This window comes from Pongo pygmaeus, chromosome 12 (assembly GCF_028885625.2).
Source record: "Pongo pygmaeus isolate AG05252 chromosome 12, NHGRI_mPonPyg2-v2.0_pri, whole genome shotgun sequence".
Classification (NCBI taxonomy): domain Eukaryota; kingdom Metazoa; phylum Chordata; class Mammalia; order Primates; family Hominidae; genus Pongo; species Pongo pygmaeus.
Genome location: NC_072385.2, coordinates 44304303 through 44357386, shown reverse-complemented (window position 1 = coordinate 44357386; position 53084 = coordinate 44304303). Strand labels below are relative to the sequence as shown.

At 50.8% G+C, this 53084-nt stretch overlaps 1 protein-coding gene across 9 annotated transcripts; it reads right to left on the bottom strand.

Moving 5' to 3' along the window:
- Positions 1-7241: 7241 nt before the first annotated feature.
- On the bottom strand, positions 7242-52854 carry PSD4 (pleckstrin and Sec7 domain containing 4). 9 transcript variants are annotated; one of them, XM_054475712.2, is made up of 18 exons: positions 36186-36321; positions 35585-35640; positions 26683-27849; positions 25121-25246; positions 24753-24828; positions 23938-24316; positions 17585-17761; positions 17037-17117; positions 16795-16907; positions 16515-16573; positions 16217-16306; positions 14393-14436; positions 13779-14017; positions 12533-12603; positions 12254-12420; positions 11289-11433; positions 10947-11090; positions 7242-9020 (listed from the first exon to the last, which is right to left on the bottom strand). In XM_054475712.2, the coding sequence occupies exons 3-18, from the start codon at positions 27736-27738 to the stop codon at positions 8763-8765; spliced, it is 3225 nt and encodes a 1074-aa protein (XP_054331687.1). In that variant the 5' UTR covers positions 27739-27849; positions 35585-35640; positions 36186-36321; the 3' UTR covers positions 7242-8762. The 9 variants fall into 9 exon arrangements, with proteins under 9 accessions (XP_054331687.1, XP_054331689.1, XP_063504638.1 ...); XM_054475714.2 differs by having other exon boundaries at positions 35585-35611; XM_063648568.1 differs by lacking the exons at positions 35585-35640; positions 36186-36321 and adding an exon at positions 52672-52854 and having other exon boundaries at positions 12254-12417; positions 13857-14017.
- Between the last annotated feature and the right edge of the window lie 230 nt (positions 52855-53084).

Here is a 53084-nt window from a genome sequence, read left to right as displayed (position 1 = left end):
GAAAGTAGAAGACAGGGAGTCAGAGAAGCGGGGAGCAGGTGCCTCCTCCCAGCAGCCAGCCCCTGGGAGGGGATGGGGGTGGACCCAGACCCAGGCCAAGGCTCAGGGCCCATCTGAGCATGTCGCCTGCTAAGGAGGAGTGGAGGCGGGGGAGGGGAGGGCGGGGAGGTGAATAAATAATAGGAAATAAAACTTCATGAAGCAGAAAATAAAAGGCAGATTATACAGATGTGGCAATTTGAAGGATCATTGCCTCTGTCCTCTTTTTAACTGCTGCATCTGGAGTTTCGAAGCGGCTTATCCTCTCCCTCCCTCTCCCAGGTCCCCGCCTGGCTGGAGGCCCCCACAGGGCCAAGGCACGTGTGGGCACAGCACCTCAAACGCCTCAAATGCCGGTGGCATTTCCTAGCACCACGCGCAGCTGCCCAGCCTGGGACGGGCTTGCAGGGCGGTGGGGACGGTGGGTGAAAGGGTGGGCTGGGTGATTGGGGTGAACCTCTGAGCAGGTGTGGGTGTGGCTGGGCTTGTGAGAGAGTATGAGCTTGGGTGAGGACCAGGTAGACTGTGGGGAGTGAACCTGTATGGTCAGGAATGGGGTAAGGATTCGTCAGGCATGAGGAAGGGGACCCTGGTCTGGATGACTATCAGTGGGAGAATGAGGCCTAAGTCTCTGCAGCTTCTTTCTGCTCTTCATCAAAATTCATGTGTTAAGCCTCAATTTGACACTGTGCCAGGTGCTATATAAACAGACATGGTCCCTGCCCTTAAGGAATTTCCAGCCTAAGACACACAAACACTGACATTTTGTTTATTTTATTTTAAATATTAATATATTCCTCACCTTGTTCTGGAGAGGGTTTGAGACAGCTCATATGATATGCATGCCGTAAATTAGTAAAATACAATAAAAAATAAAGCATCGGACCACAGAACGTATGCCATGGGTGGTATAGCGGGCCCTAGGCGGCTGTAAAGTTGATCCGGAATTGGCCTTCAGTCTCTCAGTGGTCAAGTGAAAGGGTGTTGTGGTCACATACATGGCTGTCGTTCACAAGAGGGCAATGTACCAGCTCTCAGAAGAAGCAACACTTTTTCTAGTACTTGACTCTAAGGAAAATTACCCACCTCGGCCCAGATGAAAGAGACTAGCGTGGATAATGTCCTCAAAACATGGCAGCAAATTCAGGCTCAGTTTCCCTGGGCTGTGTCCCGCAGGAAGAGCCAAGGTGGTCACCCGCAGCCTCTGCTCAGTGAGAGCACTGAAATCCACACTCCCTTGAGCAAAGAAACGCTCTGTATGTTTCAATTCTTTCTTCAACACTGGGATTTCTTTCAAGTGGGTTTTCATATACAGATTAGCCCATGGCCATGACTAGAGGCTCAGAGGAAATACTAGTAACTGAAGTCACAATTCCTAGCTGGGTCCAACTCAGGGTCAGAGCAGTGAATGTGTACATGTAGAGGGAGGAGGCCAGGAGTTGTGGGCAAGACTGTCAGCAACCCTGCACAGGGAAAGCATCTCTTCTGTGTCTGTGTACCTCCTCCTGAACCCGTGTCACACCACAGAGGAGGACAAAGAAATCAGAAAACCAGAGGCTTCTAACCTGATCATGAGGAAAAGATCCATCCATCTGGGTCAAATCTCCATATGTACCCTGGTGTGTGATCTTTCAAAGCAATGGATGACCTCAAGCCATCGCAGAATCACTCACAGAAACAGGTGAGTCAGGAGAGGACTAGTTTGCAGGAGACGACACCAAGTGTCTTACAGGTAATAAGTGACACCTGTAGCGTATGGTCATTTGTAATTTCCAGGAAGATATATTGAGGAGCCATGTATTGTGGACAGTTAGAATTCCAGGTCTGAAATTCAGAACAGAGATGAGAGTTGAAGGCTTAGATTTAGAGACTTCTTCCAGAAACTATCTTGAAAGCCCAGCAGTCAGCCAGGTAAGATCTTTGAGGCTACACGGTTTAGGGGTGGGAAGAGCAAGAGGGAGTAGCAGGAAAGACAGAAAAAGAATACGCACCAGCACTTTGGGAGGCAGAGGCCTGCGGATCATGAGGTCAGGAGTTCGAGACCAGCCTGACCAACATGGTGAAACCCCATCTCTACTAAAAATACAAAGATTAGCTGGGTGTGGTGGCACATGCCTGTAATCCCAGCTACTCAGGAGGCTGAGGAAGGAGAATTGCTTGAACCCGGGAGGCAGAGGTTGCAGTGAACTGAGATTGTGCCACTGCATTCCTGCCTGAAAAAGAATAGGCAAGAAAGTAGAAAAAGAACCAGGAGATAGTTTTGAGATGTGCATTCTTTTGACTCTAGATATCGGGCCCTGGGGAAGCAGTGGAAATCAACAATCCCAGTTCCTGCCCATGGGGAGTTTATGTTGCTCTGGAAGCAGACAGGCAAAAAGAAATGAAGAGGGCCGGGGCATGGTGGCTTACGCCTGTAATACCAGCACTTTGGGAGGCTGAGGCAGGCGGATCACAAGATCAGGAGATTGAGACCATCCTGGCTAACACGATGAGACCCCGTCTCTACTAAAAATATAAAAAAATTAGCCGGGCGTGGTGGCGGGCGCCTGTAGTCCCAGCTGCTCGGGAGGCTGAGGCAAGAGAATGGCGTGAACTCAGGAGGCAGAGCTTGCAGTGAGCTGAGATCGTGCCACTGCACTCCAGCCTGGGCGACAGAGCGAGACTCTGTCTCAAAAAAAAAAAAAAAAAAACACAATGAAGAGGAGAGAGGAGAGGAGAGTTACAGAGTTTCATGTAATAGAAACTGAAGGAGGAAGACTTAGGGAAGGCCTCCTGGAGGAAAGGGCATCTGCATATTGGTTTTCTCTCCATCATCCATTCCTCCTATCCTGTCCTTCCAGTACTCAGAATTTCTCCACAGCTGGTCCCTATGTTTCGGTGATGCTGACTTCACTCTCATCCTCTCCAGAAGTGGAGTCTGATCTCCTTAAACCCCTGGGCCCTAGTGACTGGCTAAGATATGGGCACATGGCCCAACGCAGGCTGCTACAGGAGACTATTCCTGGATTTGAGTTTGAAACTTCCAGGAAGCAGAGAGTCACTTTCTGCTAGATTTGCACCAAGAAAAGGGATCTTGAGAGCTCCTGGGGCCATCTTGGAAGCATGAGGGTTGTTCCTGCTCATAGGCCTGGGAGATGGAGCCCCCAAAAGAACAAGAGAGAAAAAGGGCCTTGAATCAGAGTGAAGCCCGAGATGAAGCCTCACCTGACCTGGATACAGATTATTCAGCTATTGGAGCCAATCAAAGTCCTTTTCTGCTAAAGCTCATCTGAGCTAAGATTTGTTACTTGCAGGCCAAGGCAGAGCCAAATGCAAAGCTACCCAGCATCCAAGCAGGATGGCATGTATGAGGGCAGAGCCTAAGCCAGAGCCCAGAGGAGGAGGGAAGCAGACGTGGGGTAAGTCTGGTGAGGCTGTGAATTAATAGCTAACCTCACAGGTGTTCCTTCTGTGCCAGCCATTGTTCTGAGATGTTTACGTGCATAATTTCACTTAATCTTCATGAGGACCTTATGACATAAGTAGTGTTATTATCCCCATTTTATAGAGAAGCAAACAGAACATAAGAGGCTAACTGGCCACGGTCAGATGGCTAGAAAAGCTGGACTCAATTCCCGGCAGTCCCACTCAAGGGCCTGGCCACTGGGGCAAGATCAGGCTGAGCCTTGGTGCAGGGTCTGGTAGATGATCACATAGCTATCAAGGCCAAAGGTCGCTGAGAGGTGATCGGGGAAGAAGGCTGAGAAGGCATTGGAGTTGATGACTGAAGCCATCAATTGCCCTGGGAGGTGCCATTTCAGGCAAAGGTGGGGTGGACGCCGATTTGTAAGGTGTGAATTAAAGCCAGGTATGAATGGGAACCTGGTAAGGGCTGGGAACAGCTGGCAAAGCCCACACATCCCGTGAATTCATCACAGAAAGCAGGGAAGCCAGGCTCAGCTACGGAAAGCAAGAGAGTCTAACACCAGCTTTGATTTTTGCTCATGATGGTGTTTGCAAGGCATGATAATGAAGGGGGTAGAGAATAGGCTCAAAGAGCCCCAGTGGACCCATGAAGGAGAGAGGTCTGTGGCAGGCAGGAGAAGAGGAGCCAGCGTGCCGGTTGAGGGGAACAGTTGGTCACAGGCTTGTGGAGAAGGGAAGATGAAGGGAACAGGTAAAGGTGCAAGCCACGGTTAGCTGGTGAGGGGGCATGGGCATCAGAAAAGCTGAGGGGCAGAGGTATTGGCAGAGGGGCCAGCGGGGAGGACAGTAGCCATTCAGGAAACCCTGAGGACCTGTGAGCATGCCTGCTCAGCTCAACAGGAGGAAAAAAGACCTGCTATGGCCAGGTTTTCACAAGGTTCTGGGATATTGCCTTTTTTCTTTTTGTATTTATTTTGAAATAATTTCAGATTTACATATAAGTTACACAAATAGTACAGTGCATTTGCAGGCCATATTCTGACCCTACCCATTGGCCTTACTTATTCAAGGCATTTCATCTTTTTTTTCTTTTTCGTCAGAGTCTCGCTCTGTTACCCAGGCTGGAGTGCAATGGCGCAACCTCGGCTCACTGCAACCTCCACCTCCTGGGTTCAAGCCATTCTCCTGCTTCAGCCTCCTGAGTAGCTGGGATTATAGGCGTGTGCCACCATGCCCGGCTATTTTTTGTGTTTTTAGTAAAGACTGGGTTTCACCATGTTGGCCAGGCTGGTCTTGAACTCCTGACCTCAGGTGATGCGCCAGCTTCAGCCTCCCAAAGTGCTGGGATTACAGGCGTGAGCCACCGCATCCAGCCAGATAAAAGCTCATCTTTTTAAAACAAAATCCCTAGGCTGCCCTCCAAGCCCTGAGCTTGGCACTCGTCTCTTTAAAAATTGCACTGCACTGGCCAGGCACAGTGGCTCATGCCTGTAATCCCAACCCTTTGGGAGGCTGAGGCACCTGGATCACTTGAGGTCAGGAGTTTGAGACCAGCCTGACCAACATGGCGAAACCCTGTCTCTACTAAAAAATACAAAATTAGCCAGGCATGGTGGTGCATGCCTGTAATCCCAGCTACTCCGGAGGCTGGGGAAGGAGAATCTCTTGAACCCAGGAGGCGGAGGTTGCAGTGAGCTGAGATCACACCATTGCACTCCAGCCTGGGCAACAGAGCGAGACTCTGTCTCAAAAAAAAAAAAAAAAAGTTGCACTGCACATTCACAAAAAGCCACTCTCCTTGGCTGCATTGGAGACCCTGTATGATCTGGCCTCAGGCCACCCTGACGGCCCTGTTTCTCTCTGCCCCCCCTCACCCCGACCCTCCAGTCCTGCTCCTTCCAACTCCGACACATTCCATGTGTCTCCGTCTCCAGAAGACTCAGACCCTCCTAAGGAAAAAGGTACAGGTCTTAGTGATCTTTTTATCTACCCTGGTGCCTGGCAAGCAACAAACAAATGTCATCAGCAGAAAGCCAGGCTCAGCTGAGATCATGAGAGCCCAGGAAGCAGTTATATCAGGAGTATCAACCTGGGTCACAGCAGGCCCAGGCCTCTGGAAGCCGAGCTCCCCTATATGGGAAAGGAAGAACTAAAGCCAAACTTCAAGTGCCCTTCCAGAGCCTGAGCTCATCACCGAGAACCTCTGTCTGTCCCTTCTCCTGCAAAGAGAAGGACACAGGTGGGAGAGGAGCATGGGGTGGGAACAAGAAGGTCAGACATAGGCCTGTGGTGGTTTGATCTGTTCCATACCTAGGATGGGGACTGGGGCCTGCTCAGCTTTCACCTTCCAGGGCTACCTGGAGCAACCCTGTGGGGAGCTGTAGGCTGTCCCCACAGACTTCTGAGATGTCTTTCTTTCTCTCCATCTGCAGGAAGATGTCAGAGCCCCAATCTTTTCCCTAGGAGAGGCTTCCCTAGATGGTGGGAGTCCTGGCCCAGGCCACTGTGGGTTTTACGAAGTTGAAGGTCCTGGTTCGGTGATGGCACAGGAGCACACATAATAACTTCCTGCCTTTCAGGGAGCACAGCTCAGCTCCACAGCAGGACACCTGAGCAGCCAGAAGCTAGAAAGATGCAAGCCTGCCTCCAAGTGGTCACATGTCATAACTGCAGCCCACAACCCAGACCCTCCAGGCAGAGGTGCCTGGGCAGCATTGACTACGGGAGGCCAGGCAGCCACCATCATCTGGCTCTGAAGATTCCACGTGCTCAGGTGAAAGAGAGGTGCCCGTTCTACATGAGCAAAGGAGCATCTAAGTGTCACACACACATGCATTCAAATTTTCACCTTTTATCATGGTTTTAGAAATAAGGATGCATAGGCCGGGTGCGGTGGTTCACGCCTGTAATCCCAGCACTTTGGGGGGCCGAGGCAGGCGGACTACCTGAGGTCAGGAGTTCGAGACCAGCCTGGCCAACATGGCGAAACCCCGTCTCTACTAAAAATACAAAAAATTAGTTGGGTGTGGTGGTGGACACCTGTAATCTCAGCTACTTGGGAGGCTGAGGCAGGACAATTGCTTGATTCAGTGGAGGTTGCAGTCAGCCAAGATCACACCATTGCACTCCAGCCTGGGTGACAAAAGCAAAACTCCATCTCAAAAAAAAAAAAAAAAAAAAGGGATGCATGTTCAGTGAGGTCAAATAACCTACTCCATTTAGTTTGTAAGCATCAGTCTTGGGCTAAAAGTCATGTCCACCTGATGCTGGGATTCCACCTCAATCAAATGAGGCAATTGGACTCTACTGCAGCTAACTGCTACTTACACATCAGAATTACCCAAGGAGCTTTAAACATATTTATCTATCCCTCTGACCCAGGCTGACTGAATCAGCATCCCTGGGTGTGTCTTTTCAGCACACTTCCCCAGCAAGATGAAAGTGCATCTGTAAACCAAGAGCAGGAAACCAGTGGGCAAGATTGTCAACTCATGGAGTCAGGGACATGTTTAATTCATTTGTGAATCCCCTGGTACTGGCACATAGAAAGCGTCCCATATTATTTGCAAAATGAATGAATGAATAAATGAGCAAGTAGGTGAATGAATGATTCTGAGGTCTCCTCCAGCTTTGACGGCCTATGACCATGTGACTCCTGCATATGCATGAACACACAGACACAGCCACTACACACATGCACAGACATACATACACACTTGGAGCAAAGAGGGATGAAGCCTGCCACACTGCAGGTGGTCCTAGCTGCCTGACCTCCCTTCCTCACACACTGACACACCTTCGTCTTTGTTGACCTGTATTTATTGTGCACCCATTGGGTGCATGGCCTAGCCCTAGGCCCTGGCCGGAGACCCAAATATGGCCTCCAAGGGCCAGCCTTACTTTGTGGAGGTCCAGGCCCCAGAGCTGGTTACAAGCATGGGAAGGGAGGAGGGTGGCCTAGCAGGAAGGCTGGGGAGGCAGTGCGTCAGCCGGCAGGCAGCAGCGGGTAGCAGAGGCCCCCTCTTGGCGGGCAGCCTACTTGCACACTTGGCTGAACAGAGACAATGGTGGCTGCTCCCTCTGGCCCAGCCTCCTTCCTACAGGCAGAGCCCCAAGTCCATGAGTCTCCGGAACCTCCCTCAGAGAACAAGCCCAGTTGGGAGGCAGCCAGAGGGCAGGACGAGGGGATTTCCCAGGGAAGAGCAGCAGAGACCCTCTGACCTGCCAGAGATGGGGAAGGGGTCCAGGCATCCCACAGGAAGGAAGCTTTAAGGCGTGTGTAGGAAGGAGCACAGTAGAGTCTCCCGAGCGTGGCCTAGGCCTTACCTGGTCGCCAGCCTCCATCCCATCCCTCACAACTCTCCTGACCTGTGGCTCCTGCCAGGCAGACCCCTAAGGGAAACTGTCGCCACCTTTCACCTCTCTATCCTCTCCAGTGGTCTGAACCTAGAGAACCTCCTTCCCTGCTGTGTTGGAACAAAGACTCTTTGTTCCCAGGGTTCCAGGGTTCCCTGCAAAGCTCTGGAGGCCCCACCCCTCCCAGCCCTCACTCATGCCTCAGCTCTGCTCTGTTGATGAGCAGCTGGATATGTGAGACTGTTTCATCTGCTTCGGGGGAAAGGAAGACTGTAGGGGGAAAAGATACACAAGGAGACAAAGGCACAGGGCCCCACAGCCGTGCGGAGCCCTTGAAGACCCCCGAGGTCCCTGCCCAGAAGGCTGTCCCCTCGGTGGGCAGGACCTTAGCGACCCTGCTCCCTGGGTCACAGGAGGCTGGTTAGGAATTTCTCAAGAGTCCCTGATTCACTCTCCTGGGGCCTCCCCAGGAAGGTCACCTACTTCCCAGAGCAAGACCATCCTCGGGGCTGTGGCTCCCTTGGCTGGGCTGCCCAGGGGCCTCTGCTGCCCCAAGCTCTCCCCCAGAATTCAAGGCCACACCACATATGCACTGGTTCTCAAACAAGTGCTGAGCTCCCAGGTCTAGGAAATGAGGCCACTCTGGATTCTGGGGCCTGGAGGGTGACATGGGATGAGCTCTGGCAGGAAAGTCAAGTCCTCAACCTCCCTCTTCCCTTGGGCGTGGCCAGGGATGGGGCTGCGGAGGGACTGCCATGGGGGTGGGGGGGGAGTACAGCAGTATTAGGAAAGCTTCAGTGGACACAAGAATGAGGGCCACAGGGAAACGAGGTTTGTTCTTCAGCAGGGAAAGGAGGTGCCTCATCCATCACGGTGGACTCATTGAAATAAGTCTCCTCCAGGGAGGTTCATCCCAGGTCTACCCTGGAGCAGGGGGCAGTGTCTCTGAGGTGGTGCTGGCTTCACAGCTGATTGCGGTTCCGCTTGGGGATGATCTTCCGGTAGGTTCTGCGCTCTGAGATGTTGCGCTTCACCTTGGCCGTGGTGGGAGCCTCATCCTGGTGCAGGGACGGGCTCGAGTGGGACTTCTTCAGGCTGAGCTTGGGCTCCCGAGTGCCTCCAGCTTCCCTCCCCAGCTGCTCCTCCCACAGGTCCAGAGCATCAGAGGGGCAGTGCAGGCGGGCCACCAGCAGCTGCACGTAGGTCTCGTAGCGGGTTTTCTGCAACACACGGGCCCCACCACCTTAGCACCATCCTGGCTGCAGGTTGGGAGGAGGCTAGAATCGTGAGGGACAGCTCACAGGTACATGAAGCTATGGCAATACAGACCTCGACAGAAAGAGGGCTGGACCAACAGTGAGTGTCAGTGTAATGCTTGGGCAAGCAGACTGCAGAGCACACCTCTGGATAGTATTATAATAACACATATCAGCCCAGCCCTGTTCTAATAATAGCCAACCCCTTGGAGTGCTGTAACTAACATCTCTATGCCATGTTCCATCTTTGAGGCACTAAAAGATGTGTCACCCACTATGCCTGAGATCTTTGCAGCCCTACACACAAACAGCTCACATCTGTACAGCCCTAATTGGGTCTAAATAGCATTTTAACAATTGGCATCTGTGGAGCATGATGCTAACTACCCTCATCTGCTTAACACCGTATTCCTAAGGCCCCTGCAGCTAGCATCCTTGGGATATGGTTTCCAGTTTACAAAGTGCTTCCTCACCCTCCATCCCATTGGATCCTCATGCCAGCCCTGGGAGGGGGAACAAATCACTGTGGAAGGGAGGGCTGGTGGCTTGCTAAAGGTCCCAGCTGGTCAGTGGGAGGAAGAGGTTGGATCCTCACAGCCACACCCTGAGGCCTCTGAGAAGTGGGGAGTTCACAGCCATGGATACAACCAACAAGCCAAGGGATAGTCTGGGACCTTGAAAGACAGGCAGAGGGCTGCATGCGGGCACAGCAGGGACAGGCAGGAGGCGATGTTGATTCCCACTTCCTGGTCTCTGCCTCTGGGTGGCCTCTGATTCCCTCTATTTTCACATTGCATTCACATACCCTTCCTGCCCAGTGGACCCTCACCCTAAGCAGTCATCCAGGACCCCTGAAGCAGGCACCCAGTGTTAGGATCCCAGATGAACTGACGTGACACCAAAGCAGAATTGGGGAGTGTGGGTGGATGGGTGAGGGTTGGGGGAAACTAAGGGATAAAACATTTCAACATGGGCTGTAGAGTCAACAAAAGTCATTACTGGCCAGGGGCAGTGGATCACACCTGTAATCCAAGCAGTTTGGAAGGCTGAGGCAGGCAGACCATTCAAGGCCAGGAGTTCAAGTCCAGCTTTGCCAACATGGTGAACCCCTGTCTCTACTAAAAATACAAAAATTGTCCAGGTGTGGTGGCTCACACCTGTAATCCCAGCTACTCAGGAGGCTGAGGCAGGAGAATCGCTTGAACCTGGGAGGCGGAGGTTGCAGGGAGCTGAGATCGAGCCACTGCACTCCAGCCTGGGCGACAGAGTGAGACTTTGTCTCAAAAACAAAAACAAAAACAAAAAAACACGGTCATTTCTTAGTTAAGACCATAAATGGGGCATTTAGAGCAGCATGTACATTTATCAGATTTGGAAGGGTAGTTTAATTTCTCAGTTTCCCCATCTGTAAAATGAAGATAACAGTACCTACCCAGAGCTGTTAATTGAATGAGACAATCCATGCAAGGAAGACAAGCTCCATAAATACTACCTATGAATATTTGGTAGGTATTAGAATGAACAATTGAGCTAAAATACAGTTTTTCCTTCAACTTAAGAAAAGCCAAATATACTCTTAGGAGAAAGAAAACTATAAAATAACGTCTGCTATGGGTGTTTCCAGACAAGCAGCTGCTATGTGCCCCCAGGACAAGAGGTGAAAGGCCTACGTGCATGGGGACACACACTCTTTGTGCATGTCGGTGCACGCGGGTGTCCATGTAGGAGCCCCTGCCCCTTTGCAGGTAGCGCACACGGGCCCAGCCTTCACACAAGCGCCTCTCCCCGCCCCGGCGCGGTCAGGGCAGTGACGGCTGCAGGGACCGAGGCAGCCACGAGAGGGCGGAGAGGGACCTGCGCAGCGGCGGGGAGGTGGGCTCGGCCCCTCACCTCGTACTCCAGATACTCCTTCCGCAGGCGATACTCCTCCAGCTCGCGGCTACGGCCCCGCCGCTCCGGTAAGTTCCTCTGCAGATCCAGCAGGTCGTCCGAGGCAGCGTCCAGGCAGTTCTCGTGGGATCGATGCTGCTCCTCCTGCGAGCAGCAGGCGGTGAGGGACGCTGTCCCGGGCGTCCCCTCCACCGCTTTCCGGGCCCGGGTGTGCCGCCCTCCTGGTCACCTCAGTTCCCAGGCCAGGTGCGCAGCCCGCCTCCAGCCTCCCCGAGCTAGTCCTGGGGCTCCAGGTGCACGTTCCCAATTCCACCGTATCCCACCCCTTCACGGAGGCCATACCAGGGAGCTCTGGGCGGGTCCCACGGGCAGGATGGGCCGCACGAATCTGCGCTGGGAGCCCACAGCGGCGGGGAAGGGCGGCGCGGAGTGCGTGGCCGCAGCCAAGTTGATGCGCGCGATCCAGGAGCTCATCTCCTTGGCAGTGCTGGGGCAAAGGAGGTCGTTGGTCCCCGGGGACACAGAGTCGGTCCTGTCACCCTCCTCCCGCCCCCTTCTGTGGTTGGTTGCACAGCTGGCCAGATGCTCAGGACTCAGCCTCCCATAGTTGGAGCCCTGCCACTAGCAGGGCACTCGACCTCTGACCATGGCATTTCTTATCAATAAAGAGGAAAATCTGGAGGCCTGGTGCGGTGGCTACGCCTTGGCAGGCCGATCACCTGAGGTCAGGAGTTCGAGACCAGCCTGGCCAACATGGTGAAACCCCGTCTCTACTAAAAATACAAAAATTCTCCAAGCACGGTGGCGCGCGCCTGTAATCCCAGTTCATCGGGAGGCTCAGGCATGAGAATCGCTTGAACTCGGGAGGCGGAGGTTGCAGTGAGCCGAGATAAGAGTCACTGCACTCCAGCCAGGACGACAGAGCGAGACTCTGTCTCAAAAATAAAAAATAAAAAGGACAATCTGAGAAGGTGACAGATTTTATAACGAATGCCAAATATGGTCAATCATTAGCAACTTCCCGGAATCCTGTGTTCTGAACTGGGAGGCTTTATCCCACTGATAAGGAAAAGGCATACTGTGCTGGCAAAGTTGGCCAAGGATGAGGAGGAAGCAGGCAATACCTGGGCTTCATCCCTGGTCCCCAGCTCTTCTTCCTGCTGCCGCATTCTAAGAATTTCTGATCAGTATGGCCATTCCCACCAGGACCCCCTGGGGCCCACAGGCCTCAGATGTCAGCAGGGTCAGGGGAGAGAGAACTAGGGCAGGGCGAGGCCTTGCCACAGTCTCCCACCCCAGGGACTTACGGTGCCTGGAAGAGGTAGAGGCGCCAGTCAGCCGTGCGCAGTTGGAAGACGTGCGGCTTCTTGGTGTAATGGGTGGCAGGGGTGGCCAGCGAGTGGTGCACCCCCACGGGCTCATCCACCATCTGCCCCACCAAGCTCTCCCCCTCCAGGCAGTGGTCTTCTCCCTGCTACCAGTCACAGGGGCTCAGAGAAGAGGTTATCATCAGCTGCCCACCCTCCAGACAGTTCTGGGCCTCTCTCAGTCTCCCATTCTGACAGGGTTGTTGGCTCCTTTCCTACCTTCAGGAAGTAGAGAACCATCCCTCGCAGTAAGGTGTGGAACATCTTCCAGCCACGCTTGCCCCATGGCGCTGTTCCAGGAACAGAACACAAATGTAGGTGGGGGCACCAGCATCCAGACACACTCAGACACACACAAGTGTGCATATGCCCCCTGCCCCTCACACCACCTCCAGTCTCTCACCAGAATGCACACAAATGCAGAACATGCCAACACAAGAAAACACATACAATCGTAAACAAACATATAGAGTCTCTCCACACACGGGCAATCCCCCCTGGAAACAAAACCATAGAACCACTCACATCCAAATATAGATATTCATACAGATCATCTTCTCTCCAACTCCAAACACACACCCACTACCCCAAGCAGTGGCAAACACCCAGGCACAAACACAACTCCTCCCAGACAGCTTTCTAGTCCCTGCAGGATGATCTTGACTTTGCATACCCATCTAGAGGGGCTCAAGGGCACAGGGCCCAGCTTTGGGGTGTCCTTCCCTGTGTACCCCACTCTGAGCACCACCTGCCCTCTTTTCCCCCTACCTCTCCACCCTGGTCTTGTGTGGTAAGATCCATTCTAAGCTCCTTGGACAAAAGGCAGCCCTAGGGCCCTGGCGGCTTCACAGCCAATGCTAGTTCCCATCCTGGTCGCCCCACCCTATTCAATCTGTGCTTGCACATTAGTCTGCTGAGATCACCACTCTGGTCATGTTGGTGCCATAATCAAAAGCCTTCAGCTGCCTGTGGAATAAGGCCCAAACGCAGGCCCTGGCAATTTTGCCTCAAGTGTACCTCCCTTTCACACACCCCATGTTCTGAGCAAACTCGGCTTGCTGTTTTCTCTGCAGGGGATGCCCTCTGCCCAGCTTCCAAATTCTAGACCCTCTTCTCCTCCAAAGTTCAGTGCAGATACTATCACTTACCAGAAGCCTTACCTCTCCCTGTCGCCACATCCTGCTTCCAAAACAAAACCAAAAACCTTTTTCTCCTCACTTGATTCAGCCCCTAGACACTCAGCTCTTGCTACTTTTTTTTCCCAGACATTGACACACTTGTCTAATCTCTACCTTACTACAGGGACTTTGGGGCCCAGGAATAACTAGGCCTGTTTTGTCTGGGTTCTCCTACCTACCCTCTAGTGCCTCACACAGCATCCAGCACATGGTCACTGTTCAGTACGCATTGAGGAAGGAACATGGGCTGGCTGCCTGTCCTCAACGTGGGCCGTCTCTCTGCATACCTGTGCATGCATCGGCACAGGTCCCTGAGCAGGGCTGCTCCCAGCATGCCACCCTGTTTGTGGGCAGCAGACACTCACTCTTCTTGCCGTCTGCATCTTGATGCATCTTCCGAGCCAGGATGCCCTGCTTGTAGGTGGGCACCGTGGGATCCTGAGCCAGCTGAAGGAAGGGCTTGCTCATCTTGCCAGCTGGCAGGGACGGCTGGACCTTCTCAGGTCTGGCTGCGTCTTCTTCATCCCTGAACATCAGAGAATCGGGCTGGAAGTGCTGACTACACAAAGACCACTGGGAGGTATCCATTGCCACCCAGAGCCTTAGCAACCTCTCTTTTCCTGGGAAGCCACACCCCAGGACCCCCCACAAGGAGTCCTCCTTCAGAGTGAACACATCAATTCCTGAAAATTCTGCCATACCCCACGCCCCACTACCTCTGGCCCTCCGGTATTACTTGGGCTCCTCTATCTGTCTCCCCAGAGCCCTGCCTCTGGCTTTGCCCCACTCCGAGGGGAGCACTATCTGAGTTTCTCTAACTCTCGGGTGGGTGACAGAGGGAGGACAGCCCAAAGACAGGGGAGACGGGTGAGGAGGAGAGGGGAAAGGGAGTCTCACTCACACGGCCCACTCGAGCTTCTCGCTGCGGATAGACCAGTAAAGGGCCTGGAACAGAAGCACACAGGTAGGCAGGGGAGCCTCAGGGCTGTGGAGCCTAAAGTCTCTTTGTCTGGCAGAGGTAGGATAGGGGCATGTGTACAGCCTGCCTCGTCCACCCACAACATAGGTGCCCTTCCTCCTTGAGTAAGCAAGCATCCATCCATCCATCCATCCATCCATCCATCCATCCATCCATCTGTGCAACAAAGTATTTCTGGAGTATTTCCCAGCGACAAGCACTATGCTGGGTGCTAGAGACATAAAGATGACCTGCCAGGTGCGGTGGCTCACGCCTCTAATCCCTGCACTTTGGGAGGCCGAGGTGGGTGGATCACTTGAAGTCAGGAGTTCGAGACCAGCCTGGCCAACATGATGAAACCCCTTCTCTACTAAAAATACAAAAAATTAGCTGGGTGTGGTGGCGCACACCTGTAATCCCAGCTACTCAGGAGGCTGAGGCAAGAGAATTGCTTGAACCCGGGAGGCGGAGGTTGCAGTGAGCCAAGATCACACCACTGCACTCCAGCCTGGGTGACAGGATGAGACTCCATCTCAAAAAAAAAAAAAAAGATGATGACCAAGGCAGACAAGTCCCTGTCCTGCCCATGCTTAGTGAGGCCTTAACTAGTTCTCATGGAGGAGAAATGAATTACCTACATGGCATCCTACTGGGAGGGATCTGACAGAGAAGAAACTGGCTGACCAATCCCCACAATAAATGTGCAGCAAATGAAAGAATGATGCGCTAAAAGTTTGACGTATTAACGTAGATGTTATCTCGCTTGCTTCTATAGCTCTTGCAGTGCGTAGCAAGAAGTCTGGCACATAGTAGGTGTTCAGTAAATGTTCATGAAGTACAGCCATGTACCGTATAACAGCATCATGATGGTTCAGTCAAGGATGAACTGCATGCGTGATAGTGGTCCCGTAAGATGGTGATGCAGCTGTCCTATACAGGTGTATCATTTTTAATCTTTTCTATCATGTTTTTATTGTACCTTTTCTATGTTTAGATATACAAATACAGCACTGTGTTAGAATTGCTTGCAGTATTAAATACAGCAGCATGCCACACAGGTTTGTAGCCCAGGAGAAATGGACTATCACATATAGCCCTGGTGTGCAGTGAGCTGTATATCTAGGTTTGTGTAAGTTCACTCTATAATGTTCACACAATAGTGAAAATGCCCAACGATGCATTTCTCAGAACACGCCTTCATCGTTAAGTGATGCGTGACTGTGATGAAACAGCAAATGATTTTAATTGCTTATGACACACATGCTATGTGCCAAGCACCGTGCTGAGCACTTGGCAGATTTTATTTCATCTTGATAATGGCATGGTAAGTGGTTAACACCCTCAGGAAGAACTTGAGTTGGCCAAGATGGGGCAAATTGCCCAAGACTAAAATTCAAACCCAGGAACACCAGACTCCCAAGTCTGAGCTCCAGACTTTCACCATGTGTAGCTTTGCCCTTCTCAGACTTTGAAGGGGTTAGAATGACTTGAAAACTTAAGAAAATATTTTAGGGGTCCCAGTCTCAGAGAGCCTGATTCAGTAAGTCCAGCACAGGGAGCCTGCAGATTTGCATGGCTAACAAATTCCAAGATGCTTCTGATGCTGCCAGCCAGGGACCACACTTTTACTAGCCCTGCAATAAATAAGCCCTGTTCTCTCAAGGATATTTTGGCAAAGCCGGTCCCAAGCTCAGCATCTCCCTTGGAACAAAGAACCAAGGCTCCAGGTCCTACATGAGGCTCATAAGAAGACCCCGTGGCACATACCTTCAGCAGCTCCTTGGGGAAGTTCCCGCCATCCCTAAGCCCATTCAGATTGGTTATGAATTCCTGGCAGCTCATGCTCTTCCCAATGTTCTGTAGCCGTGGAGAAGTGGGATGACTGGAGCACACACCCCATCCCAATAGAATAACCCCCCAGCCAGCCACCATGGAACCCTTTCCAGCTCCCCAGGCCCACATCCCTCAGGGGTGTTCCCTGCCCGGTCTCAAGCCTCTGGTCTTCTCCTCCCTGCACCCCTTGCCACAGCCTCAGTTCCCACAGGGACTCTCTTCACCGTCTTACCTGTCCATGCAGGTCCGTGTTAAGGAGCATGATTGCACATGTCAAGGTGTGTACAGAATCTGCCCCAGAGATAGGTGAGTGGAGAGAAAGCTCATTGGAACCAGGGCTCCTGTTTCCTCTGCCCACACTGCGTGGGGTAACCTCAGAACCCCTGGAATGCTTCCATTCTCCACAGCCCCCAACACACTACCACCAGTTCACTGTCACCTACTGAACTCCCAAGCAGGCATGGGCACCCCAAAGTTTCCCTGCTCTGCTGTCAGGGCCAGCCCCTCCCTACCTACTGAGGGGAAGACCCCCGGATTGCAATGGTGGAAGCGTCTGGAGAACTGGTAGAGGATTCGCTCCCGTTCCTGAGTCTCCCCACTGAGCACCAAGGCCTGGAGGAAGCTCCTGCAAAGGAGGGCCAGGGTCAAGGAGAGAGCCCAGGAGCTTAGGGCCAATCAGATCCCAGCCTCAGGCTGGTGCCACTGCCCCATGCCATCCTCCACAGCCTCCCCAGAGAGGGCCCAAAGACATTACCGGAGGGCTCGGTCCAGGCTCTGGCCTCCAAACTGGAAGAAGGACAAGTACTCCTCAGCCACAGCCCTGCTAAAGTCATTGCTGCAGAGGGAAAAGGGGCATGGAGTCTGCACCAGGGGCCTGGGCTGGGGCCGCAGATGCACTGGGGCACCCAGGGCCTGCACATGTTATGCGGTGGGAGTGAGCAAGGGAAGGGCGCAGGCATGCTGGGCCTTGGGTCCTGACAGGACAAGGGGGCAGCCAGGGTCTGGTATGCCCTGCTACACTATTCAGTGTACACTGGGAGACACTGGGAGAGACCTGTGGAGTCTGGTTGGCAAGGCAGCGGGGCCCAAGGACCAAGGGTGTGGAGAAGAGGTGATGCGGTGTGACCATGACTGAGAGGAAGCAGCAGATACAGTGAGGGTATGGGGGAAAAGTTAGGAAGGGAGATGGGGAGGGAACAGGGCAGGGATGGGAAGGGGAGGGTAGCCAGTGGAGGGAGCCCTTCAGCAGCTCCTCCTTGGCTGCCTCAGCCTCCAGCCTTCCCCAGGCTCAAAGCCCCTTACTTCTTCCGCAGGTAGGCAGCCACTTCAGACTTCCGGAAGCCCTCCAGGCGATAGAGGCGTGAGGCCAAGTTCCAGGCTACCTTGTTGTTCCTGACGCCATTAGCTAGCTTGTCTCCAGTTGGTGGTCTCTGGCCTTCCTCTGGGGACCGTGCTTGGGGCATAGGGCTCCCAGGAAGCCTAGAAGAGTTCATCGGTGTCCTCAGATTCTCACTTGAGATAGACATGCAGGAGCTCTGGGTCAAGTGTTCTTGCAGGTCAGTTGTGGCAAGAGTTCCCCGAGCTCAGCGACTTGAATGGTGGGGCCTGGAGTAGCTGGACCCAGGCCCTCACTCAGGGAAGAGACAGAGTCACAGCCAGACTGACTTAGCCTGGCCTGGGACCAGGAGGACCCCGAGAGGAAGGTATTCATGCAAGGTCTCCAGGTCTGGGGCCCTGCGTTTTCTCAGGTAAAGCACAGCCATGTTCCAAGTTTATCTCACCTCAGGTGGCAGGTGCATCCCTGTGAGGCCCCTAGCGTTGTTTTCTCCAATGCAAGGCACGTGAGATTGTCTCCCTCACCTGCCCTGCAGTCCTCCTATACCTCCTTGTCCCTTCCCCACCTCCCAGCTCTGGCTCTAGCCTCCACTCCTAGATCTGGAGCCAAGAAACCTGTAAGGATGAACTGAGAACAGGAAGCTAGGTGGGCTCTAGTAATGGCAGCAGCTGGGGTAGTTCAGGAGGTGGTCCTCAGCCTCTCCCTTCCCCCACCTAGCAGCCTGGATGACAAGGAGACTGAGTGGTGACCTATGACCCAGTGTGAACAGGCCTGGGTGACCCCCAGCCGACTCAGAACCTCCGAGTCCAGCACTAAGACTCTCAGATGTTACTCAGTCCAATCTTTACCTGACTCTTCTGCTTCCCCCACAACGTTACAATCAAGTGTGGGGTATTCTAGTTATTTAAACATTCATTATCCAAGTGACACAGTGAGGAAGTTGAACCGGTAAGCAGAAGACATCATAATATGAAAACATTCCAGGGGGCTGGGCGCAGTACTCACGCCTGTAATCCTACCACTTTGGGAGGCCAAGGCAGGTGGATCACTTGAGGCCAGGAGTTCGAAGCCAGCCTGGCCATCATGGCAAAATGCTGTCTCTACTAAAAATACAAAAATTAGGCAGGGTGGCACATGCCTGTAGTCCCAGCTACTCGAGAGGCTAAGGCAGGAGAATCACTTGAATCCAGGAGGCGGAAATTCCAGTGAGCTGATATTGTGACACTGCATGCCAGCCTGGGTGACAGAGCAAGATGCCGTCTCAAAGAAAAAGAAGAAAACAATCCCTGATAAACAGATATATAACATTAGAATTCACTTAAACACCCTCACTATCTAACACAGCTGGGTCAGGGTTAATGGGAGGGTTAACCCCATGCCCATCACAAGGTCCTTGGGTGATGGTGACAGAATGTCAATCAGTGCCAGAAACCAAAGAACAATCTTCCTTATGCATCTGGAAACTAGGCTGCCCCGTGGAGAGGTTCAGAGGCTTGGTAGACAGAGAAGTTCCAGCCTCTGAAAAGGGAGGGTTCTTCATGCCAAAAATTAAAGTTCACCCAACCCAAAATAGAAGTAAGTAAATCTAACTAAAATGAGAACATACTTTCATAGTAAATAATGAAAAGGTTTAATTGGAGCTTTATCTTGGTAAATGTACAAATAAGTTTATTTAAATCTCATAGTAAACACAATGCCTAAAATTTAATTTTCCCAGCACAAGTGTTCTGGCTGGATAAGACATCTTGCATTCATGCTTGATTTTCACAGTAAGATCATAAAGGCCATTAAAAACAGTAACAGGCTGGGTGCAGTGGCTCATGCCTATAACCCCAGCACTTTGGGAGGCTGAGGTGGGAGGATTGCTTGAGCTCAAGAGTTGGAGACCAGCTTTGTGGTCTGCCTGGGCAACATGGTGGGACCACATCTCCACAAAAAATAAAAATAAGTAAAAATTAGCTGGGTGTAGTGGTACACGCCTGTGGTCCCAGTTACTTGGGAGGCTGAAGTGGGAAGATTACTTGAGCCTGGGAGGCTGAGGCTTCAGTGATTCATGATTGTACCTCACACTCCAGGCTGGGCAACAGAGTGAGATCCTGCCTCAAAAAAATAATAATAATAACAGCTATTTTGAAACATAATTCACATACCATCCAATTCGCCCATTTGAAGTGTACAATTTACAGCCAACTGATCTTCAACAAAGCAAACAAAAACATAAAGTGGGGAAAGGACACACTTTTCAAAAAATGGTGTTGGGATAATTGGCTACCCACAAGAAGGACACACTTTTTCAACAAATGGTGTTGGGATAATTGGCTAGCCACAAGAACGAGAATGACACTGGATCCTCATCTCTCACCTTACACAAAAGTCAACTCGAGATGTATTAAGGACTTAAGTCTAAGACCTGGAACTATAAAAATTCTAGAAGATAACATTGGAAAAACCCTTCTAGACATTGGCTTAGGTAAGGATTTCATGACCAAGAACCAAAAGCAAATGCAATAAAAACAAAGATAAATTGCCAGGACTTAATTAAACTGAAGAGCTTTTGCATGACAAAAGGAACAGTCAGCAAAGTAAACAGAAAACCCACAGAGTGGGAAAAAATCTCCACAATCTATACATCTGACAAAGGACTAATATCCAGAATCTACAATGAACTCAAACAAATCAACAAGAAAAAAACAAATAATCCCATCAAGAAGTGGGCTAAGGACATGAATAGACAATTCTCAAAAGAAGATATACAAATGGCCAACAAATATATGAAAAAATGCTCAACATCACTAATGATCAGGGAAATGCAAATCAAAACCACACTGCGATAACACCTGACTCCTGCAAGAATGTCCATAATCAAAAAATCAAAAAATAGACATTGGCATGGATGAGGTCAATAGGGAACGCTTCTACACTGCTGGTGGGAATATAAACTCATACAACCACTGTGGAAAACAGTGTGGAGATTCCTTAAAGAACTAAAAGTAGAACTACCATTTGATCCAGCAATCCCACTACTGGGTATCTACCCAGAGGAAAATAAGTCATTATAAGAAAAAGATACTTGCATACACATGCTTATAGCAGCACAATTCGCAATCACAAAAGTGTGGAACCAACCCACATGCTGATCAATCAACGAGTGCATAAAGAAACTGTAGTGTGTATGTGTGTGTATATATATATATATATATATATACTATTATATATACTATTATATATTCAATTATACATAATTGAATCACATATATGATTGAATATGCATATATATTATTGAATATATATATATATGATTGAATACTACTCAGCCATAAAAAGGAATGAATTAATGGCATTCACAGCAACCTGGATGAGATTGGAGACTATTATTCTAAGTGAAGTAACTCAGGAATGGAAACCCAAACATCGTATGTTCTCACTTATAAGTGGGAGCTAAGCTATGAGGATGCAAAGGCATAAGAATGACACAATGGACTTTGGAGACTCAGGGGTAAAGGGTGGAAAGTGGGTAAGGGATAAAAGACTACAAATAGGGTGCAGTGTATACTGCTCTGGTGATGGGTGCATCAAAACCTCACAAATCACCATTAAAGAACTTATTCATGCAACCAAACACTACTTGTTCCCCAATAACCTATGGAAATAAAAATTATAAAAAACAAAGAAAAGAAAATTCAAGTTAAAAAAATAAAATAGGCCGGGCATGGTGGCTCATGCCTATAATCCCAGCACTTTGGGAGGCCAAAGCGGGCAGATCACGAGGTCAGGAGATCAAGACCACGGTGAAACCCCATCTCTACTAAAAATACAAAAAATTAGCCAGGCGCAGTGGCGGGCGCCTGTAGTCCCAGCTACTGGGGAGGCTGAGGCAGGAGAATGGCGTGAACCCAGGAGGCGGAGCTTGCAGTGAGCCGAGATTACGCCAATGCACTCCAGCCTGGGCCACAGAGCGAGACTCCATCTCAAAAAAATAAACAAATAAAATAAAATAAAATAATAAAGTGAGGTCAGGCACGGCGGCTCAGGCATATAATCCCAGCACTTTGACAGGCTGAGGCGAGTGGATTCAAGAGTTCAAGACCAGTCTGATCAAGAGTTCGAGACCAGCCTGGCCAACGTGGTGAAGCCCGCTCTCTACTAAAAGTACAAAAATTAGCCAGGCATGGTGGCACACGCCTGTAATCCCAGCTACTCGGGAGGCTGAGGCAGGAGAGTCACTTGAACCCGGGAGGCAGAGGTTGCAGTGAGCCAAGATCGCACCGTTGCACTTCAGCCTGGGCAGCAAGAGCAAAACTCTGTCCCAAAACAAAACAAAACAAAAAAAAAAGGGTACAATTTTATGATAATTTATATTTGCATACTTTTTTTTCAAAGTGCTCCCTCATCTAAATATTATTTTAGTAACAACACTAATTGACTAGGTCATTTTTAAAAGCATATTTTAGGGCTTTGTCAGTTGATTATTCGAGTAATTCTCTTTAGATGTGACAATTTGTTCTTTATTTTTATTTTCTCCTCTTTCATTGTTCACTGGACAATCTCTTTTGGTTCCTGATTTGTTAGTGGTTTTCCATGTGATTTGTGAGGTCTTTCAGCATCACTTTCACAGACCTTAAGAAATCGTATGTTTTTTGACAGGATTTGTAATTACACTATTCTGTTAGCTTCTGTTGTGCTTCTCCTGCATTGTGTATTGTTCATGAGCCTCAAGAGGCAGTGAGAAGTCACCAGCAAAGACCCTGACCCGTCTGTGTTAGGTGGAGAGGGTGCTTAAGTGAAACCTAATGTTATTCATCTGTTTATCAGGGAACGTTTTCATATTATGATGACTCCTGCTTACCGGTTCAACTTCCTGTGTCACTTGGATAACGAATGCTTAAATAACTAGAATACGTGATTTTGATGTTGTGGGGGAAGCAGAAGAGTCAGGTAAAGATTGGACTGAGTGACATCTGAGAGTCTTAGTGCTGGACTCGGAGGTTCTGAGTCGGCTGGGGGTCACCCGGGCCTGTTCACACTGGGTCATAGGTCACCACTCAGTCTCCTTGTCATCCAGGCTGCTAGGTGGGGGAAGGGAGAGGCTGAGGACCACCTCCTGAACTACCCCAGCTGCTGCCATTACTAGAGCCCACCTAGCTTCCTGTTCTCAGCCCATCCTTACAGGTTTCTTGGCTCCAGATCTAGGAGTGGAGGCTAGAGCCAGAGCTGGGAGGTGGGGAAGGAGCGAGGAGGTATAGGAGGACCACAGGACAAGTGAGGGAGACAATCCCATGTGCCTTGCATTGGAGAAAAAATTCCTGGGGGCCTCACAGGGACACGCCTGCCACCTGAGGTGAGATAAACTTGGAACATGGCTGTGCTTTACCTGAGAAAGCGCAGGGCCCCAGACATGGAGACCTTGCATGAATACCTTCCTTTCGGGGTTCTGCTGGTCCCAGGCCAGGCTAAGTCAGTCTGGCTGTGACTCTGTCTCTTCCCTGAGTGAGGGCCTGGGTCCAGCTCCTCCAGGCCCCACCATTCAAGGCCCTGAGCTCAGGGCACCCTTGCCACAGCTAACCTGCATGGACTGCACCATTAGGTCCATGACATGAACCACTGCTGGTTCCTGCTAGTCCTATTAGCATGATTCACATTCACCCAATTAGAAAACAAAACACCTTTTTCAGTGTAGAGATCCCAGGGGCTGATAGTCTTAAGGCAGCATTCTGGGACAAGTGGACATCTAGGTTGGTTTCTCAGTTGGCCTATTCCTACCTCTGGTCACAGTTCTGGGGTTACACAATCCTATGTTGGGCCCCAAGTTCCATTCCCTTGGTCCCCATCAAACCTCCACTTGATGAGATCCGAGCCAGTGCCCCAGGCCTAGGTTCTTTGGTGAATGCCTCCCAGATACCTCCTCAAATTCAAAGCAGTCCATAATCCCCACATCACAAGCTCTGACCTTGCACTTGCCTGGCCTGCCAGCATGGCTCCCGTTTTTCTGGGAAGGCACACGCCTTTGCTCAGCTTCCCTGGACACCTCCTCCCCTTCCTTCTCTCCTGGTCTCCAGCTGTGGATGCTTCTTTTAAAGCCCTGCACCAGCACACTCAGATCTCGCCTCCACGTCTATAACTATCTGCTGTTTTGTTTCTGATGCTTCTGAACCTTACGGTCTTTCTCAAAACTCTTCCTGGTACCCACTCATATAATCCTTGCTTAATAAATATGAGTATGTTTAATTCTAATGTGCATTTCTCACCCTCCATCCAGACTAGAATATTCTTAAATGCATCCATAATTAGGAGCATGAGAGCCAGTTAGTCTGAGACTTACTGTTCTGCAGAAGTCAGGCGAATGTCAGGCTGGACGTCTCCAGTCTCTGCAGGCCTGGCTGTTCCTTCACTCTTTACTTCCTCGCCTGGTTTTGGGGCCTCCCCTGCCTCCTCTTTCTTCAAGGAACTTGGCTCTTCCCCATCCGTCTCCAAGAGTGAAGACTGTGAAGCGTCTAGTGTCCACTTGGGCAAAATGCCTGAGCTGTGGTGTTGAAGCTGCGGGCTGCCCTCCTGGGACGATGCAGGACTGGGCCTGGGACCAGGGCCTCTGCTCTCAGATTCTGGGCTGCTAGGCTCTGGAGAAGAAGCTGGGCTCCTCCAGGGGCAGGGGGCCAAGGTGCAGGGAAGAGATTCCTGGGGGTACCCAGCCTCCCTCTCATCTGAGGAAGAACATGAAGTGAGGCGGGCACAGGGCAGGAGGCAGGAGAACGGCTTGGGCACCACCTCCAGAGGCTCCCTCCCTGGGGCTCCTCCCCGGGAGCCTGGCAGCATGCCCTGTCCTCCCTCAGGCAGTGACCTCTCCCACTTGCAGAGGCAGCAGACAGCGGGCTCCCAGGACTCAAGCCTCCAGGCAACTAAGGGCTCAGGACCTTTGCTAAACCATTAAGACCCAGAGGTAAGAAATGCTGGGCCTTTTGTATGTTTCCTTCATTTAATTTTAAAGAGGCAGGATTTAACCCCAAGTCTGTCTGGCTTAAACACAATATAATGGGACTCATTAATGGCAACCATGGATCCAAGAATGATCTTTGTCCCCACTCCAAATTCCAAATCCTCCCAGGACCCAATTTCCCAAACCCCCTTATTAGGGCTCACCTCTGTCCTGGGAGTTAAGAGTCACCTGGGGCCAAAAAGGACCTCCTCTCTGCCAGCTCTCAGGGCTGAGAGAGGCCTGTTGAGAGAGGAAAAGGCATTCCCATGAGCCCAGGAGACACAGAGAGGTGGATGGGGGAGAGGCCAGGCAGGGAGAAGGGGAAAGGAGGGGAGGGGAAGGATGCCGTGAGTAGGCAGAAGTCCCTCCGTCCTCCTCCCACCCAGGCTGGAGCCTCAGTTCAGAAGGGGAGTCCTGGATGTGAGAAGCCCCACATCCTAGGATTTTTGGTGCTAGGCCCTGGAAATAAACGGGCTCATATTCCTCCTCCAAAGATGGAGAAAGTAAGGCCCAGAAAGGGGAAGTGACTTGCCCAAGGTTGCACAGGATGTGCAGCAGGGCCAAGATCAGATCCAACACATCCTGATTCCCAGGTCAATGCTTCGTCCACACACGGTGCTGCAGATGGAGCAGGACCAAGCCTATCTCCCTGAGAAGTCTAGAGAGAGACAGAGGAGAGAAGGAGAGGACAGGTGACTAGAGGAAAATTGCTCCCAGGGCCTTTCTCAAATCCCATGAAGCCTCCTCCCTTCACAGTCTGCCCAGATGGCCCTGCCTCAGGTGGTGCCAGCCCAAGGAGGGGCTGTGTTTTAGGGAGGGTGATATCCCCAGGCACTGGGCTGGGTGGGCTCTCCCTTCCCAGACAGGAGCCAACCTGCAACTTATAGCGTTCCCAGGCTTCCCTCTGAGAAGTTAGTGCTTAGAGCAAGAAAGTCCATGGAGGGCGCAGTGGCTCAGTTAATCCCAGCACTCTGGGAGGCCCAGGTGGGTGGAACACCTGAGGTCAGGAGTTCAAGACCAGCCTGGCCAACATGGTGAAAGCTATCTCTACTAAAAATACAAAAATTAGCTGGGTGGAGTGGCACACACCTGTAATCCTATCTACTTGGGAGCCTGAGGCAGGTGAATCGCTTGAACCTAGGAGGTGGAGGGTCAGCCGAGATGGCACCACTGCACTCCAGCCTGGGCAACATAGCAAGACTCCGTCTCAAAAAAAAAAAAAAAAAAAGTCCTGAGAAAATGGACCTCCACAGACACAGCCCTAACTGCCCCACATTGGGGGCCCTGGCCCATGGTGGCGGGGACTCCCATCAGTACCCAGGAGCTTCTCTGATCTTGGGGCTCCAGTGACAGAGCTGCTCTGGGTAATAGAGCTGCTCTGGGTAATAGCTCTTCATTGTTCTCAGGGAATTGAGAGATTAGAAAATTACAGCCACACTCTACCATATTCAGTCTCCTTATCTCTTAAGGAGAGGTCTCCCTGGGAAAACTGTGCTCCCTATTGTCTCACAGAGCATGACCCCATCCTTAGTTGATATTAAGAATCTCCGCCATTGTCATGTGGGCCTGATCTATTCACACTGGATGGGGGAAGAATGACAGATGGTGAGCTAAAAGTAACAACATGCTGAAATCTGTCAAGAAGAGAGAGGACTGGACTTTTGAAATAGGCATCTCTCTGTTAGGGGCAGAGGTCACCCTTGCAGGCTGAGCGCTGCCTTGTTAGTTGGGAATGTCTTGGAGGTGGGAGGGGAAGAATCTGAGAATAGCCTGGAACATGCTGCAATTGGAGGAGCTGTTTGTTCTCCAAACGTATCTAGGCATAGCCCCTTGGAGCTGGTGAGATGGAGACATTTGTGGACTTAATTATCAGCTGACATCAGCTGACATCATGGCATTGATAAAATGTCCTATCATTCTGAAGACAACACTGGTCCTGATTTTCTGCTCTATTAACCTGCTATCTACCGATGCAAGTTATCCCCAAAGCTCTTAGCGTCAGAAAAGAATGTTCTGGGCCTAGTGACCCCCGAGGAAGACCCTCCCTTCTGTGTTCCCAGCACAGCCCCGGTTGGTTCCCAAGATTGGGCTTACCTCACTCTCTCCGTGACCAGGAGGTGTTGCAGGAGCCCCCTCAGCGGCAGCCACTGAGGCCCAGACAATGGAGTGTGGTTTATAGACGGGCACAGGGAATGGAGGGGTGCGATGCCCACTGATAGCAGCGCCATCCCCCAAATCTGGCTCACTTTCCAGCTCCCACAGCACTGTGTCTTCTGGGAGGGGAGGCTCCAGAGTAGCTGGGCTCTCAGGTCCAGTCCTCACACCTGCATGGGAGTCTGAAGCCCCCCAGGAAAAGCACTCTCCAGAAGCACTGTTCTCTGAGCAAGGACTCCCCAGGAAGAGGGGGTTGCTGAAGAACATGCTCTCCTCCTCAGCTCCCCACTGTGGGGAAGAGTCCGGGGTTCCCTCTCTCAGCCATGCCTGGCCCTCCCCCTCAGGCTCGCTGCTGTCTTCCCCTGAGTCTTCATTCTCAGGTGGGCTGGAGTGCAGGCCCGTGTCCCCGGGGAGGTCCACAGGGGGCGTGGGGAGACAGCATTTCAGCCCAGCCTTGAGCCCTTCCGTCTTCTCCAGCTCCTCCTCCAGGTCTAGGACACACATCTGGGCCTGCAGGATGCCTGCCCAGAACACTACCTGCGTGGACGTGCTCCGGTTCTGCTGTGGGCTCCCCGGTAGACGGCTGTTCACTTGTGACCCTGGTGATGCTGTGCTCTGCCTGTGCTCCCCCTGGGCAGAGCAGCTCCCCAGGTGTGTGAGCTCCACACCGGAGCCCCAGGGAGGAGCATCTTGTCTGGTAGATTCAGGAGGGTCGGTGGCCCAGGTTTGCTCCTCGCAAGGCTCTGGCCCGTCCTGATGGACCCAGCTCCCCAGGTGTGTGAGCTCCACACCGGAGCCCCAGGGAGGAACATTTTGTCTGGTAGGTTCAGGAGGGTCAGTGGCCCAGGTTTGCTCCTCGCAAGGCTCCGGTGGATCCTCATGGCTGCACGTTTCCCTCGGGCACTCTCCTGGGTGGAGCTCCAGGCTGTCTCCCAAGTACAGGTTGAGAATTTCCATGGGCTGGGGGTGGTCAGAGATTCTGTAGTCACCCATCATCCACCGAGCAAAAGCTGTGCAGGAGTCCCCTGGAGCATCTGCTTTCACGGTCTCACTGTGTGGACTAGGGGGAGCACTGGCCGCTGGGGTAACTGGGAATCCATATCTACCCTGGAAATGCCCAAAGCAAGTGCAGGTTAGGGAAGGGCTGTCAGCCTCTGGAGGCACGTATGTAGATAGATGTGTTTGGAGTGTCTTCCCCATCTATGCCTGCTGCTCCTTAGCACTGCCCTCCACAGCCCTGCTGGGAGTAAGGAGCGTACCACATACTCCATCTGACCCTACAATCTCTAAACTTGCACCAGGGGAGCACCCGCCCCAAAGACACCCATCTGTTGGCTGAAGATAGCCCATATGGCTTAGCTGAAAAGAACAAACTGGCCAAATCAGATCCTTCTCTTGGGCATTTGGATTGGAGAGTGTGGAGACCGAGGTGGTTGGCAGCAGGAACAGAAGGCGGAAATGCCTCTAGGTATCAAGGAAGCAGCTGCAAACCACAAAGGACATGTAAACCAAAGCATGTGGGAGCCAAACAGACACAGACTGGAGGTGAGGAGAATGCAACAGACTCATGGAAGAAGCAGGCACCCACGACACGAAGGCCACAGCCTGCCTTACTTCCACTTTCCAAGGCTCCTATCCTTGGGGCCTTACCCTGTTCACCAGGCTGGCTGGCAGGCTGCTTCTTGGTCCTTGTAAGCTGCTGACAGCTTGGAATTTGGCCCCGGTGGAAGCAGCAAGGGGCTCTCTGCTTAACTCAGCCCAAGCCCTCATGAAGGGAGGATGCTTCAGCCCTGCTGCCCACCACCCAGCAGACCGCCTGGTGCATGGAGAGGAGATCTCTGCCTTCTAGGGAGGAAGAGGCTGGGATGTGGCAGCCATGTCTGTCTGGAGCTGCCTCACATTTGCCGAGAGCTGCTGTGTGCACAGCCTACACTAACACTCTGGGTGGGCCCTTAACAGATGAGCCCAGGAACCTCGCAGGGTGTTTTCTAGAAGCATGCATCTCCATCCCCTGCATGCAGCCCACCACTTAAATGGCTCTCAGAGCAGCCCCGCTTCCTCAGAACAGCTGGCTTGTTTTGATCCAAAGCACACTGTGAAGCTTGTAACTTGTTTGTGTCATGGTGCTGGCTCTCCACAAAGTGGAAGTACAAGATCAAGTACACAGATCCTTATGGCATGTCGTAAGCACTCCCCTGGCAGCTGTCTTTTTTTTTTTTTTTTTGAAAGAGTCTTGCTCTGTCACCCGGGCTGGAGTGTAGCGGCACAATCTTGGCTCACTGCAACCTTTGCCGCCTGGGTTCAAGCGATTCTCCTGCCTCAGCCTCCTGAGTAGCTAGAATTATAGGCGTCCACCACCATGCCCTGCTAATTTTTTTTTTTTTTTTTTTTTTTTTGTATTTCTAGTAGAAATGGGGTTTCACCATGTTAGCCAGGCTGGTCTTGAACTCCTGACCTCAAGTGATCTGCCCACCTTGGCCTCCCAAAGTGGTGAGATTATAGGTGTGAGCCACTGCACCCAGCAGCTGTCTTTTCTTATTTTCCCTTTGCCTCATTTTCTTCACCCACAGATTTCTATCTTGAAGACTTAGAATATTTTGGGGAGCAAGACTATTAACAAACACACACATGCTCCCAGTTTATAACCATGTGTGACTTCCAGATACCCAAGAACAACAGCCCCTTCCACATGCAGTTAACCAAGCCTGTCCCCACCCACCACTCCCCGAAACTCGCACCTGAAAGATGAGCAGTCCCCTGCGTGTCCCTGTTTAACAGATGAGGAAGCCTTAGCCTGAGTCTGACTTCATGACTCACAGCTGGTGACAGGGGTCGGACTCCGACCCCAGACCATCCACCTTCCAGTCTGCAGCTCTCTCTGCCCTTTCCCTGCTCCAGGATGAAGAGAGTGAGCCCAGGTGGCCTCGTCCAGGTCTCCAGACCTCACACTGAGGTCCTCCCACAGGCAGGCTGTAGGACAGGAGGTTGACTGGCATGCAGGGCCCTAACCAGCACACATAACAAACCCATGGGGGTCAGCTCCTCCCTGCCCAGCACTAGAGAACATAAGCTGAATCAATAGCCAAATGGACTGCAGCTCAAACCCTCGTCCTGCCACATACAATTGAGTGGATGAGCCTGGAAAGTTCCTTAGCATCTGGGAGCCCCACTGCAGAGGGGAGCTAGGGTTAACGGAGGTGATTCGCGCGGCCTTCAGCCAAGGCTTGGCCCACTGTTAGACAATCAGTAAGTGGTAACCCTCAGCGCTCTCTCACGAAGGTCAGGGGGTCCAGCTGTTATTCAAGGTCACCTACAAAACATCGCTTTGCCCCATGCCTTTTTTCTGGAGGGCACCTGAGAGAAGGAAGGAGGGCCAGTATGCATTTCAGTTTCTTATTCACCTTGAAAGTATCCTTTTTCTAAAAGTGCCTCCAAAAGGAAATCTCTTTCTGGGTTTTTACCCCTCCATCTGACCCAACCCCTGCATTCCTGTTTTGGAATGACAAGAATCTAGACTTGCTGGATGACGGCCTCAGGATTCTGATGTTTCAGCCCACCAGGAATGGCCCCTGACCGGCCTTCAGGGCCCTTCCACCTGTTAGTTATGGCAGCCTCCCCAACAGGCTGACTTCCTGAAAGGAGAGGCCCTTTCTTAAGTTTAATCTTGTACTTGATGCTCTGAATCAAATGGACCAGATTTGGTCTCGTCAGAGATGTTTGAACCAGAGTGGCTCCATCTTGAATAGGGGCTGGGTAAAATAAGGCTGAGACCTACCTACTGGGCTGCATTCCTGGGAAGCTAGGCGTTCTAAGTCACAGGATGAGATAAGAGGTCAGCTCAAGATACGGGTATCCTTAATCCAGCAGCCCAAGCTGCTGCTCTGCCTATGGAGTAACCATTCTTTTATTCTTTTACTTTGCTAATAAACTTGCCCTCATTTTATGGATTCATCTTGAATTCTTTCTTGCACGAGATCCAAGAACCCTCTCTTGGGGTCTGGATTGGAATCCCTTTCCATTAACAGTCTTGCCTTTCATTCTTCTCCTATGGATCCAGCCTTCACTCATCATTCTAGGTTCTGCCTCTCCACCTCCCACCACTACCTCCAGATAACAGGCAGAGGATTTGTATGGTTTACTCCTTAAGTCCATACCTCTCTCTGTTCCCCATGCAGCTGCCCATTGTCCACCCTCAGTGCTCTCTGGGCAAGAAGCCTGAGACGGTTCTACTTCTAAGGCAGAAGGGATGAGGAGCCTCAGGATCTATTGTCTACACTAGGGAAAACACCCTGGACCCCAAATCTCCCTCCCCAAACCTGCCTGGTGGAGAGCAACCGAGTGTGAGCAAGGAGATGACTCACCCCACCACATCCCACTGTGCCTCCTGAAGACACCAGCCCATGGGGTTTAATAAATGACTAGGAAGACATGTTTATTTAGAGATAGAGGGGAAAGCTGGGGAGAAGCACCTGGTTTACAGGTACCAGAACATAGGACATCCCTAGCTCTACTCAACTTCCTCCCTTCCCAGACCCCAAAGCCACCCTCCAGGTCTCTGTGAAGTCCTGGTCTTTGGTCCCAAATAGTTCTCCTGCCATGCAAAAGCCCTGATCCCTTCTCTTGTTCTCATTCACCCAACCCCACACATTGTACCTGAATGAGTGCCAGCCTCATGGCCCTATGGGCCCCAGAGCATTTTGCCAGCATAACGCCAACTCACCTTCTCTCACCATCAGTCAACTCACTTGGCAAGAAACGTTCTCGTGCCAATATGGGAATGGGAGTGGGAATGCGGGGCTGCGCCTGCTAGAAAGGACATCCTGAATTTTTCATAAGATGAGAGGAAACCCCACTTGTCTCTCTTTGCACATATGTACTTGCAAATAGATATGTATATGTACATAAAGCAGCCCTCTAGGTACATGCTAATGCTGACGCTAGATATAAATGAGGATTGGACTTGCCTTCCCAGAAAAAAATCAGTGTTCCTTGCTGGGTTTTTTCACAGGAAAAAAAATAAATACGAGAGGCTGCAGCAGCTTTCCAAGCAAAGAGAAGAGAGCAGATCTCTGGGGCCTGCAGCACCTGAGGAGCCTGTCAGGGGTGGGGGTGAGGAACTGGTCAGTGGAGGGGAGCCCAAGGCAATGGAGACAGGAAGGGTGGAGACAGATCAGGTATTCAATGGCGACAAGGCATGTAGTTTGACTGGCTACGACATTTTTTTTAAATGGTATCTTGCTCTGTCACCCAGGCTAGAGTGCAGTGGCATGATCTTCGCTCACTGCAACCTCTGACTCTCAGGTTCAAGCTATTCTCCTGTCTCAGCCTCCCAAGTAGCTGGGACTACAGGCACCCGCCATCATGCCTTGCTAAGTTTTGTATTTTTAGTAGAGACGGGGTTTCACCATATTGATCAGGCTGGTCTCAAACTCCTGAGCGCAAGTGATCCACCTGCCTTGGCCTCCCAAAGCGCTGGGATTACAGGCATGAGCCACAGCACCTGGCCGGCTATGACTTTTTAAACCAGTTAAACTCAATGTGACTATACTCTACCCCTCACTTTTACTTTCTGAACTTTTATCCCAGTTTGTAGTTGCCAGTGGGTTTACCTGCATGGTTCTAGTTTGCCTAGAAGGTAAGCACCAAGACGGCAGGTTCTTTATGTTTCCTGTTTGCCACTGTGTCTCAGTATGAAAATACTGAATGGCATAGTCACATTATGTAACTGATTTGTTAACCACTCCCACCCACAAAGCTCTGGGGGTATACTTTAGTTCAACTGGATTCGAAATTTAAAGATCAGCATTGACTTGAGGGGTTTAGTTCAAGTGGATTAGAAACTTAAAGGTTAGCGTTGACGCGAGAGGTTCAGGCCCGCCTGTGATTTGAGCTGGGGTGTGAACCCAGGTTACAGCTCTCTTAAGCATCACTCTCTCCTCCTGCCCACTGATCAATTCTCTTGGACATTCCTGAATTCACCTGAGTCACTCGAACTCGTGCAGCGCCTCCTTGGCTGAGAGTTGGCATTGTAGAACATTTGTGAAAATAAGAGAGGGGATGGCTAGATGAATGGACAGACAAATGGAGAGACACACTGATGGGATGGATCCTCAGAACTCTCCCTCCATAACAACCAGGCCAGAAGACTGGGGAGACCAAGGCTTGGAGAAGAGAATTAGCATCATTATAACATGAAGGCTTCCCCATGGGGGCCAGTCTGCCCATGACCAATCACCTCATCCTCCCCTCTCCAGGAAGCCCAGTGCTCCAAGGGCAGTGCTCCCCCAGAGGCAGGTCCCTACCGGGTCAGCAGCCAAAATGTCCCTATGGGTCTTGGCTCCCAGGCAGCAACCTGAACAGAAAGGAGGACCCATTCTATTGTCTTGTTTGTGCTCTCCACTTGTGGAGGGGGCACTGTGTAACTGTGTGTTTAAAAGATGTCTTCCTTTTTTTTTTTTTTAATTGCTCTTGCCTGAATGGAAACGTAGGATGACCTAAAAGGTGAAGTCACCTCCTAAGGCCAAAAAGGCAGTCCTACCGGTCACCCAGGTGAGGGCGGTCTGATCTCGGAAGGGTGGAAGATGGAACTAGCCTTTGATCTCTGAGGTAGCATGGCACCCTCTAGGCAGAGGCAGGCCAGAAACTGGGTAGCAGAGCCCAGGTCTTACACATCTAAAATTTTCTTGGTTTACTTGTGTTTTTCCACCCCTGGTGTTTAGTAAAATCTCTCTTGAAATCTCCTGTCTGTTATCCCAACCAGAACGAAAGCAGAAGGAAAGGAATTCACAGCAAAAGAATCACCACCTGTCCCATCAGTTGAGTTCTGTTACCTCTACATTAAAGTGGCCCTTCATTTTTTCTGAGCACTGAGGTAGCTCTGAAAGTTTAAGGAGGGTTCAGAGGGAAGGGAGCAGGGAGGAAGGCGAGGTGGGGAAGAGAAAGCATGCTCCACTCTGCTGCCAACCAGCCACTCTTCTTGAGCACAGCTGACTACATTTCAGAGAATCTTCACCACGGTGGGGAGGGGGTGTATGTTTCTCATGGAGAATACTGCAGGGGCTAAGCCTTGTGTCCCTCTTGTGGGAGGTGAAGGACACAGAAAGCAGTGGCTGGGGGACTAGAAGGCAGAGTCCCTCCCACCTGCCCCACCCCCGGCTTCAAGGCAATTTCTTTTTGACCCAAGGGGGCAGGAAGGAACCCAGCTGACACCTGGCACCCGGATGGTGCTTTCTAACAGTGAGTTTGTTTTTCACCCTCAGCCTGGCATTGCGGCCTTGTACTCTAGCTGAAGAACCGGGAGACCGGGCACAGAGGCTGGGGTATGAGCCTGCCCTGAGTAGGAAGGTGATGGCCTCGGGTGCCCTGCACTGACCACCCTCCTTTGCCCACTTCAGGCCTTGCACTGACCACCCTCCTTTGCCCACTTCAGGGTCATAGTGAAGAACGCACAACAGAATCCCATCCTAACTCTACAGCTGACAAGCCATGTGGCTCTGGGTGAAAAACTCCACCTAGTTCCTTTCCTGTAAAATATGGAACTAAGACCCAATAAAGCTATACTTCACAGGTTTGTTGTCAAGTTGGAATGGGTCTGAGTGCTGGGCCTGGCCCTTGGTGGGTGCTCAGGAAATACCGTGTCCTGCTCAGTTTAACTTTGTTGTTTTGCTGTCCATCTAGAGAAGCCAAAATTAACAAAAACAAACAAATAGCCCTTCTAGTCAGGCTCAGCTCTCGGCCTCCTCAAGGAGTCAGCCCTGAGCCTTCATCCAGAGGGTGCCTGTCTCTGTTTCCCTTTTTGAGCTTCCAGACTCAGCAAGCAAACACTCCCTCCTTTTATCCTGGAAATGTTTTCCCTCCCATGGAAAAAGTATGAAGGCTTCTGACGGGTCCAAGGACTTAGGTGGTGACCTGTCCTGTCCCTCTGCAGCCCAGGAAGCGGCCAGATTACAGATGTTGCTGCAGGCAGGAACCATGAGTGGAACACCCTGGCCTGGAGCTGCAGGACAGAGGCCTCTGTCTGAACCTGGGGTCTGAAGCACCGTGAGAGAGATGACTCGAGAAGGCCCCACATCCTGCCCACACAGAAAGAGCCATCATGCAAATTTGCGCACACACACACAGAGGGAGAGACAGAGAGAGAGAGAGAAAGAGAGAGAGAAGGCAGTGCTACTGAAGGCCTGTGGTGAGGCAAGCAGAGGCTCAGGAAGGGAGCAGAGGATGGCGGTCTGAGGTAGGCAGAGTATCCAGGGGAGACATCACAGGGATAGGGATAGAGTGCCAAAGGGGACTCCGGACAGCTGCTGCCTGGGGAGGACAAAGACCCCTAGGGAGCTGGGGCCAGACTGGGCCTCTCCTCCCTGGGTCCTCTCACCCCACATCCCTCACCCCTTCTGTGGGTCTCTCCCACTTCCCCAACAAAGAGCTCAGCAGCCCGTGTTCTGATCTCCATGCTAGGTGGTTCCTTGTCTGTAGGAGGAGGGGACCATGGGATGCTCTAGAGTCCTAGGCAGCTGGGAGACAGGCCTGCTTGGGGCCCACTTTTTAAAGCTGGGCCAAGGTCCAATGAACGGAGGAGTATTTATCATCAGCTGATGACAGGCCACCCTTCCCTGCATTCTAGCAGAAGAGTGACTTCAACTGTGGGATTTTAGGCCCTGGAATAAGAGGGGAATGGCGGTGTCAGGGGACTTTCCCTCCATGCAGCTACCTTCACTATAACAATAATGACTACAGTGGGCCTTAGTGTCCTACACAAGTGCACTTTGAGAGTTCAGTGGTTCCTGTTGCCCATCAGGACAACAGGCCTAGGCCAGAGCTAAACCTGTAAGGAGGATCCCCTTACCTCTCCTCGAGCTTCTCCAGGATGGTCCTGGAAGGCAAGATGAAGCTGGGAGTCCCCTGATGGCCAAGTTGACTCTGAGCTCCTGCAGCAATCACACCCAGAGCCGCCCCCACCCCAAATCCAGGCCTTCCAGACTCCCTCTCTCCAGAGTCTAGGGTCGAGGATCACTTGGGGCCTTTGGCCACAAAAGCCCCCACTGGTTACTAAGCCAGAGCAGTCACTGGGGATGCAGTGACACTCACAAGAGGATTAGCAAGGAGCTTCCTTCACCCTTCACTATTGCGGACCTCCAGGGGCTCTGCGGGGAGCCAGGGAAGGGAAACAACAGGGGTCCGTGGGGCCAGGGCAGGGAATCAGAGAAGGGTCAGATGAGGAGGGGCAGGCTGAGAGAGGAGGGGGACGGGACGCAGAACAGGAAGGGGGAGGGAGGGGCCTAGCCTAGCCCAGGATCATGGCAGGTACACACGGCACTGCCAGAGCCCTCGCCTCTCCCCTGCCCACCTGCCCTAGCCCCTGCCACAAGGACCTACATGTGACTCTCCACATTCCCTGCTCCCACAGGTTCCACCAGCCCCACCCTAGGCAGACCCACTTAGCTCACCTCCAAAGGACCCAAGAATGGATGGCTTGGCCTGGGCTCCCCAAGAGCACTTCCTGGCTCACGGTCGGCTTGCCCAGTGAATGTGGCTGTGACGGCTGGAGCTTCCGACTTCCGCTCCTCCTCACCACAACACACACCCCTCCTGCTCCCCGCCGCCTCCCCAGGGTTCCCTAGCTGCTCAACACCTCACACTTCCTGCCCACAAGATAAGAGCCTCTCCTCCTAGGCCCAGCGCCTCCAGCTCCCTTCCCCATGCCCCTGCTCCTTGGAGGCCCCCACCCTGCACACCAGCCTAGAAAGAACCTGCCGTGGTGGAACTGGCCTCTCCCTGCCATGCAGGGGCCTGGGATTGAAAGGGGAAGGGGCCGAGGCCTGGTTGGTAAGCAGGCCCCACCTCCTTCCTCCCTGCAGTTCTGCCCCAGGTTCTCAGTCTTGCTCTGGCTCTCAGTCCCCTGCAGGGCACCCAGTGAGAGACAGGAGGGCCCTAAGTTGGGCAATTTCTGCTTTTTAAACAAATGACATTTCAATTTTTGTGTGACTATGTCTCATGTCACTGGTAATAATGCAAGTGATACAGTTGCCTTTTAGTTACAAAGTGTCTTCCAATAGCACCTCAATCCCTCCTCACACCTACTTGATGAAGCATTAATAACCCCATCATACAGATCTGGATCTGGAGGCAAGCTCAGAGATGCTAAGCCACTGCCCAGGGTTGCACAGCTGGAAAATCACAAAGCTGGGGTTAGAATACAGAGCCTGTGACTATATGAACCAATGGACCTCCATTCCCCATGGCTGAATTCCCAACACATGTCCTCAGGACACAGGACACAGTGTCCACAAGTGTAAGTGAGGCTGGTGGGGAGCGCACTCACCATGCCATTCTCCTCCCTCCACACAATCTACTTCCTCAGCATCAATGACCATCAACTCCTCTGCTGAGGCTCCACCACTCCCACCCTCGCTGAACTCTCGTCTTCATGATTCCAGCTGACCCAGAGACTCCCTCACTTGCATTTCCACACAGCAGTGTGGACCAGCCACCCCGACCCAGAGTTGAGAGGGTCGGGCTCTAACTCACCTACAGCTGCACCCCTCCCCGCAGGATGCAGAGTTCACAGGAACATACCAACATGGATCCCGTGCACCCTGCTTCTCCACCACACTCTGAGTGCCCCAGATCCTGAGATTCTCCACTTCTGGGGCCCAAATGGCCTCCTCCCCATGTGGGCACACTGCACCGCTGCCCTATGCAGCCCGAGACTGGGTGGAGCACTGGCAAGAGTCCTGATAGCAGAGACAGGAGCAGGTAGAGAGAGCTCAAACCTTTGGGCAGGTCACCCACCCACATGCACGTGTGATACAGAGCAGGGTGGGGAAGAGAAGGAGAGGTGGAGCTGCGGCATGGGCCAAAGGCTAGGGTGGGCTGTGCTGTGGCAGCAACATTCAGAGGCGGCTAAGAATCCTCCTTCAAACCTGGACCTCCAGGCCACGATGAAAGTGGGAGGTAGGAGAATTAGGAGAATAGACACTTTTTTTTTTGAGACCGAGTTTCGCTCTTGTTGCCCAGGCTGGAGTACAGTGATGAAATCTAGGCTCACCACAACCTCCATCTCCCAGGTTCAAGTGATTTTCTTGCCTCAGACTCCCAAGTAGCTGGGATTACAGGCATGTGCCACCATGCCCGACTAATTTTGTATTTTTAGTAGAGACAGGGGTTTCTCCATGTTGGCGAGGCTGGTCTCGAACTCCCAACCTCAGGTGATCCACCCGCCTCGGCCTCCCATAGTGCTAGATTACAGGCATGAGCCACCGTGCTCGGCAGGACACCTTTTTATATGACAGTTTGTGAGCTTTAGTCTTAACTTTCATGTATTTGGACATATCAGATGGGGTCCTCCACTCTCCACTTCCTGGGGCTGGCAAATGTTGGTGACATGCTTATCTCACCAGCACTTCAAACTCAATGTTTATAAAGCAAACCTGGTTCCTTCTCTTCTCCAAACTCTTCTTCCTCATATATTTCAGCTTTTACAACTCTCTCTCTCCATCAAGCTGGGTAAGTCAGAAACCTGAAGTCACCAAGACCTCAATGCGAACCCTCCACTCCGGGCCCCAGCCTCTAGGGGTGCCTCCAGAACATGGCCAAGGCTCAAAGTCAGCACCTGCTCTGTGCAGGCTCTATGCTGCAAGCTGCTGACCTATCAGGAATAAAACACATAACCGCTGTGGAAGCTGAAGCAACTCCATCTTGGAAGCTAACCTGCCACATTGACTTAACTGAGTGACCCCAGTTCCAAGGCAGGGCCTCTACAATTTCCAGTTTATCTATTGTTTCCTGTGTAAGAGCAGATACTTACTGTTAAGTCCGTAAGTGCTACTCGTAGGTCAAACAACCTTGATGATATCACACTTCAATTGTCTTACAAATCCCATCTGAACCGCCCCTACCCTATGGTATATGAGCCCTGGGTTTGGGTGCTAATGCAGGGATCCACCATCTCATCTCATTGCCACCTGAGACACCTACATGGCTTCTGTTGGAAAGTCCCCTAGCTTTCTCAGCCTCTTTCTTCAACTTCTCAGCTTCCTCGGACTTTGGGGTAGGTTTGCATAGGCCTGTCTACTGCAGAACAACTCCTGTTCTCAGGGAGCTTCCAGTCTACTGACAGAGAAAGAAAATAAACAATCGGACTCATGAATCAAACTTTATCATAAATTGTGAGGAATGCCTGGGAAGAAGCAAACAGAAATAAGAGAGCAGCGAGGGTTAGCACACTGCCATGGGAATTCGGGAAGACCTCTGAAGCTGCACCATGTCCTGGTGAGGAGGGTCCAGTATAGAAGAGCATTTTTGGCTTCTAATTCCTTCCCTGAGGTGGGAAATGTCTCCACATTTCCAGGGAATAGAAAGCAAGCCAGTGTGGTGTAGCACAGTCCCAGGGGCCCAGGGGGTATGGGAAAAGATGGGGCCAGGAGGGGCAGGGCCAGATCCCACAGGCAACCCAGTGGCAAGACAGGGTGCATTTTTTTTTTTTTTTGAGACAGTCTCACTCTGTCACCCAGGCTGGGATGCAGTGGCATGATCTCAGCTCACTGCAACCTCTGCCTCCCGGGTTCAAGCAATTCTCTTGCCTCTGCCTCCCAAGGAGCTGGGATTACAGGCATCTGCCACCACATCTGGCTAATTTTTGTATTTTTAGTAGAGACAGGGTTTCATCACATTGGCCAAGCTGGTCTCAAACTCCTGACCTCAAGTGATCCACTCGCCTTGGCCTCCCAAAGTGCTGGGATTACAAGCATGAGCCACCATGTCCGGCCCAGGGTGCATTTTTGTTTGTTTGTTTGTTTGTTTGTTTGTTTTTTGAGATGGAGTCTCACTCTGTCATCCAGGCTGGAATGCAGTGGTGCAATCTCAGCTCACTGCAACCTCCACCTCCCGAGTTCAAGCGATTCTCCTGCCTCAGCCTTTGGAGTAGCTGGGACTACAGGCGCCCGCCACCATGTCCAGCTAATTTTTTGTATTTTTAGTAGAGACGGGGTTTCACCATGTTAGCCAGGATAGTCTTGATCTCCTGACCTCATGATCCGCCCGCCTTGGTCTCCCAAAGTGCTGGGATTACAGGCGTGAGCCACCACGCCTGGCCTTGTTTGTTTGTGTGTTTTTAAGATGGAGTCTTGCTTTGTCTCCCAGGCTGAAGTGCAATGGCGAGATCTCGGTTCACTGCAACCTTCACCTCCTGAGTTCAAGCGATTCTACTGCCTCAGCCTCTCGAGTAGCTGGGATTACTAACGTATGCCACCACACCCAGCTCGTTTTTGTATTTTTAGTAGAGATGGGGTTTCACCATGTTGGCCAGGCTGGGTCTTGAACTCCTGCCCTCAGGTGATCCACCCACCTTGGCCTCCCAAAGTGCTGAGATTACAGGCGTGAGCCACCACACCCGACCCCCAGGGTGCATTTTTAAAGCAGAGAAATGACAGGTCAAAGAGTATTTGTGTATTTACTTTTAAGATCATCCATCTGCTATATGGAGAATAGATGGATCTGTCTGCTGTATGGAGAAGAGATGGTAGAGGCTACGTAAGTTCAAGGAGACCAGTCAGGAGGCTCTGTGAGAGTCCAGGCAATGGGGACAGTGGCTTGGCTGGGGCAGTCACGGCAGAGAAGAGAGGCCTAGGGCTGGGAATGCATATGGGGGATGATTATAGAACCTGCTCTTTCATTACATTCGAGGGGTCAAGATGGGAGGGGAAGTCATAGGCAACTTCCAGATTTCTGACTTAAGCAACCAGATGGGTGGTAATAATGGCATTTGCTGAAATAAGAAAGAACTGGGAGATGAGGCTCAGGGGAGAAAATCCAGAGTTTAACTTTTATTTATTTATTATTCATTTATTTATTTATTTATTTTGAGATGGAGTTTCACTCTTGTTGCCCAGGTTGAAGTGCAATGGTGCTATCTCAGCTCACTGCAACCTCCGCCTCCTGAGTTCAAGTGATTCTCCTGCCTCAACCTCCCGAGTAGCTGGGTTTACAGGCATGCGCCACCACGCATTTTGTATTTTTAGTAGAGACGGGGTTTCTCCATGTTGATCAGGCTGGTCTTGAACTCTCGACCTCAGGTGACCTGCCCACCTTGGGCTCCCAAAGTGCTGGGATTACAGGCATGAGCCACCACGCCCGGCCCAGAGTTTAATTTTTAAAGATTGGATTTGAACTACCTGTGAGATATTTCAAGTAGGCAACTGAAAAACGCACCTGGAGCCCATCTGAGCTTGGAGAGAGAAGGTGGTGCCTACCTGGGATGGGAGGGGACAGGTCTGCAAAGAAGACTGAAAAGGGACTGTCACAAAGGTGAGAGAAGCAAGGGGAGAGCCATGTTGTCACAGAAGACAAGAGGCGGTTACTTCAGATGGAGGAAGAGGTTGGCTTGGTTGATTGCTGCTGAAAAGTGGAGGAAGATTAGAAGTGAAAGTGATCTATATTGAATGTGGCCAGAGGTTATGGACAAGTGGGGTTGGCAGCAGATGCGGAGGCAGAAGCCAGGAGACCAAGAGGTGAAGTGTCACCTCCTCAAGTCCGGGCTCTGCCCCCTCCAGTCCAGACTTCCTGGTAATCCATGGTTTCCTGAGGCTGAAAGGGAGCCACCAGTGATCTTCCCCCTTCCCCAAGTCCAGGCCCTGCCCCTTGGCTTAGTTATGGGTTCCCATCCTCCCCTTGACCGTGAACTTCTCCAGGGCAAGGACTGGCCCATGTGCATTACAGCAGAGTGCCTGGCTCACAATTGCTCCACAGCCATTTGATGAATGAATAAAGGTTGCTCAGCCTCTCTTCAAGACTGTACTAAGGGGAATTGGACCTGCCTCTCCCCGTTCCTTCCACGCAGTGGGTCTTGCATATATACGGTGTGTGTGTGTCTGTGTGTGTGTGTGTGTGTGTGTGTTTGTTGGGAGTTCCCTCCCCAGCCTTTCCTCCTCCCCAAGGCACAGAGGACACACAACACAGCAGACACACAGCACAGCCAGGAAGCTCTCCTGCCTCCCTCAAGGTAAGCTGCTTCCTGTTTGCCTGCAGAAGAAGCTGCTCAGCACAGGTGGCTTCTCCACACTGAGCACAGACCAGGGAGTAGAGCCCACCTTCCAGGAGAGGGGCCCTGGGGATTTCAGCACACAGCCCCTCCTGGGAGGCGAGGGGAGAGAGGAGAGAGGCCACCAATGAAAGAAACGGCACCTGACATAAACCCCATGACACGTTCCTGAGGACCCCAATGTGTTGACACTTACCAGGTCCTCTCCACGCATCATCTCTAGTTCCTGGGGGTCTGGGGTCAGGGTGAGGGACTTTATTATCTCCAGGCTACAGACCAGATGAGGAGACAGAGGGTCCGCAGTCACTTGGGCTTGCACAGGCAGGAAATGGTAAGGCTGGGATTGGACTTAGGCCTGTGGAACCTTCCCAATGCACTTTCTGCTGTACCCCGTTACCACTGCATGCTGCAGAAATGAAAACCCAGGTGGGGAGCAGGGCTTCTTCCCAAATGAACAGAGCTAGACGGGGTAAGCCTGACTCAGATCTCCCAGCTGGAAGTTCAGGAAAACCCTTGTGCTAACGGAGCTGAAATATTGTCCTGGGGCAGGGTGAGAGAGGAGGACTGAAGCATCCAAATGGGCTCCAAATTAGTCTCCATAAAAGTCCTATACTTTAGAGAAGGCTGAGAGTGAGGCGGCCATATGCTCTTTTCTCCAGAAAAGGCCCGGTTCCCTCCCAGCTGTCTGACCTCCACAAACCTCGGCCCTGGAGAAGGGCAGACAGAACACCTGCCTCTCCATCCATTCCTCTGCCTGGTTGGATGTTTACAGTCCCACTGGCCAGCTCAGCTGTGGGCTCCCAGGATCAGAGCAGGTAGGTAGGGCTGGGCCAGGGCTTCCAATGACTGGGCACGTGGCAGGGGCCAAAGGTGCCTCTCCTTGCTGCCTGTGACCTTAGAGTGGGAAGGAGAAGTCTCCTAGAGGCAGGGAAAAGAGGAAAGGAAGAACAGCCCAGCCCAGTGCTGACATCACCAACCTCTGAGCGCATGTGTGCGCTGGTGCTGCCCCGGGTGTTCTGGAGAAGGGCAGGAAGTGATTATAAAAGTGAATGACAAGCCTCCATCTCCGCACTTGTTTGCCCAATCCCGTACTGATGCAGTGACCTTGGGAGGCTGTCCTTACCCACCCGTGGCCAGTCAAATGAAGCACACCCAGTGTCTGTGGACAGATGGCCAGGGACGGGGCCACCCAGGTCACAGCTCCCTGGCTCTCCTCTGCCCCAGCACAAAAGCTCGGCTCAGACTCTCTCTCTCAAGGTCCTTCTCCTGGGCTCTCTCCCAGCTCTTTTTTAGATAAGCCCACTTGTTGTAGGTCTGTCCTTTTCACATGAGCAGTGAGTTGGGCACTGTAGTTATTCATCCTCTCTCCCCCAGCCCCCTTGGCACCAGAAGGCACCCACAAAACATCTGCTGAAACACATGTGCATGCAGTTACTTATAATGGCAAAAATGCTCACAACCTCAATATCCACAATAGAGAATGAGATAAATGAATAGATTACTGGGTAACCATATAGCCATATGGTGAACCTAGGCAACCTTTAGCCATTTTGTTTTTAAAGAGTATCTAATGAAATGGAAAGATGCTCATAGAATTTTGTTAAATAAGAAAACTATTTATAATTTCACTACGGTCCCAAGTTGTTTTTTGTTTTGTTTTGTTTGTTTGGATTTTTTGAGATGGAGTGTTGCTCTGTCGCCCAGCCTGGAGTGCAGTGGCACGATCTCGGCTCACTGCAACTTCTGCCTCCCAGGTTCAAGCAATTCTCCTGCCTCAGCCTCCCAAGTAGCTGGGACTACAGGTGCAAGCCACCAGGCTCGGCTAATTTTTTCATTTTTAGTAGAGACGGGGTTTCACCATATTGGTCAGGCTGGTCTCGAACTCCTGACCTCAGGCGATCCACCTGCCTCGGCCTCCCAAAGTGCCAGGATTACAGGCGTGAGCCACTGCGCCCGGCCTATGGTCCCAATTTTTAAAAAACTTGTTTGTGTTTGTGTATTCAGGCAATAAAACATCAAAGCATTGATTGACAGTAGCTATCTGTGCCTGGCAACAGTATACATGATTTCAATTTCTTCATGCTTGTTTCATATGTATTCAGTTTTTAAAAATAAATATACTTTATGTTTGTCATCCATAAAAATAATAAAGTTACTGTTTCTGCCCCCTCCCTTTCCACTACTGAGTTAGATACATGGCCTTGAACTTTAACTATCTAACAAGCCAGCTACTACTTTTGTTGGCTCCCATGTACATGTGAATAAAACATTTTTCTTCTGTTAATCTGGCTTTTGTTAGTTTAATTTGCAGGTCCCAGTCCCTAAATCTAAGAAGGAAGAGGAAAAGGGTTATTTCCTCCCCTACCTAGGGTTAGGATAAAGCACCTACCCCTAGATTACATTCTCCATGAACCCACAAATCTGAGGCTATGTTTGCCTACATGGATATGTGGTACACATACTAAACATTAATAGTTAAGCATTTATTTGAATATGCACTAGAATAAGATACAGTGTAGCAAACCTGTGATTTAGGGACACAGTAAAGTAGAAAATATCTACTTTATGTTGTTAAGTATATGTATTCACAGAAAAATATTAAATGTTATTTAATAATATAATAAATATAAATAAATATCAAAACTCTCATCTCAAAAATTATAGTAGGGATATGTAAATGAGCAGACACTTTGTGCAGCTGGATCTGACCTTTGCAGCATTTTCTCCTTTGGAGAAAGAGCTGAAAGTCTTCCTTATAATGCTCATTAGCCCTGATTGGCCACCAATCACTGAATACGAATTCAAGCGGGTATGATTTGCAGAAAAGCAAAGCTCTGGCATTAAACAGAGAATAGGTATGCTCTCACAAAGTGAAGGAGGAAGACAAACTCAGAGCAGGACATTTCCTGGGCCTTGTAAAGGGTCACGTATTCCCCTGGGGAGGCTCATGCTTAACCCTGCCCATAGCAACAAAGCCGTGAGCTTCGCAGTGCCCTCTGCAGCAGCAGGAGCTGACCCACGCTCTATCCATTGTCATCTTCAGAAGACAAAAGGGACGGCTGGTTTGGCAGCTCCTAGCAGGAAGAGCGCTGGGGGCTCAGAGCTCATACCCCAGGAGGAGAGCCCGCACACCTAAGCTTCCTGGGGCCATTTCGCTCCTCTCTGATTCAATACATCTATGCATCCTCCAAGGCCGCACTGAGAGCTCCGGAAAGGCAGAGTCCACTCGTTGGGCCTTATTGTATATACCCACCTCCCATCCCTCCCCTGCCCAGGCTCCACAGCAGCACAGAGTCCATGCCAAGAGGATAATTTCCAGAGGTTGTCAAGCCAGGAAAGGGCAGAGTTCGAAAGGGCAGATTTCAAAAGGGCACCACATATTATTGTCAGCTCCTCCCTGTAAACCTGCCCCATGCTCTGTTCCTGATGGGCATCTCTCGCCCTCACATTCTTCTGTGAGGACCTCACCCAGTCCCACATGTTAACCTTCCACCTACTCACTAAAGGCTCACAATTCCCTCTCTAGCCCAGTGTCTTAATTACCAGCAGGAGTCTTCTAGCTGGATGTAGAGCAGAGCATCAGACTTCACAGCCTGCTCACATGCCCATAAGCATCCTTCCCATCCCATGCCCATGCCTGCCCCTCCCAGGACCTGTCTAGACTGGCATCACATCCACCAGCTTCCCAAGTTAGAAACCTTGGCACCAGCCCAGGCCCCTCTCCCCTCATGGCTTTGGTACCCAGTCCTGCTGGATCCTCCTCCCCTGCAGGTCCCTGGGCTCCACCAGCTCACAGAGCGCCTCCTCGCTTTTCTGGAGGACTGCCGCAATTGGCTGCCTAATTCTCCACTGGGAGATCACTCCTGCCCTAGAAAATCTTTACCTGACACCCTCCTCCCCGATTCCCCAACAGTGCCCCTAACGGCCTCTCTTCCATTGCTTTAGGGAATGTCCAACCCTGTTATCTGAGACCTCTCCAGCCTCTCCTATAACCACACACCACCACACCCTGACCTATGGCCCCAGCAGGCAACGGGTCCTTCCCCAAATGTTCTTGGCATGTTCACACGTCCTCTTGGACAGCTCCATTTCCTTCCCCAGTCCTCTTCATCCTTCGGGCTCACCCCCTAATGCCAATTCTCCATACAACCTTTCTAGACCAATCCAATAGGAATTGACTATTACAATAATTTCATAACTCCAGCTACAGAGTACAATGCAGCAATTAGAAGCAACAAACCAAGAATACACACTGCAGTCAAATAGATCTTTTAAAAAATAGTGCTGGTGGCTGGGTGCGGTGGCTTATGCCTATAATCCCAGCACTTTGGGAGGCCAAGAAGGGTGGATCACGAGGTCAGGCGTTCAAGACCAGCTTGGCCAAGATGGTGAAACCGCATCTCTACTAAAAATACAAAAATCATCCAGGCACAGTGGCAGGCACCTGAATCACAGCTACTCGAGTAGCTGAGGCAGAAGAATCGCTTGAACCTGGGGGGCGGAGGTTGCAGTGAGTCCAGATCACACCACTGCACTCCAGCCTGGGAGACAGAGTGAGACTCCCTCTCAAAAAAACAAAACAAACAAACAAACAAACAAAAACATAGTGCTGATTAGCCAGGGATGGTGGCTCACACCTGTAATCCCAGCACTTTGGGGGGCCGAGGCGGGCGGATCACTTAAGGTCAGGAGTTTGAGACCACCCTAGCCAACATGGTGAAACCCCATCTCTACTAAAAGTACAAAAATTAGCTGAGCGTGTGCACTTGAACCCAGGAGGCGGGGGATGCGGTGAGCCAAGATCGTTGACAGAGCGAGACTCTGTCTCAAAAAAAAAAAAAAAGTAGTGCTAGTTTTAAAAAGCAAGAAAAATTTAATGATTTACAGCACGAAGCAATTGTGACCCCATAAAGACAGGGTCTCATTCTATTGCTGAAGCTCTAGTACAGTGATGCTATAATAACTCTCTGCAGCCTCAAACTCCTGGGCTCAAGTGATCCTCCAGCCTCAGCCTCCCAAGTAGCTAGGAAAATAGGAGTGCACCACCACACCTGGCTAATTTTTTTTATTATTACCTTTTTTTTTTTGGAGAGAAGAGTCTTGCTCTGTTGCCCAGGCTGGTCTTGAAACCCTGGCCTCAGGCAATCCTCCCTCCTTAGCATCCCAAAAGGCTGGGATTGCAGGCATAAACCACTGTGCCCAGCTCCATAGTGCAATTTATGTAGAGTTAAAAATACATGCATATATAAATCAACATCATATATCTTTCTAAAATACATCCAAATCTAAGGATAAACCTATCATAAATATGTCAGAGTAGCTGTTGCTCATGAGGGCAGGGTTAGAGGGTAAGTGTGAGGGGAAATCACTGGAACTAGGAATGAGGGATGAAGAGGAAATGATAGTTCAATAACAACAACAAAAATCCAGTTGAAAACATAGGCCAAGTATATGAACAGTCCACAGAAATACAAATAGCTTGTAAGTCCTGTAACACAACTCACTAGAAAGAAATACCTATTTAAACTATAGCACGATGGCATTTTTTTCATCTGTCAAATTGGGAAGAACAAAAAGTTGATGATACATCAAGTTGGTGGAGCCGAGGGGAAAGCAGCACTCTCCCAAGTACAAAGACATGCATGCCTTCGGAAAGCAGACTGGCAGTAACTTTTAAACCACATTTATGAATTCCTCCTGCTGAAACAGTCACAGAACTGAGATTATATAGGTACAGGTATGCTTAATGTGTTATTGTCCATCACAGCAAACAAACAGAAATGGGGGAAATAGCTTATAAACCCACAGTGCACCAGCTAGATAAATACGGTAGCCCATTCAATGGGATACAGCATCATATACGTACTTAAAAACGATGAAGACGGGGTGTGGTGGCTCATGACTATAATCCCAGCACTCTGGGAGACTGGCCAAGGTGGGAGGATTGCTTGAGGCTAGCAGTTCGAGACCAGCCTGGGCAACATAGTGACACTCCCATCTCTACAAAAATTACAAAATTTAGCCTGGCGTGGTGGCGCCTGCCTGTGGTCCCAGCTACTGGGCAGAGGGTGGGCAGGGCAGGGCACTGAGGCTGGAGGATCGCTTGAGCCCAGGAGGTCGGGCTGCAGTGAGCCATGACTGCACCACTGTACTCCGGCCTGGGTGACAGAGTAAGACCTTGTTTCCAAAAAAAAAAAAAAAAAAGCCGGTCGTGGTGGCTCATGCCTGTAATCCCAGCACTTTGGGAGGCCAAGGTGGGTGGATCACGAGGATGGAGACCATCATGGCCAACATGGTGAAACCCCATCTCTACCAAAAATACAAAAATTAGCTGGTTGTTGTGGTGCATGCCTGTAGTCCCAGCTACTCAGGAGACTGAGGCAGGAGAATCACTTGACCCGGGAGGCGGAGGTAACAGTGAGCCGAGATCACGCCACTGCACTCCAGCATGGCGACAGAGCAAGACTCCATCTCAAAAAAAAAAAAGAAAGAAAGATGAAACCTGTCTATATGTCTTGAAGCAGAATGATTAAGTATATTAAGTTTAAAAAGTGCATACCTAAGTATTGTTTCCTACTATTTATGTTTTAAAAAAAGAAGAAGACAAGGAAGGTATACACACATATATGCTTGTTTACAAATAGAATATGTCGCTCTGAAAGTATTCTCAAGAAATTGCCTCCGAGGAGAATTAGAGATGACAGGACAGGAGAGGGAAGGAGATTTTTCACTGTGTACCTTAAGGGCTGTTTGCATTAATATTTTTAAAAATTTTTTGAATACATGTAAATATTGCCTTTAAAAATATTTTTAAAGAGTGTTAATCTGCGTAAGTTCTATCTTTTTTTTTTTTTTTCTTTTTGAGATGGAGTTTTGCTCTTGTTGCTCAGGCTGGAGTGCAATGGCGCAATCTCAGCTCACCGCAACCTCCGCCTCCCGGGTTCAAGCGATTCTTCTGCCTCAGCCTCCCGAGTAGCTGGGATTACAGACATGCACCACCACGCCCAGCTAATTTTGTATTTTTGGTAGAGACAGGCTGGTCAGGCTGGTCTTGAACTCTTAACCTCAGGTGATCTGCCTGCCTTGGCCTCCCAAAGTGCTGGGATTACAGGCATGAGCCACTGTGCCCGGCCAGTACTATGTTAAAAACATCTTTTTTAAAGAAGGAGAGAAGTAGAATGTGCTCAAACCCAGCAGCTGTCTTCTCTCTAACCATCTGTTGTCATGCACTGTGGACAAAACCTGCCCTCCTGGTCTCATGTAATCCTCCTGCTTTAGCCTCCTGGGCACAAGGCTGAGCCCTGGCTAACTGGATCTGACCCACTGACCTACCGCACCCTATGTAGTCCTCACCCTGCACCCACATCCTCACCATGGTCTGAGACCAGTATTTGTGGAATATGCCACATGGCCACAACTATTTTATTTTATTTTTATTTTATTTATTTATTTCTTTTTGAGACAGAGTCTTGCTCTGTCGCCCAGGCTGGGATGCAGTGGCACAATCTTGGCTCACTGCAATCTGTGCCTTCGGGGTTCAAGTGATTCTCACGCCTCAGCCTCCCAAGTAGCTGGGAATACAGGCGCGAGCCACCACGCCTGGCTAAGTTTTGTATTTTTCTTTGTTTCTTTCTTTCTTTTTTTTTTTTTAAGTAGAGATGGGGTTTCACCATGTTGGCCAGGCTGGTCTCGAACTCCTGACCTTGAGTGATCTGCCAGCATCGGCCTCCCAAAGTGCTGGGATTACAGGTGTGAGCTACCGCGCCCGGCCAGCCACGACTATTTTATAAAGGGACCAATTTCATTTGCCAACTACGAGCTTCTCCAAAAGTTAGGGCAGTCAGAAGTCCATTTTGGTGGACAGAATATCTTCAAAATTTGGGCCCAAGGTTGGCTCTCTGACATTGTTACAGCATAGTATGAGAGCACTTGACTCAAAAATGGCACCACCTGATGGCAAATTCTGATTCTTCACTTACTACCCATGTAAACTTGGCCAACTTTTTTACTCGCTCTGGGCCTCAGTTTTCTCATCTGTGAAGTGGGATCATAATAATATAAACTGCATACACTTGCTGTGAGAATTATTTGTGTTACTGCACACAAGTTACCCAAAGTAGGGCCTGGCATATAGTATGTGTTCAATAAATGCTAATGATTTATATGCTCTTGGGCTGGTTTTTTTTTTAAGAAAATCCTGCTAATGAGATCATCTAATAGTTTTAAGGATGAAAATAAAAATAGATTATTGGAATTTTCCCGGAAGGCAGGTTTTTTCTCATCTTTCATTCCCTGGGCATTTATTAGGTTGGTGCAAAAGCAATTGTGGTTTTTGCCATTAAAAGTAATGGCAAACGTCACAATTGCTTTTGCACCAACCTAATACTAAATTTGAAAAACTCAGGGTCTGCTGCCCACTATAATTCTCATTGTGTGGCCCCATAATATTATTATTATTTTATTTTATTTTATTTTATTTTATTTTCGAGGCAAGGTCTCACTCTGTCGCCCAGGCTGGAGTGCAGTGGCACAATCTCTGCTCCTGCAACTTCTGCCTCCTGGGTTCAAGCGATTCTCATGCCTTAGCCTCCCGAGCAGCTGGGATTACAGGAAAGCACCACCACTCCTGGCTAATTTTTGTATTTTTAGCTGAGATGGGATTTCACCATGTTAGTTAGGCTGCCCATAATGTTTTGAAGGATGCAGAGTGTGAGTAACAAAAGCAAATGATACCTCTCCTACCAAAAGACATGCTCTCCATCTCTGTTGATCACTTCTTGCCCTACTTGGCATAAACCACCAGGCCTGTTCATAAGTCGGAGATTGTAAATCTTCCTGCCACAGCAGTGAGGGGCACCATCTGCTTTCCTGGGTGCCTTTGGTCAGGGCTGAGCCCTACCCCAGCCTCCTTTAAGACTAGTCTCTGAGATGCCTGCTCCCCACCCCAGAGCCACACTGACATCCTCCCTGTTCGTCCAGCATGCCCAGCATTTTCATGCCTCGCTCTGGCTTCAGGGCCTTTGCACTTGCTGTTCCCTCTGCCTGGAATGTTCTTCCCCCAGGCAGTCACATGGCTATGTCCCACATTCATTCAGGTCTCTGCTCAAATTTCATCTAAGCACAGCCTGTCCTGACTACTCTGTTGAACACAGCAGCCCCTATCAACTTTAACCCCTTAAGCTGCTTTGCTTTTCTTCAGATCCTTCATCTGACACGACATTAAAATTGCTATGTTGTTTATTGTCTGTTTCTCTCACAAGAAATAAGCTCTGTGAGATGCAGGATTGTCTTGTTCACTGATGTATCCTTAAAACCTGGAATAGTGCCTGGAACATACAGGCCTTCAATAAATATTTGTTGAATAAATTTACAAATGAGTGAGTGAGTCAATAGACCATGTTTTCTGGGAATCTTAATCTCTGTCTTAGATTTAAGCTTCCCAATAAGAAACATACTCTTAGAGAGGGGCTACTCACCACTAGTTCATTTCTCACTGATCCTTTATAGGCAGGTTATAACTCCCTGCTGATAGGAACAGAGGGCACCTCATTCTGTGTCCCTAGATTTTGAGGACCTGAACATGAGATCATTTTCCCACCTAATTTAGAAAGTCTGTTTGCTACACTTTCTAGTTAAGGCCCAATTTCTCTTATACGTTTCACTGTCATGCCCCATATCCTTCTTTTTGGGAATTTTTCAGTTTTGTTTTTTCAGCATTTATTGCTCTCTGAAATAATGTCATTCAGCCAATTACTTGCTTATTTTCTCTTTCCAACCCATATGCAAATAAGAGCAGTAGTATTCGCAGTGCCTCCATGCCTGATTAGTAGTTGACACTCAGTAAATATCTGCTAGATGAATGAATGAATGACTCTTCTTTATATGCTTCACATACAGGAAATATCACGTCTGGAAGAAAAGAATGAATCATTTGGCGCTACACACTGTCTAAACCTGACCTTGGTGTGTTCTTTATGTAGAGAGTCTCATGGACATCCAATTAGTTGCTAATTAACATTCAATCAGCTCTGGGCCTCGGGAGGGGCCAAGCCTGAGGTTCAAGGGCAGGTGGGGCTTACTTGCCCAGTCTTCACTTTGATACTGGCCCCCTGACCTAGACATGCAGACCATGGACACAGAGGTCTGGCGAGTGCATTGGCCAGAGCAGCAAGTCCATCCTGCAGCGTGGAAAAATCCAGCAAAGAACTCACTCACATTCTTAGCTCCATCATCCTACGGAAAAGATGAGCTAGACAATTCTAGAGCCAAAAAGAAATCCTAGAGGGATATGAGTTTGTCAGCTGAGCAGACACTTTTTACCTTCCCAGAAATCTCTCATACTTTCTTGCTAGACACACCTAGGAGAAGGGCCAGCACCCAAGGAGATAGAGAAGAGCTGCCTGGTCCTCTAGCCCAGTGCAGTCCTCGGGGGGCAGCTCCCACCAATCAGGGGCCAGCCTGGCCTGGTCATGAGCACCAGAAACCACTGAGGCACAGGGCCATGACAGATTAAGAGCAAAGCCCTCAGTGTCGCCTGATTCTGACACTTGGATGACTTTAAGGGCTCCTCCTGCTCGCCAGCCAGCGGGGCTTGGAGCCAGGATCCAACAGCGCAGCTGGAGTAGCCCGCAGCGAGAGAGCCCAGGCTGATTCTTTCAGTGGAGAGAGCGTCCCCTTGCTGTCCCAGTCTCCGCCACTTGATTAAGCTGGATTCTCAGGGTCCCCTGCTCGCTCTCAACCCTCTTTCCAGCTCCAGGGACCCTTACCCTCAGCGACAGCCGCTCCGCAGGTGCTCACCGGCTTGGCGAGACCGGTGCATGGCACACAGTCACTGTCGAGGGCGGCGACGGCCGGGGGTGCCCCCGCCCGGCCCAGGCCTCCCCATGATCCCTTACCCATTTCCCGCCGGGCTCCTGCTCCGGACTCCCGCCGGCCCGCGCGCCCCATGGCCCCGCGCCCAGGCGCCGGCTGGGGGCAGCGAGAGCTGCGGGGCCTCGGCTGCGCGGGGGGCTGGGCCAGTCCAGCTCTGGGCGCTCACAGGAGGGACTCGGTTTCCGGGACTGCAGGCTGGCGGGCGGGTGGCGGCGCAGGGCGGGGAGGGGCGGGCTGAGACCGGGCCGGGGTTGGGGGTGGTGGGGCGAAGCTGTCGGACTGGTCTGACCACGGTGACGCCGGGCTGGGCCGCCGGGCAGGCCGGGTACCTTCTGCACACCCCGCACGGCACTGTCTGACCTCACGGCACTGTCTGACCTGTGCGCTAGCGAGCTGCAGGCACTCCAAAGCCCTCTGGTTATTTTTCCAGTACCTA

Excerpts from the sequence above, each read along its gene's own strand:
- PSD4 (XM_054475713.2), bottom strand. The coding sequence starts at position 27,738 with ATGATGGGTGACTACAGAATCTCTGACCACCCCCAGCCCATGGAAATT. Across the intron at positions 24,829-25,120 it reads CACATCCTGTGCAACCTTGG|GCCTCTCTCAGCCCTGAGAG; the intron begins GCAAGTCACTTC and ends CTCTCTCAACAG. Across the intron at positions 16,307-16,514 it reads ACACGGACCTGCATGGACAG|AACATTGGGAAGAGCATGAG; the intron begins GTAAGACGGTGA and ends CCACGGCTACAG.